The 72,089-nt window shown below is 38.2% G+C and overlaps 3 protein-coding genes across 8 annotated transcripts in view; all 3 read right to left on the bottom strand.

Moving 5' to 3' along the window:
* Window positions 1-863, bottom strand: part of igfbp6a (insulin-like growth factor binding protein 6a) — a gene marked incomplete at its 5' end in the record, with an annotated part of 5,332 nt that extends 4,469 nt beyond the window's left edge. Inside the window, one exon of the mRNA XM_084102007.1 lies at window positions 660-863. Within this exon, the coding sequence (XP_083958133.1) occupies window positions 660-863 (204 nt within the window). The remainder of the gene's footprint in view (window positions 1-659) is intronic.
* Window positions 864-16,211: 15,348 nt separating this feature from the next.
* lima1b (LIM domain and actin binding 1b) lies at window positions 16,212-46,547 on the bottom strand. Of its 5 annotated transcripts, XM_084101229.1 has the most exons (12): window positions 46,399-46,546; window positions 43,341-43,530; window positions 37,966-38,083; window positions 35,112-35,157; window positions 31,424-31,795; window positions 25,397-25,454; window positions 25,222-25,319; window positions 22,862-22,945; window positions 21,854-21,890; window positions 21,113-21,189; window positions 19,770-19,903; window positions 16,212-18,036 (listed from the first exon to the last, which is right to left on the bottom strand). In XM_084101229.1, the coding sequence occupies exons 3-12, from the start codon at window positions 38,079-38,081 to the stop codon at window positions 16,716-16,718; spliced, it is 2,343 nt and encodes a 780-aa protein (XP_083957355.1). In that variant the 5' UTR covers window positions 38,082-38,083; window positions 43,341-43,530; window positions 46,399-46,546; the 3' UTR covers window positions 16,212-16,715. The 5 variants fall into 5 exon arrangements, with proteins under 5 accessions (XP_083957355.1, XP_083957354.1, XP_083957353.1 ...); XM_084101228.1 differs by lacking the exon at window positions 43,341-43,530 and having other exon boundaries at window positions 46,399-46,547; XM_084101227.1 differs by lacking the exon at window positions 43,341-43,530 and having other exon boundaries at window positions 25,207-25,319.
* An 18,660-nt stretch (window positions 46,548-65,207) lies between these two features.
* On the bottom strand, window positions 65,208-69,888 carry LOC311074567 (uncharacterized protein). 2 transcript variants are annotated; one of them, XR_014604324.1, is made up of 8 exons: window positions 69,765-69,888; window positions 69,394-69,493; window positions 69,223-69,303; window positions 69,035-69,094; window positions 68,799-68,823; window positions 68,605-68,711; window positions 67,779-68,509; window positions 65,208-67,602 (listed from the first exon to the last, which is right to left on the bottom strand). XR_014604324.1 is itself a non-coding variant. In XM_084101274.1 (7 exons), the coding sequence occupies exons 1-7, from the start codon at window positions 69,792-69,794 to the stop codon at window positions 68,472-68,474; spliced, it is 441 nt and encodes a 146-aa protein (XP_083957400.1). In that variant the 5' UTR covers window positions 69,795-69,888; the 3' UTR covers window positions 65,208-68,471. The 2 variants fall into 2 exon arrangements, 1 of the variants encoding a protein (XP_083957400.1); XM_084101274.1 differs by having other exon boundaries at window positions 65,208-68,509.
* Window positions 69,889-72,089: the final 2,201 nt, after the last annotated feature.

Genomic DNA, 72,089 nt, shown 5'->3' with positions numbered 1-72,089 from the left:
TATTTAGTTCCCAAAGAGCCTCTGCTCCTGGGACTGTGAGAGCGGTGCGACCATCTCGATTTAAGTAGTGCATACAAAATTCATTGGTTTGTAATCCTCTATATAGATCAGTGGTTCTCATCTGGGGACCCACAGAACTGAACATGATTTTTTGTCTCCCTTATTGACACACCTCAAATCTTCAGCCCAGTAGCAAAAAGGTAAGGGTAAAGGAGAGATATATACCATGCAAACCATGCGATACCATGCGAACGTGGTGGTTTCCCCTGAAGGTGGTGAACGTGATTTCACTAAGTACAACAGGTTCCTGGATCAACATCTTTGATGATCCTGGAACAACATTACAATCAACCAATCAGATTTGAAGGACAAGTTTACAATTTATGTGAAGTTTAGGGTTACAATCAGGGTTCTACATCTGTGTTATTCACCTATCATTTCCCTCTGATTTTAGGTAGAAGTTATGGGTAGGGTTAGGTTTAGGGGTAAGGATAGGGTTAGGACTACATTTCCGAACAGGAATGTTGCTCCAGGATCAACAAAATCCAGGATCCAGCAACATTTCTTACTTGGCAAAATGACAGTGACCATAGGTCCTCAGAACGAAAGTTGAGAACCACTGATACAGTATATATCACATCCTCATCTATTCATCCTACCTGACAGACCACCTCCGACATGGACACTTCCACCAGTCCTCCAATGACATACAGATGGATCCTGTCAAGGTGCAAGTCATCCATCACCCTGTAAGAACTGCAGTGCTTCCTGGACTTTTCCTGCTTCCATTCATCAGAGGCGTCAGTGGTGTGGTTGCTCCTCTCAGCAGTCTCTTGAAAAGTAAGCCTAATCATGCCTCCCATACTCCGAAATCCAAACCTTGATCTCCCGTTTATCCTTAAAGTACTACTGACATAGGGGACATCCTAATCGCGTCTCCTAATCGACGTCGACTGAGTCGGTCAACGTCTTGACCCCTATGAACATTAAAATAAGATCTCTAGTGCTCCACTAACTTGCTGCGCATCAATACCTAAACAGACTCCAGACAATGCCTTTGAATTTGCTTTAATCATGGCCGGAGGATCTCAGACCAATTTCAGAGAGAATCCCACCAGCAAAAAGAATACAACAGTTTTTATAGAATACGAGCATGGTAAAGGTGACATGATACATTACATAATTTTCCTACAATACAATTGGTTCTTCAAATGCATGATTCAGCAAACCCTTCTGTTACTAGGTAGAAGCAAACTCTGGATTTCTTGATTTACTTCACTTACTCGAAGTCATGAGAAAATATGAAGGCAGATGACCTCACTCAGCTCCACTTGCTTGATGTGGAAGATCAAATCTCAATGGTTCTTGCGAAAGTTCAAACATGCTTGCGTGACATGCAAGAATCAACCAGATTTTTGGGTGAACTAACCCTTTAAGTCCCTGGTACAGTGGTCCATTCACCATCCTGCAACAGATAAATCCAGTCACTTATCAGCTCTAGCTCCCTTCACAGTAACGTATGTTTCCCTTTTGAAGCCTCACCTGCCTTCACTCTCTAATTTTGACATAATGATTGCTACTGTAGATATCTTACCTTTCGAACAGGAAAAATACGATTTCTAGGCCGGTGTAAATCCTTTGAAATCTTGCAATTGTCAATCTCTGAAAAGCCAGTCGGATGTTGTCTGACTAATGACAAGTTGTATTACGGGCTCTGTCACTTTTCATCTTTGCTTGTAAACTCTTCTTTGAATCAAGTTTTGTTTGTTTTAGAAATGAATGATTCTTCTGAGACTAAAATGTCTCACACTATATATTGTTTTAGTAAGTGAGGGATTGTTTCTTTGTATCATCAACACTTTTCTCAAACAGCTGCATATAAACGGCGGGTGGATTATTGCTGTCAGTATACTGCATTCGGTAAGACAAAAGCAATGATCATTATGACATGACAAAAAACAGCAGCACACTACACTAGTACACCATCTGAAGTACAAGCTAGAGTATAAAATATGCCAAATATGCAAACACTGGCCATGATGAATGCAATTACATGCATTGATAAAACATGCATATGAACATTAAGGTGCATTCATGCCATGTCAGAATTACCATAATTATGTGATTCTGACTTGTAAAAATACATTTGCATAGCAACTGTTAGTTGATTTTATCAATTCATTACTCATATTTTCATTTTGGTGTTGACACATTTTCATTTTGGTGTTAATAGTGTTGACAAAGAAATGCATAATTCTGAGTCCGAGGATGTGAACAGCTCTGACTATATCTAGTAATTATGGTAATTACGTTGCGGCATGAACATGATACGAGGGTGAGCAAATTATATGATTTTTATTTTGGGTCAGTTAGTTCCATATCACTTAGCCAAATGATTTCAGTTATTTCAAAGGTTCTTACAGCCTACAACAGCACCCCCCCCCCCCACACACACACACACAAAAACACACACACCGACACTGAACAAGCAAATGAATATAGCGAAGAATATGATAAAAACATTATGTTCAGTTTGTTTTATTGTGTACGCCGGTAAGCACATACTCTCTTTTTCCTGCTCTCACTCGCATACATTCGCACAGAAACATAGTTATCAGAATTCACACATTACAAATTTATCAAAACAATTGTTTAGCAACTTAAAAGCTACATTAAATTTCTAACTAGCGAGGTACGGCGCTGTTCTTGAAGCAGGTAAACTTACAGTTTCACTACTAGTAGAGACGCTGCTGCCGAACACTGTTGAGAGACACACAGACTCAGGTAATTCACACTCGCTTAATCAATCAATCAATCTCTCTCTCTCTCTCTCTCTCTCTCTCTCTCTCTCTCTCTGTGAGTTTTCCTTTTTCTACATTCTTCAACATTGATAATGTGGGCATTTACATCACGGGTGATTGGCTTAAATCCTGTTGCCACATGAACAAAGATGGCAGATTTCAATTCACATGCTGCATCAACTGAGCAACATCCAGATAAATGGGTTTACAAAAAGATCATATAGTTACGTGGATTAATTCGACCTCTATGTCCTTTTTTAGAACTGGAAACTTTGAAACACCATTGACTGTTATTGTATGGACAAAAGCAGCTGAATTGTTCTTGAAATACTTTATTTTGTGCACTGCATGAGAAGAAAAACAGAATGAAGGTGGCACACTTTATTTTGGGGTTAACTATTATATAAAGCGCATGTAAAATACATTAGGGAAAGTGTTCTTCTTTGTTTTTAACAGTTTATAATCACCCTTACTAGTTCACTTTAAATGATCCGATAGTGTGGCAAATACGTTTTTAAAAGTATATTGTATATTCCAGTGCATGCACAATAATTTAGAATAAGCAAAATGCTGTTTTAAAATAGTATTAAATAGAGTATAGTTTGTCACACCACAGGAGATCTCAACTTCCCTGAAGTATTTAATTTCAACTACCCATTTTTAGAATAATTGCTTCCTTGCTTTGAGCATGAAAGCTTGTTCAGATGGGGTTCTTAAGTTTGGTGTTTTGAGTAATTTCCAGTGATTTTTCTTGATCCAACTCCTTCTCCCTAGTGGAGCTGCACAGCATTTCGACTAAATGGATAAAACAATACCTCTGTTTACGCTTAACATCAATACACCATGCACTGGTCCTTCCACTGGTCATATACTCCATGTCTCAGGTCACAGGAATCTCCCAATATGTCCTCCATTGGGCTTATACAAATAACAAATATTTTCCTTGGATATTGTGTTTCATAGTGGTCATGCTCCTCATAGCAGACAGAGTGACATTATTTAACAATGGAGCCAGTGACCTCAGCATTCAATAGCGAATTGCATGTGCCATGTGTCAAACAAATTTAGCACAAGGAAACTTGACTCAAAGATGGTGTAAGGTGGACTTTATTTGGAGCTCTGTATTGCATGTTGCATACTTGGACTGTAGAATCACCAGGGAGTTCACCTCAATCTGAAGTCTAAAGGATCAGGTCTACTTCAAGCAAAAGACAGTTTTTGGGAACTCCTTAGAGACAAAACTGAAACATCGTTTGTGTTATCTACATTCACAGATTTCGAGATGGCATGGTCAGAATGCGCATGCAAGCACACACTCATGTATTATTTTCACTAGCATTGAAAAAACAATTTTTAGTCTTGATTAGACCAAAGCCATTAACGTGTCACTCAACAACTCAGACAAGGGTCAACAAGAACCCTATTAAAGTTTGAGTGGCACGTAGTGGCACACATTCATTTCGGCATGATTGAGTGAATGTCCTGAAATGCCTACATGAAAAAAAATGACACTTGCACACTTAAACATACCGTACAAAAAAAAGTCAAAGATGAAAAATAATCTGGCTGATGCAGTGTTCTTGTTGCCAGGGCAGCAGGTCAACAAAACAAAGCCAAGCTCTGTCCACACCTTACATCTGTGGTTAACATTAAAGATAGAAATGTAGGGATCTGTCTGCACTGTTGTCTAATGGGTTTGAAAGGTTGGAGGAGAATCTAACAGGAGAAGACAGGTAACCTTAGCCTTGGGAGGACAGAAAGGTGTGGTGAGTAATAATCAGATCTCTCTAATTCTGTATTACACCATCATCTGCCCTGCAGTGATGGCTTTGGGTGTTATGGGTGAGTGAAAGGGACAGAACCAAGAATCAAACAATGGAAACTTGCAGAAGAATGTTTCTTTCTTTCTTTTAATTAAATAAGATTCAGCTAACAGGGAATGTTCTCACAACTTTGTCTAACACTCTGGCAAGGTTTTCTCGGAGTTATGAACAAACGTTCTTCGAATAACGTTAATGTTTGCTCAGAGTAATCTGGTCTGTAATAATGTTCTCAAAATGCTAGCACAAAAACATTATTTATACATTGTACAATGGAACAGTCTACGCAAATGAATTGAGCGGTTTAATCCAAATTTTCTGAAGAGATTCGATCACTTGATATGGGAACGTTAGCAGAATTTTTTTTTGTTAGCTGGGAGTAGAATATGGGAGACAACAGTAACATAGATTGCGTTGCATTGTTTTAAACAAGACAAGATCTGCTAGTCTGGTGTATTTTAGGGTTTTATCAACAAGAACTGGAAAGGTCCTGGATAAAACACATCTCTTTGCAGTACCAGACCTACACACATGTGAACAGGATGAACTGGAGCCCCAACTGTATTGCCCAACATCTCTGCCTATATCCTCACTGATGGGAGCAAATCCCTGCAGCAATGTTTCAACACCGAATGAGTGAAACAAAAAACCAAAAGACAACAGAAGCTTTGAAAGGAAACATCGGAAAAGCACACATAGAATCTTCATGCATTTGAATAAAGTCCTGTACTGAAACACAAAGTACTTTTATTAACTTCTATTATCTGCACTGTTTTATGCTCAATGGATTCCCTACCTGAAAGTACGAAGTCCTTGCATCTATAAATGCCACTCTCTGCAGACTTATGCGGCCTTAGGAGTTAATCGAGGATTGAAGGGAGAAAAGGAAGGAAGGAACTGGAAATAATAACAGACATGAAACAGTCGGCGATGGACATTTAACAAATTTTGCCCAGCAGGTCAGTCTGTGTGCAATGATATATAAACATTGGTATGTGGAAAGATTGATTGAATGGATTTCAACCATATTAATGCTCCCGAATAAGGTTACTGATCCAGTTATAAACATGCCGTAAACATACTGTTAATATTTTTATCCCCAGTGGATTAATAATGCAATGATGGATGACACTTGAAGTATTGCAGGCCTGAATGATTTTGTTGCTCAATAAGGAATTAACATTTTGCACTTTTAGCATTTTAAGGGCTACTGATTAGTACCTTTATGGCAGAGTTTTCTGGCTTAGATCTGGCATCAAGTTTACTACAGCATTGTGTCAGGTGTGAGTGTGGCTGACCACAAATAAATAAATAAACAAATAAATAAAGAATAATCGAATAAATTATTAAATAATTAAAATATATATATTTTTGCCTGAACACTGGCTTTTAAAGAGGCTACATGCAACTTTTTCCTCACATCTGCGGATGTGACGTCAAGCGCGTTCATGTTAAACATTTCAGATCACTCTGCCACCACCGCTAGTCAGCAAACAAAGTTAGTTTCTCTGTTGTAAAGTTTTCTTTCATCGAAGCAGAGACCAGGAGACAGTTGGGATCGCGTTCAACGGAAGTTATTCTTTATTGAGAACTCCGCTGTACGTTGCTGTAGTACTTCCAACATGATCTAACTCTAATACAGTATGCATTGAAGTTATATACATTCCAAGGGGGAGGGATTACATAGAGGCGGGAACTCTGAATAAAGCATGCAAATGAAGTGGGAACACACCCTACTCTGAGTCCAAATGAATCAGCATAACTATTCACATGCTGATACTGGCCAGGAACTCCAATTCCAAGAGCCATCCGAGAGCCATTAAAGACAAAAGGTGAAAGTCAATCAACCTAATGATTCAACATCTGGGCTCCGAAAGGTGAGAATCTCAGTGATCTGACTCATTTAAAACACAATAGAGAAAAACAGGACTGGCAGAAACTGTTGTTACTATTATCCTAACCTAACCTTAAAATGCTAACTTCAATGTACTCAACTTTTACTGTTGCAAACTAAATTAAACATTTAATAAATTTGTAATCCAACATTTCTCAAACAATGTATATGAGAGTTCTTACCTCTGTAAACATAATGTTGACTTCTTTGCAGCGGATGACTTGTGAAGTGTGCACGTACGAGAGCGAGCAGAAAGGAAGAGCAGTTCCGTTTTTTGGCCACAGGTGTCAGTCGCGAGTTTAAATTTCAGAAAATCGCATGTAGCCTCTTTAACAAAGAAACAATAGCTTTTGGATGAAACCCCAGTCTTTTTGGCCATACTGCAAAGTTTGTTGACATTTCTGTTATGAATTTCCACATTTCTGTATGAGAATTGAACTGAGCTGGACATTGACATCACTGTTTTCTTCAGAGCGGCTATATATATATATATATGAACTAATTTAATAACTTTTTTACAACAAAAATGAACCACTACTGAACTTACTTAAGCTGGATTATGATACTATTTTCTTCTAGATCTGTTGTACAGCCGAAACAAACTGTTGCATTATTTTCTTGCTATCATTGTAAAGCTGCATTGGAAAAAGCACTATATAAATAAAGGTGACTTGACTTGACAAAATTCTCTCTTTCTCCAGGTACGGGACTTGCTACTACATATACACACGACACACTGTGAGCAAGTAAGACACGCTGCTGCTGCTGTACAATATAGACTAAGTACACGAATTACCCGTAGCAGATCTATACAGGTGGAGCTGGGGAAGGTGGAGGGTTTCTGAAAGCGCACTGCAACTTCTACAGCAAATGTTGACCCAGTATTTGAATGTTGAGCTGCGATCTCATTGGCTGCTGATACAGCAGGAACCAATCAGCTGTGCCCTTTAGAGAATGATGGGATTGCAAGCATATTGAGATTAAGGAGTCATCAGCCTGCGCCGTCTAGAGTTTCATGACAGAATTTGTATTTAAAGGAACACTCCACCCATTTGCATTAAGCTTTGCAATGTTAGAAACCCAGTCATACTATTGAATGGTCGTGCAACATTTTCTCATTTTCCCCTGAGACGAGAGAAATCTGTATTTACCTCTTTACACTTCCTCCTACAATGACGCAAAAATCGTCATTTTGCGTCATTGTAGGAGGAAGTGTAAGAGGGGGGGATTTCTGTTAAGACTACAAGCACTAGTTCCCACCCTTTCAAACCCGCCCATAGGGGGTTGGACCTAATGCGCTAACAGACCTATCACAGATCAGTGCCAGTGCGTTTGATTTCACCGGCAGAAACCTGCATGTCCGGCCGTCGAGATCGTCCAAAATGTCCGGGATTCGGCTTTGCTTTCTACGGTCGCCATTCATTGTTTACATGCACACCTTTTGTTTCAATCTAACTGAATTCATTCCGATTGGTGAATCTGAATGTAGTGTTTACATGAACGCTAAACAAGTGATCGGTTGATGTGCGTTTTACCATTGCTAAGAAAATACCCGCTCCTCAATGAGAGATAGCCCACGAGACCGGTGCGTCTCACAGGCGCCGCTCATCAGTAATCACGCCACCGGCTTTTGCGTTCTACAGTCGCCATTCATCATGTTTACTGTGGCGAGCAGGACGAGGCTGAGGGCCGCGGGAGAAAGACGCGAGGCCGGTGGCGTGATCGGTTGATGTGCGTTTTACCATTGCTAAGAAAATACCCGCTCCTCCGTGAGAGATACGAGACCAGTGCCTCACAGGTGTCGGTCATCAGTAATCACGCCACCGGCCTCGCGCCGTTCTCCCGCGGCCCTAGCCTCGTCCTGCTCGCCACAGTAAACACAATGAATGGCGACTGTAGAACGCAAAAGCCGAATCCCGGACATTTTGTGCGATATGCGATCTCAAAAACCCGGGCAGACTCACGGAGACTACTAGTAACTTAGCTTAGCTTTATTGTTTACAACTGCTCTCTAACTGGTAGGTGTGGCTTGGGAGTGGCCTCGTAGAGCAGCGAAGCAAGTGCATTCTGGGAGTTGTTGTCTTTCATCCACATGAGCCAAAAATACATTTTCTGGCTTTTCTCAGTCTAGAAAGCTCCAAATTCAAAAATAATTTCACATTTCTTCTACATAAATGACCCAATTTAAATACACATTCATCTTTCCAGAGGTGGAGTGTCCCTTTAACTGATGTAGTGATGACAGACGTTACTTGAAATGATGTTTTATTAACGTAGTTCGGGAGGAACACGTCAAAATAAGCTACTCTATTGCCACCTGCTGTCTACAATCAGTAATCACAAATACTCTAGTATCACCAGCTGTCTACAATCAGTAATCACAAATACTCTAGTATCACCAGCTGTCTACAATCAGTAATCACAAATACTCTAGTATCACCAGCTGTCTACAATCAGTAATCAACAAATACTCTAGTATCACCAGCTGTCTACAATCAGTAATCAACATATCTACCCAATCAGCACGAAGGCAAACCATATATAATCACAGTCAAACTCACCTAAGGATATTCTTCAGAATCCCTCAACCACCCCTCTGAATACTCTGTGTTCGGGCCAATTACCAAGATCAGAGCCCTCTTCCCGGACAGCACGCCAAATATGTTTACCAATCTATCCGACTTATTTGTAAGTGTGCACTCGTGAAATTCCAGATATAGTGCTGAGGGCTGATTAGATTGATTTAGATTGACTGTTTGACAACACTGACTTCTCTTAGCAGTATTATAGGAACACTCAATAAGGAATTAAAGGTCCCGTTCTTCGTGATCCCATGTTTCAAACTTTAGTTAGTGTGTAATGTTGTTGTTAGAGTATAAATAATATCTGTAAAATTATAAAGCTCAAAGTTCAATGCCAAGCGAGATATTTTATTTAACAGAAGTCGCCTACATCGAACGGCCCGTTTGGACTACATCCCTCTACTTCCTTCTTTAATGACGTCAGTAGAACAGTTTTTTGACTAACCTCCGCCCACAGGAATGCTCCCTCAACTCTACCTAAATTTGTTTATGTACTTGCGCTCTTCTTATAACTTACTGTGTTTACTCAGCTCTTACGGTGATTTTCTGAAGTAAAACTGATGCTTCATCTTTTGTGTGATGTACAATAAACTTTATTAAACTCATCAGTATATGTTTGATCATCATTCAGACAGCAGACTTGTAGGCTATTAATAAATAATGGATACATACAAGCAGATGACAAATACGTTATAATAACCGTAATTAAACTACTAAACTATACCTGTTCCATCTCTATACAGCACTCTGACTCTGTAGGCATTATTGTCCGACTCGAAATGAACACCGTTACTGAGAGTTTCTGATATTATCATCATTCCGTGAGATGAAATTGACCCTTCGCTAAGCCACGCCCGAAAACTGCCACAGGCCAATCGTGGCTTAGCAACCGTAACTAGGCGCGGGAGGTCTGGCAAGCTTTCGAGCGAGGGAAACATGCCGAAGCGTTGTGCGTATGGATTGTGCAAATCTGATACCCGGTATCCTAAAATTTTGGACGGGGTGGTGGATTTTGTTCCCTTCCCGAAACCTAAAACTCAAAGGGAGAAATGCCGGGCGTCATCTTCATTTATATAGCGCTTTTAACAATGTAGATTGTTCCAAAGCAGCTTTACATTGATAATAGGAAATTAAAAGTAAAGTGTTTTGGCTTTATAGCAGCTCTAGAATAAAGTTATTGTCCAGCTCGTGGATCAAGCAGTGTGATTAAAGGCAAGACGGAGGCTCACTGACATAATTTAACGTTACTTACAAATATATTTCAGCATTTTGTTAATCGACGGCCAAACTAGTAACGTTACCCCAATCCGATCGCGACTCTCCCGGTGTTAGTTCTAGTAAAAGTAAAAGGTAGTTAGTAAAAGGAGGGAACATCAGGGGGCTTGCCGGAGATCTCCAAGGAAAAGGTTGGTATGCAAACTTAATCAGTTGATAACAGTAGTCACTAATGTGACCCACGACGTGTGAGCAGTAACGTTAGCCTGGCGCACTATAAATATAAGCGGGAGAATGTTATCATTGCAAAGTGGTCAGGCTAATGTCTTGTGTTTATTCCACAATACATATGGATAAGCTGTTTGATTTATAAATATTAGAATATTTTCACATTTCACTTACCCTGCTGTGCATGCACAAAGCTGTTCCTCAATTTGTGTGTTTCCCATTTGAATGGTCAGCGTACGAGGCGGCTGCTGCTTGCGCTGAAACCTAACGTTATAGACTGTAGCTTCAATTTTGATGAAATTATTCTCTAATCGTTTGCATATTATGTCGTGGATATAGCCCTCGAATGCATACTGCAGTCTTGCTCTCTCAAATTTTCACCTGTCCGCTAAAAATGACTAATTATCTCCTTGGGAATGTCTGAAACCAGTGCATACATACTGTAATAGACGTGCCAGGCGCAAAAGCTTGACAGGCGTAGCAACAGTAACTAAGGAGGGCGGGGCTTAGCGAAGGGTCAATTGTCCTGAGAGACTGAGCGCGAGCTCATGAAGCTCCGCCCCCTGGGTCGTCCAGCAGCAGCTTATTTGCATTTAAAGGGCACACACTAAAACAGCGCGTTTTTCTGAGCCCCAAAAAATGACAATTTAAACATGCTGTAAAAAATGATCTGTGGGGTATTTTGAGCTGAAACTTCACATACACACTCTGGGGACATCAGAGACTTATTTTACATCTTGTGAAAAGGGGCATAATACGGGACCTTTAACATTTTGCACTTTTAGCATTTTAAGGGCTGCTGATTACCTTTATGGCAGAGTTTTCTGGCTTAGATCTGGCATCAAGTTTACAACAGCATTGTGTCAGGTGTGAGTGTGGCTGACCACAAATAAATAAATAAACAAATAAATAAATAAAGAATAATCAAATAAATGATTAATGATCAAGCTTGGCCGACCCATATGAAACGAAGAATGTCCTCTCACATCTATAATGGAAGATCAGGTGAAGTAAATTTAGTACTGTATTTGAATCTTCCAAATTGCTTGTGGGCACTATAAAGTAGAGACGTCCTCCAAACAAACATGTACTGGGAGCATCTAATGACTGGTAATGAAGCGCACCCCATTGAAATAATCAGAGCTATTTTGTTTTAGATGGATTCAAATTCTGATATCAAACTTTACATACATTTTTTTAATGTTGCAAAATGATTTTCTTTACCTTGCATGCTGAGCTTGAATGAATGACGTATGGTCGCAACCAGTCTGTCACTCTGTTATTGTAGTGACATTTACCAGCCCCTAAACATGACAATGAACAAAACAAACATGCTTTACATGTCAGACAGATTGAATGCAAACTAAACTAAAGCTAAACTCAGGCTATAAATTAACTACACTACGGTCGCATAACTTCAATGTCACTATCATTAAGCTTCTGACAACTCTTTCAGTCTTTATTGAAAAACAGTTTCCTTGAAAGTTTGAGTTACTTTGCAAGAGTGCAATTATAAAACACAACGAGGCTGTGAAAGTGGACTAGTTGATGGCAAGTTCAGTATGGAGTACTGCAAGGCTCAGTACTAGGACCATTGCTTTTCACCCTGTACATGCTACCCTTGGGAGAAATTAGGAAGCATGGCGTTAGTTTTCACTGTCTACGAATAAAACATGAAAATATCTTGAGCTTGTGTTCTCCATAGACCTTATTTCAGGTATTTAACAAAACCCCATTGACTTCAGGGTGATGAAACCATAAGTGCTAAAATGCAAGTTGTTTCCAGATTTTGACACACAAAAATACGTACATCATCCCTGCAGCCTAGACTTTATGCCTGCAATTAAAGGTCTGGCACGTCGTGACAAACGGTGCCCGGAAAAAGTAGGATGCGTGGGTTTCAGTGTCCGTCTCGCTTCACAGAGCTGGTGAGCAGCAGATTGCGTGATCCTATACTGTAACGCTAACCACAGGACGTGGGGAAAATACATTAGCAATATTACTTCAGGAATTAAAAAATGAATGGAAGAGGCCTGCAGTGATTGTGAGGCATATGCGTGACAGGCATGAATTCAACATTCACACCATTCTTTCCTCAGATGCATAACTCAGGAAAATATATTGAGTGATGTGGATTAAATTCTCTGTACACTCAGAAATGTGAGGCTTAATGAATGCATAGTTTCCAGTGGCATCTGCATTTGGTGGACTGTGGTGCATCATTATGAATGCTTTTTAAAGAATAATATAATTTGTTTGCAAAATAAACTTCTTATTTGTTCCTTTTACATGACATCAGAGGTGTTTTTGTGGAACTTTAATTGATCATTAACTGTCTAAAAAACTGTCTAAAACTGTATTGGTGGGCTCCTGAAAACATCCTTTTCATTAATAATATAAAATATATTTTATATATTTTATCTTTGGGACAAAAAGCAATATATATATATATAGGCTACATATACAGTATATAGGCTACTGTAACGCTATCTTCTCCTAAGGATAGTAAGGAGGGACATGCTTGGGCTTGTTTTCAAGGAAGGACCGCGCACATTCTCATGTTGTGAGCATTGTGAAGACACAATTTTCTTGCGGCTATAGCAGAGAATGCTCATGGAGCAAATATGGGAGCACTCATGGAGCTGTCCAATCCGACGTCCAGCAGATTTCATCTCCAACCGGCCCTCAAGCACACCTGCCTGGAATCAGTAATACTGAACGTCTTAATTAGTATGGATTTTTAAAAGAAATTTGTATTCAAAACTGACCCGAATGCGACAGGAGGGTTAAAGGAAATGTAATAAAGTTGAGTTACAGTGGTAAAGATGGAATTTAAATGAGATGTACAGAGACAGAAATGTAGTCACATCAGTAATGTTAAACAATTTGCTACTGTAACTTCTGATTGAGGCTGTACACATTTTCTTTATATTTTTCATATTTACATAATGATGTAGTTATGGGCCAAGCACCAAAGGTTCTGTAGTCCCTATTTTAATTGTTACTTGTCTTATTATTATTATTATTATCATTATCATTATTCCTCCCCAATGGGAGGCCATGGCAGCCCTGTGAACTCTGAACACTTTCACAGGTAAGGTTTAAGGTTCACATGTAACTAATATTGGAATGAAAGGATTAATAATATCTCATGAATAAACAAGTTGTGGCCTTTTGCATCACAACCTGTCTTTTAACAAAGGATTTGACGTAAGAAAAGTGACATAAGTCATGAAACATTACATTAATGAGCCTAAACACAAACACAACACCCTTCAGTCTCACTAGAATAGAATATTTTTGCTGCATCATGATTAAATAATAAATCTGATTTTGATTCAAATAAGTATGAATGATTTATTAAGCATTTATAACATGCGAGTTAAAAAGTTAATGTGTGAAAGTCACCATTTTAAAATGATGCAGTTATTACTGTCTATAAATTATTTTTGATGCAAACATGTTACTGTTATATTATGTTTGGACTTAGAGTTTCATTTACACAGTGAAGACAGGTGTCTTCTGCTGTTTTATTCAACGAGCATTTAATACTCAGTATTTACAAGGAAGTGTGTCAATTTATTCTAGATAGCTGTGAGCAATCCTGTAAAAAGTGCAGCTTATTCTTGTTCATAGACTCCAGAACGATGATTGAGAAACACTGATTACTTATCAAAAAACATATTCTCTGCTCACTCCTGTAACTGTATGATTTTCTTCTATTTTGCCTAAAATAAAAATAGCAAGACAATAAAAAGTAAAAGTTTGACCTTCTAGCTTCTGAAATCAGTCCTGAGTTCAACTCGCCCTGATTTGGCCACGGTCTCGACTCAGACCTGAGGTGGTTTCGAGTTTAACACTAGATGGCAGTATTATAAAGGTTGCAAATGATGTTTTATAAGCTTTATAAAACTGTGACAAGAAAACTGGCAAATTGGGTGACAAGAAAATGCTTGCCGGCATTATGTATCTTAATTTATGTACTCTATATACAGTGAGGAAAATAAGTATTTGAACACCCTGCTATTTTGCAAGTTCTCCCACTTAGAAATCATGGAGGGGTCTGAAATTGTCATCGTAGGTGCATGTCCACTGTGAGAGACATAATCTAAAAAAAAAAATCCAGAAATCACAATGTATGATTTTTTAACTATTTATTTGTATGATACAGCTGCAAATAAGTATTTGAACACCTGAGAAAATCAATGTTAATATTTGGTACAGTAGCCTTTGTTTGCAATTACAGAGGTCAAACGTTTCCTGTAGTTTTTCACCAGGTTTGCACACACTGCAGGAGGGATTTTGGCCCACTCCTCCACACAGATCTTCTCTAGATCAGTCAGGTTTCTGGGCTGTCGCTGAGAAACACGGAGTTTGAGCTCCCTCCAAAGATTCTCTATTGGGTTTAGGTCTGGAGACTGGCTAGGCCACGCCAGAACCTTGATATGCTTCTTACAGAGCCACTCCTTGGTTATCCTGGCTGTGTGCTTCGGGTCATTGTCATGTTGGAAGACCCAGCCTCGACCCATCTTCAATGCTCTAACTGAGGGAAGGAGGTTGTTCCCCAAAATCTCGCAATACATGGCCCCGGTCGACCTCTCCTTAATACAGTGCAGTCGCCCTGTCCAATGTGCAGAAAAACACCCCCAAAGCATGATGCTACCACCCCCATGCTTCACAGTAGGGATGGTGTTCTTGGGATGGTACTCATCATTCTTCTTCCTCCAAACACGTTTAGTGGAATTATGACCAAAAAGTTCTATTTTGGTCTCATCTGACCACATGACTTTCTCCCATGACTCCTCTGGATCATCCAAATGGTCATTGGCAAGCTTAAGACGGGCCTTGACATGTGCTGGTTTAAGCAGGGGAACCTTCTGTGCCATGCATGATTTCAAACCATGACGTCTTAGTGTATTACCAACAGTAACCTTGGAAACGGTGGTCCCAGCTCTTTTCAGGTCATTGACCAGCTCCTCCCGTGTAGTTCTGGGCTGATTTCTCACCTTTCTTAGGATCATTGAGACCCCACGAGGTGAGATCTTGCATGGAGCCCCAGTCCGAGGGAGATTGACAGTCATGTTTAGCTTCTTCCATTTTCTAATGATTGCTCCAACAGTGGACCTTTTTTCACCAAGCTGCTTGGCAATTTCCCCGTAGCTGTTTCCAGCCTTGTGGAGGTGTACAATTTTGTCTCTAGTGTCTTTGGACAGCTCTTTGGTCTTGGCCATGTTAGTAGTTGGATTCTTACTGATTGTATGGGGTGGACAGGTGTCTTTATGCAGCTAACGACCTCAAACAGGTGCATCTAATTTAGGATAATAAATGGAGTGGAGGTGGACATTTTAAAGGCAGACTAACAGGTCTTTGAGGGTCAGAATTCTAGCTGATAGACAGGTGTTCAAATACTTATTTGCAGCTGTATCATACAAATAAATAGTTAAAAAAACATATATTGTGATTTCTGGATTTTTTTTTTAGATGATGTCTCTCACAGTGGACATGCACCTACGATGACAATTTCAGACCCCTCCATGATTTCCAAGTGGGAGAACTTGCAAAATAGCAGGGTGTTCAAATACTTATTTCCTCACTGTAATTACACATAATATACTCAATAACTTAAACATTCATCATTCAACATAAAACTGAAATTATGCACATTATACCTCTAATTTGGTAATGTTTTGGTAATGTTTATTGTGTAATTGTCCAATAATCTTTAAAACAATGGAAAATGCTTTAAAATATGGGCTAGAAGACTAATCAAAATGTGTTTGGCTTACTGATTAACTGTCAAAGGCTGAGAACAATATGATTCTTTAGATTTGTTAATTAACTGGGATCAACACAACACATTCTTAGATTAAGAAACAATAATAGTGATTTTTAAAAACTTTTTCGTAAACAAGTCATTTTTATACAGATCTCAAAATAAAACATAAATGGTAAAGAAAAAAAATACTTTCAAGCTCTTATAAGAAAGAGGTCCAGAGAAAAAAAATGTACAGTACCACACACACACACACACACACACATATACAGTATATATATATATATATACTTACTTGGTTATAATAAAGTACTTGTTTTTTTATTATGTTGGTTTTTCAGATCTCTACCATTTATATTTTCAGACTAAATAAAAGTTGGAAGGGATTAATGACATATATTGTCAAACTATTGCCACTTCCTCCTCATCGTCATCTTCATCTTCATAGTAGCGATTCCTCTTGATCATCTCCTCCACGGTCAGGGCCTCCTCGGCCTCCTCCCCGTCCCAGAAGCCCACGTCCTGGGATTTCCGGTGGGCTTTTTCTTCCACCGGTGGAGAGGATGTGTCCTGGAGCTCAGGGAAAGTCTTGGAGTTCGTCATCAGTTTCTCCTCATCCTCCACACAAGCTTTTGAACCCCTCTGCTGTTGTGGCTCGGGCTCTTTTTTTGTTAGTTTTGGCTGAGACTCCTTATTTCTTTGTTGTAGATCAGCTTCATTTTTTGTTTGTTTTGGCTGAATTTCCTCTGGCTCTTTTTTTGTTTGTTTTGGCTGAGACTCCTCATTTGTTTGTTTGGGACCAGCCTCTTTTTTGGTTTGTTGTGTCACTTTGAGAATGGAAGAGGGCACCTTCTCCTTACTCTCCATCTTGACAGGACTCTCCACATCCTCTTTGAATTGGCTGTCAGTGTCCTTTGTCTTTTTATCTGGGATTTTCACCTCATTATCTGGGATTTTCACCTCTTTATCTGGGATTTTCACCTCTTTATCTGGGATTTTCACCTCTTTATCTGGGATGTTCACCTCTTTATCTGGGATTTTCACCTCTTTATCTGGGATTTTGACTTCAGTTTTGTCTGTTTTCACCTTGGACAGCGAGTGAAGGTCCTCCAGCGAGCCTCGTCTGACTGAAGGAGCCTCTTGCTGTGGATTATTGGTTAATGTCAGGCTTGGTGCCACAGAAAAGGGCCGGCTGCGCTCTCTGAGGGACGAGCTTCGTCTCAGGCTTCTCAGGTCTGCTTTTTCTGAGCTCTTCTGAGCAGGTGGAGCTTCTTCCTCTGGAGGCCACTTTGCTCGGAAAAGCTTGGATGGACTCTTCCCGACTTCAGCGACTGGACTGGAGACTTTGGCGCTTCCATCACTGTCTGCAGGTGGTGGCCACGCGACTCTCAGTTTTCTGGTTTCCACAGAGGTGGTTTGTGGTTTTTCCGTGGAGCTGGTCACATGACTCCTGGTCTCTTGAGCTGCAGTCGTGTCAGTGTGTTTGGCTTGTCGTGACTCCTCCGCTTTGGGCTTTGGTTGTTCTGTAGGCTTCACGGGCTCTGCCACAAAGGGCTTTGAGTTTTCACTCCCCTCGGGGTCCTCGTCGTTTGTTCGGGGTGTCCACATTTCCTTATGCGGTCGGTGGCCAAAGCCCTCATCATAGTTGCCCTTAGACTTGAAAAGCTGACTGAAGTGAGGTTTGCAGTAGATGCTGCCATGCAGGGAAGCGTAAGACAGCAAGCTGAAATGACAAGGGCATTTTATTTTTACATGCAGGATATCTCAAATCTGACCTCCTCAGGATTTTAACTAGAGAGGTGGGGTAAAGTAATTATTACCAGAGCTTCTCTGTGATTTTAGTCCCGTCCGAATGTGCAGTCTCAGTTATCATTATGGACAATATCAGTAAATATTACGGCAACTTTTACCTTCTGTAAAAAGGTCCGGAAAAATAAAAAACTAAATAAGTTTTCCGTGGTTTTCAAGTATGGATGCACTTGAAAAGCATTCAGGTGCATTCTAGACGCTGGGACGAGTCTGTGGCAAAACTCAAGTGTTTTCCACACACCATTCAGATCAAAAAGAAGGTCGAAAGCACTTGTTAGAGGCACAAAACTTCGTTTAGCGTTAGGCAAGTGCCTATTACCAACATAATCCAATCTGAATTTAATTAATACATCATTCGACCGGAACTAACTGTCTTATATATACATATATAGGTTATGGGCCCTATCTTACACCCGGCGCAATGTAGCGCGACGCAAGTGTTTTTTGCAAGTGTCTTTTCAGTCCGACGCAGTTTTCATTTTCACGTCCTACGCCACGTTGTTTAAATAGCAAATGCATTTGCGCCCATGGGCTGCTGGTCTGAAAACGAGGTGTGTTCTGGCGCATTGTTGGCGCGTTGCTATTTTGAGGCAACAGAAGTAGACTGTTCTCATTAAATATAAAAAAAATATATTATATTTTTTTTGTTATTTAATGAGCGCGTTAGTAATGTGCGCCTATAGGCGGGTCCACAACACGCGTACACTCTGCTTATTACACACACACTCTGCTTATTACACACACACTCTGCTTATTAAACACACAGGGCACAACAGCAGCACACAAACATGCCAAATATTTTAAATAAAAGGACTACATTGTAAAAGATTATTACTGTGTGCATAAAGATATGGTGAATCCGGCTTGTCCCGTAGATGTTCTGCTAGCGCACTTTTACCTCGCGCACGAGCAGATCCGTTTGCGCTCTGGAGACACGTTCGGTCTTTCCACTATCAAATTCCGTCATGAAAATAGCGAATCCGCCATGGCACGAGCTGGGACTGGGAGATGAGACTCTGATTGGTTTAATGCACTTAAATCCCAAAACACACCCATTACTCATTAAGGGAATAGGGACAACCCTTTTAGACCATGCGCCGGGAGCGCCGACCATTTTTCCCATCGTTAGACTAGCAAAAGCGGATTCGGACACGCTCCAAGTGAACTTGCGCCGTGCGCTTTAGACCATGTGCTTAGATTGTTAAAATAGGGCCCTATATGTGTTTGCGCTGATATCAGGAAGCAACGTAATACACACATGACGACAGGAGGGGGACGGCGGTGCGGAAATCGAGTTACTCTCCCACTTCTGCTAGTGTTACTGACATTTCTTATCCTGTGCGAACTGGCCATTAATATTAAAGACGTCCTGTGGTGAAATTACATTACTCCATCTATCTACTAAAACTAATCCCGTCCGAATAGGGCTTAAAGCTGTCAAAAATGAATGTGTTTTACAGTTTCTATTTGACTTTGTTCTATTGCATATTCATAGAACTGCGTATACTCAATTAGGCAAGGGTGTAGAGTAACATTCAAGCTATTTTAAGACATAAAGAATTTGTTTTCAAGGAAAAAAAATATTAAATATGTAATTTTGGTGACAACTTTAAAATAAATAAATAAATAAATAAGGACAAAAGGTACCTGAGTTTGGTACTACAAAAGGCACAGCGGAAGCAAGTCTTGTGGTAAATCTGCTGGTTGGCAATAAGTTTTTCCACCGGATAAACAGTCTTTTGGCAGCATACACATCTTTCCTGGATAGGCGGATTAAATTTCTGTCCAGGGAAACACAAGAGTTATTAACATCTCTTTCACAATGCAATCAGAATGAATATCAGTTTTCTATGGCATAAAATCTCATATTTCATACCGGCAGTTAGCAGACTGTCCCAAAATCTTTAAATTAATTTAATGTTAATATTCTACACGCGACCACCAGGGATGTATTTAAATACATTTAAGATGAGTATTATTGTATTTTCAAAATACATAAAATACTTTTTGCCAGTCAACCTCTTTATCAGGGTACTGGTTTCGTGCATCAACTAGTTCACACAAGCACTGATGAATGATACATCACAAACATCTTCAGCTTTTAGTTTTATTATTCATAAAAATATTTTTTTTTTTGGGGGGGGGGGGGTAAATAGTGTCAAATGAATCTAAATGAATTCTAATTTTACATTTTAGATAAACTTTCTAATTTTAATAAACTTATAGAAAAAAAAAAAAACTTTACATAAAATAAATATAAAATTACTATATTTAAAAAGCATTGGGCTACCTGCAAAAAAAAAAGCCTCAAAAGAGTTTGAAATTCAGTTTTTGCTGTGGTCAAAACTGATATTGAGAATTGTGAAACCATGATATATATTATTACTGTGAAGTAAAATTAAGATTTTGGTCATATCGCCCATCCATATTCTTTGCTAGATAGCAGAAAAGGTTCCCACAGTTTTACATACAGTATTAATTTTTTAATAGTGTTTAATAGTGAAATAAGTATATAAATGGCTGCTATTTTGCATAAGTTTATTTGTAATTGCCAACAAGAAAGAAAGAAAGAAAGAAAGAAAGAAAGAAAGAAAGAAAGAAAGAAAGAAAGAAAGAGAAAGAAAGACTGAGAGGGCAGAGATGAGGTTAGGAATTAAAAGTCAAGGCCTATGTAGTTTCTTCATTCACTGTGACCTATCCCTGCACTGGATGGCCAATTTCACATATATTTTGTGTATTTTCAAAATACAAAATACTGTATTTGTATTTAAATCATTTTTTTCACACAGTATTTTGTATTTTTATTTTAAATACATTTCCATGTATTTATGCCCATCTCTGGTTACCACAGACCAACTTTAGTTGACTATTAGTTATCAGTTGATAAATATAAATTGATTTCCCCAGGTAGAATTAAATCTGTGTATACACATAAAATCAATAAGCATTTTAAAAATCAATAAACAGAAATGAGTTTGTAGTCCACAGACCCTGAGCACTTTCGGAGGGTCCTTGCTCTCTGACGCAGGGTTTGCAGTGCTGGGACTCGCGGTGTGCACATGCTCTCCTAAAGGAAACACATGACAGATCACTACATAGTGCACACTATATACTGTGCTGATTTTCTGATAATGACTAGCAGTTTAAATCTAACTGGTAATCTCCATCCATGACAAAGAAAAAACATGCAATTCACAAATCAACAATAAAATAAGCACTTAAATGAAAAGCAGAAGAAAGTAATCTTTATTCAAGTCATTTAGTTCAAACGTTATATTTTAGTGAGGTTTTTCTAAGTTTAAAATCACGGAGGATTGGAGCAATGACAGGTATGAAGCGGAATATAAAATTCTCCTGAAATGAATGAATGCAAAGGGAAAAGTCCATGCACACAAGTGTTTCAGCAGCTGTGGAAATGATTGTAACTACACTCCTGTGTCATTTTTCCATGCCTTTACTCCGAATTGCATGCAAAAGCATCAAGTGCATCTTTGCTTTTTTAACTCCGCGTCCTGCAGCTGCTTCTGTAGCCTTCAGTAAATCTCTGAAAACCTTGATTTCATAATGTGCTCCTGTTTTTCCTCAAAAACGCCCTACCAAGTCTGATCCGTCCACAAATGTTAAGGCAGCTCTATAAGTCTATAACTGTGGCTTTAATGAAGAAACACCACGTTCGTATTTTTCAGACATTTTAATATTACAGACGTTGAAAGAAAAAATGTCAATCTCACCATTGATCTTCGCACAATTTGATGGAGGGAGAGTTTTCTGTAGAGAGAGAACAAACAATGATGACAATGACAAACAGGAGTCTTGTTAAATCTTAAGGTAAACTATTTAATGTTGTGACAAACATATTCATTACCGGTCATAAATGAGGAATAATTAAGATTTTTTTAAGTTTTTGAAAGAAGTCTCTTCTGCTCACCAAGGCAGCATTTATTTGATAAAAAAAGCAATAATTTTGTGAAAAAATATTGCAATTTAAAAGAACTCTTTTCTATTTTAATACATCGTAAACTGTAATTTATTCCTGTGATCAAAGCTGAATTTCCAGCATCATTACTCCAGTCTTCAGTGTCACATGATCCTTCAGAAATCACTCTAATATGATGATTTGCTGCTCAATTAGTATTGGTGATCAAATATTAATAATTATTATTATTATCAAAGTTGAAAACAGTTTTTGATACATACGTAATACATTTTTTTCCAGGATTCTTTTATGATTAGAAAGTTAAATTAATAGCTATTCTTTGAAATACATTATAAATGTTGCTACTGTCTCTTTTGATCAATGTAACATGCTTGTGGAATAAAGGTATTATTATTATTTTAAATCTTACTAACCCCAAACTTTTGAATGATTGTGTTTCACAGTTTCCACAAAAATATAAAGCAGCACGTTTTGAACATTGATGATAATCAGAAATATTTCTTAAGCAGCAAATCATCATATTAGAATGATTTCTGAAGGATCATGTGACACTGAAGACTGGAGTAATGATGCTGAACATTCAGCTTTGATCACAGGAATAAATTACATTTTATAATAATATATATACAATATATATATATATATATATATATATGTATTCACATAGAGAACAGCTATTTTAAATTGTAATCATATTTTTAAATAACAGTAAATTCAGTCTGAATACATCACTAAAAGAAATTAGTCTTTATTGGTATATGTAAATTGTAGTTTTGGAAGGAGATGAGAGCACGTATCGTACCGCTGTCTGTCTGTCACCAGCAGGAGGCGAACTCTCCTTATGATCCACGCAGGGAACACTGTCCTCGCTTTCTGACGGCTTTGCCTGAATCAAAGTGACAATCGCTCCACATCAGCACACTTTAAAAATAATCCAACAATATATACATGAAACATGATAGTGTGTTTGTTACACGTTTTTTTTACCACACATTTTCTCAGTATTTACAGTATACCTACTCTCTTCTGATTCTTCATTGTAAAGTGCCCTTGATCATTGGAAATTATTATTATATGCTGAGGCATTAGTTGTCCTGGGCAAGGATGATTCTATGAAAGAAGGGATGTTTATCTCTGTGGCTGAATCATTCCTATCATGCAGTTCATTTTCAAGATGCCGTTGTTTATCATGACAACTCTCAGAATAGGTCATTGTCATCGGTAATGGATATGATAATGTATTGGGTCTTGGTGGACTATTAGTCCAGTCATTTTATGAAAAAATGTTGAACAAATTGCAACAGAAGCAAACTCAACTGATTTTGTATCCTCAATATGTCCTGAGTAATATTGAGTCCCGAAGAATCCCATTAGGGGAAAGTTTCGAAAAAGACCCAAATATAGCATATTCATACGCCTATTACTTCTGTTTCTTACGTGAATAGGGTAAACATTTTAACCTTTAGATATCACCATGAAAATGACTGAGTTGACTTACATCAAGACAAACAAAAAATGTATTACAAGTTTTTTGGAATTGTTTGTTAACATGGACAAACGGTGCATAATCTAATTACGTATGTGCTAATTTGCATAAATACCACAACAGATCTAAACATTGGGTATAGCCAGGTGAAAATGTCTTGTTGAATCTTATTGACATATAACAGTAAAAGACTTAATGTTAAGGTCTGAATGGGACCCATTTAGGCTACCCATGAGCATTAATACATAGAGGCAGGAAGAAGTACTTTAGAAACCAGCCTTTATTAATTATTATTGCAGAGATGGGGTCTGGGGCTGGGTCCGTGGGACTGTTTCTGGGGATTCACTTTTTATTTTACTTACCTTTAGTCTTCTGCATTCTCCTTACCATTGTCTCCTGTTCTTCCCTCAGACTCGTCCCCCAGAAACAGTCCCACAGACCCAGCCCCAAACCCCATCTCTTAAAAATTAATAAAGGCTGTTTTAAAGTACTTCTTCCTGCCTCTATGTATTAATGTTCATGGGTAGCCTAAATGGGTCCCATTCAAACCTTAACATTAAGTATTTTACTGTTATGCGTCAACAAGATTCAACAAGACATTTTCACCTGGCTAGACCCAATGTTTAGATCTGTTGTGGTATTTATGCAAATTAGCACATACGTAATTAGATTATGCACCGTTTGTCCATGTTAACAAACAGTTTCAAAAAACTTGTAATACATTTTTTGTTTGTCTTGATGTAAGTCAACTCAGTCATTTTCATGGTGATATCTAAAGGTTAAAATGTTTACCCTATTCACGTAAGAAACAGAAGTAATAGGCGTATGAATAGACTATATTTGGGTCTTTTTCAAAACTTTCCCCTAATGGGATTCTTCGGGACTTTTTTTTTTCCTTACTCAGGACATACTGAGGATACAAAATCAGTTGAGTTTGCTTCTGTTGCAATTTGTTCAAGGTTGACCCCCATTTTGGCTTAAAATGACTGGACTAAATATGCTACGCTGCTGCAGAGCAAGTACTTAGACTTGCAACTGCCGATAGACTTACTGTAAGACATACAATCGCATGCATTAATGAGCCGTAGCAGATCTAGACAGGTGGAGCTTGTGTGTTTCTGAAAGCGCATTGCAGGATCTGCTCACAGCATACACTGACTGAAACTAACTATATAACTATAAATATTGATAAGTTCATTAGCTGCAGATGCAACAGAGACCAATCAGCCTGTAGTGATAGCTAGAAGGACCTGTCATCCTGCGCAGACATATATTACAAAAAAAAAAGATTTTTACATTTTATATCTAAATAATACAACTACTAATTTTCTTGGACCATGATATTGCTCACAATTAAGAGAGCATGATATTTAACTGTGCATATGCAACTTCTAAATAAAAAAAAGATTAAAAAATAAGTATTTCAGGAATGGTATTAATTTGTCCTTTCTCTAATTGAAACGACAGTTACATACTTTAGTAAGCCTATACAGATACCCATTCAATTCAAGGCTGAATCAAGAACCAAACATGCTTTTCATTTCTGCTGATTGCATAAATTCTAGAGAGATCTGACTGCACTTACTCCAATGTAAACCGTATATCATCTTTATATGTTTCAGCACACCATCAGCTAAAAGGTTGTTTGTTTGTGTACACACAGTGATCATACTCACAGAGCGTGGCACAGTAACAGGAGCCTGTCTGTTGACCGCTAACTGATATTTGGCCATCCGGTCCCTGACAGAGGCGCTGCGCTTCAGACTCGGCGTACCTATGACAGAATATATCTTTTTAACTTTTCTTTTCAAAACAACCTTTGTTTGACTGTGCGTGTTTCTTGGTATTTACCTTTGTTGGCCATTTGTATGTCCATGTCCTCTGAGGTGCTGTTCACTTCTGTTTGCTCCTGAAGAATCAAGTACAAAGGACAGTATGTAAACCAGTGACAGACTGAACGCATCTGATACAGAAATGTGGAAATTTACATGTAGATATAGAAGGAAACAGCACCAACTAAGCTTGTCCGCTCCTCCCTTCCTTTTCCCTGGAAATATCCACTTTACTCTTTAAGATAATTCACTTCAAAGTGAACACAAAACCAAAATTAAAGCCACCACTGGCAGCACTAAATGAGTATGGCAATAAAGAGAGGAGGAAATTTCATCAATCTGAATTGGAGTGGGAGGCATGGGAGCTTTGGTTCACTTGCAACAAAATATTATTGTGTCCAGTCCAATACAAAATAGTAGCACTTCATTTCGATAGCCCACTTTAGACATGTTACTTTGCAACTACCTGTCAGCTAGCAGTCATTAGAGTATCAGCAGACTGTCTACTTAATATCTGATAACACTTTATTTTGATGCTCTACTACATGTCAACTTATTTTATTAACTCATAAGCCATAAAGTAACAGTCTACTAATTCTCTAATGAGAGTTAGTTGATATGTCGTTAAAAAGTTAGTTGCAAAGTTACTTAGTTATTAGAATGTCTAAAGTAGACTATCGAAATAAAGTGTAGTTTTAGTAAACGTTATTTTTCTATATCAAGAAATTTAAGATTTAATATTTCTAAGTAAATACAAATTATGTGTGGCAAATAGTTTTAAATGAAGTGTGAATTATTAGTGAGTTTTTATATTGAACAACTCATTTCTGCTTACATTTGTATTTGAAATGTAAACTATTCATATATTTCACAACATACTCAACTTACATACCGTAGAGTGACACAGCTTACCCTTACCCATTTCTCTATGTATTTATTTATTTTTGAGAAGTCATCCGTCTATGCTATAATCCCATTTCTCCTTCACACAAGACAACTTCATTAAAAAAAAAAGTGCAAAGTTTACCCCTGCCATAAATGCAACAAGATGGTTATGAAGACTACCTCAGACGTACAACACTTTTAAAAACAAAGACAGGCTCTGCAAAATTAAGACTGATTTCATCTCTGAGAAAAGAAAATGCAATTTGAAATCCAGCAGTGGCTGCATTCAGAACATGAGCACAGATGTTTTGATAAACAAGAGAGGAGAAAGGCAAGGGTACGGATGGAGAAACAAACGGTGGAAGGTTTTATAGTCCTCCAGAGACCTGCTGGGGTTTAAAGTGTGTGTGTGTGTGTGTGTGTGTGTGCATACCAGTCTCGTGACATCATCACCACACAGCATACAACACAAATGAAGCAAGCAGACGGGACTGCCATAGCTGAGTGTGGCAGAACATTTTTGTGTGTGGTAAGGTGAAAAAGACAGTATGCATACAACAGAAAGTTTTTTTTCAGAAGCCCTCCATGTAGTCAGATTGAATTTATACTCATCTCTCAGTTTATTAAAACAAAATAAGTCTGAACAATGGAAGTCTAGGGCCAGAAACAAGTACGAAAGCTCAGACACAAGCACTACCGATGCGCTCTTGTGTTAGTTTGACGATTTAGGTGAGATTAAACCAGATGCATTGATATTTGGGTGAGTAAAATCATTATTTTTAGCAAACATTTCAAAAGGCAACTGTCCATGAAACTGAGTTTGCATTTGTCATTCACATATTTGGGTAGAAGGTGTTTTGTGCTTGTTTTAATTTTTTATTTGGTTACGTTTTATTTTAATGTGACATTGTTACAATGTAATTACACATAAGGAATGAGTAAAACATGTACTTACTGTAGGTTTAGGGTTTAGCTTAGTGTTAGTTGCATATACATTATTCAATGTTTATAATATAGTAAATCCGTGTAGCATTTGTAACAATGCCACATTAAAATAAAGTGTTACTTGGTATTTTATTAGGTTTGCACAGGCAAACATTTTTATTACACTAGTCTTAACACATAGAAGTCTTGTGTCTTGTACTCCTAGAACTGTGTGTATTTTAACATTTATTCTGGTGCAGTGTGGTCTTTTCCTCTAATGTTTTCACAAACTAAACGACTATGTGAAATGATTGTTTGTGCTAATCGACGGCTTGTCACACAGATTCCGTTCTAAGAATGTAACTTGTGTTGAAGAGTGTTTTTAATGTGTGATGGTCAAAGAGGGACTCATCTACTGCATCTCTCCAGCATTCTCTTGCCTTTGTGTTTTCAGCCAGCGTTCAGGAGGCAGGAAACCACCAACAACCGCCTCACTGTGCTGGAACAATACACACACTTGTCTCTGGTCTCGGCTTCACACCCCTTTGGATTGGGGAATTTTAAAGAACATGACACAGAGCCGTAGTCACAAACTCCACCTAAGATACTTGGACCACGTTAAAAATACAAATAAACAGCGAAATCTCACGAACCGGCAAAGAACATGATTGGGTCATTTTTCACAACAAAATGAACTTTGAGAAATGCAAACTATTATTTTTTTCCATTGTGACATTTTTAAATGAAACTGTAACATTTTCCTGCTCAATTTTCATTTACAAAATGCCAAAAAAACGTTATAATGTCTGTAAAATTTTCCTAACATTTTATATCAAATTATATCTTTCCAGTTATTACCTTTTCAGTTTCTTAATCTGTTCATTTTACAATATTAACAGGATAAAGGCCAGAATGGAGAGGCTCTTCCTTCAGCTGTCCCTGTAGACATCACACCCATTTTATCATCCTAAAGAAGTGGAACTAGTGATTCACTTTCAGTTTATATTGTATTTTCTATTGCAAGACTAAACTTTGAGCTCAGAGGCCTGTTGCAGTTTCTACCCTGGAAAGTTTGAGATTATTTTCAGCAAACTCTGGTTTTTCGGGCTCAAGAAGGCGGATTGGTTTTTAGCGATGTTCATTACCATTGTAACTTACACTACACGGCTAACCTGCTCCAGAGCAGGTTTTCTACTGGGTTAGAGATCGCAAATCCACAACTGGACCAATCAGCTGTGAGTAAAGGACATATATCGGATCCCTATATCTCTGGCTCAAATTACAGAAGTTCACAGTGAAAGAATTTTGGAGACAAAATTGCCTGTCTTTTTCTTTCCTGCTTTCCTGCCTTTTTCATAACAATCTCTTCTCACAAGAAGTCAATCAAACTGATGTTCGCAGCACATGCTTCAGAGTTAATCACAAACTCTAGATCAAACCCTGACAGAGAACGCTTTTATCTAGTGTTGTGGACCCGCTGAACCTGATCTAAACCAGGTTGGATTTGTATGGTTTTGTTAACTCTAAACCAGCACTCGTTCAGCTTTATGCATCATGCCACTGATGTTGTACTGTACAAGTACCGGAGTTGTAAAGAAATGCATGAATGATCAAAGGAAGAGGGGAAGCTCTGAACAAAGTTCTCTCTCCATTAGCAAAGATGCTTTCAGCAGAGTAAATCTGTTAGGAAAAGAAGGAGGCTTTTGGTAATTCTTCGTGTGATGAACATGACTGACAACACGGGTTAGAGAAAGAATGATAAAAAGCACACCAACAGAAAGTAGATTTGAATGAGGTTGAATGAGAGAACTGAAATGAGGATCTTTTCCCTGTAATCAAGGCTAGATACAAATAACCCCTTACATTTAATCAAAATGTCTTATCAAAATATATAGTTTTGCAGCATACAAAGGACAGTAAAAGACCTGGGTGTTATACTAGACTGCAACCTGTCTTTTGAAAATCATATTTCATATGTTACAAAAACAGCCTTTTTCCACCTTAGAAACATTGCTAAGCTACGTAATATGCTATCAGTTTCTGATGCAGAAAAGTTAGTTCATGCATTCATGACCTCGAGACTAGATTACTGTAATGCTTTATTAGCTGGTTGTCCTGCATCCTCAATAAACAAGCTACAGTTGGTCCAAAATGCCGCCGCTAGAGTTCTTACTAGATCAAGAAAATATGATCATATAACACCGATTTTATCATCACTACATTGGTTACCTATAAAGTTCCGTATTAATTACAAGGTATTGCTACTGACTTATAAAGCCCTAAACGGTTTAGCTCCAGTCTATTTAACGGATCTTCTATCGCCCTATAATCCATCGCGCTCTTTAAGATCACTAAATTCGAGGCTTTTGGTCATACCTAGGATATCCAGATCAACCAAAGGAGGGAGAGCATTTTCACATTTGGCTCCGAAACTCTGGAATAGTCTTCCTGATACTGTTCGTTGCTCGGACTCGCTCTCCCAGTTTAAAACTAGATTAAAGACGCATCTTTTCGGCCAGGCATTCATATAATATTTTTAATCTTACAGTTCAAACTACAATCCGGCCTCTAGTTCATAAATGCCAGAGGAGAACTGGCCCCGACTGAGCCTGGGTTCTCCCAAGTTTTTTTTTTCTCCATTAGGTCACCTGATGGAGTTTTTTTCGGTTCCTTGCCACTGTTGCCTTTGGCTTGCTCAGTTGGGGATATTTTGGGGATATTAATTTTATTTTATCAATCAATAAATTCCACTAGAAACAAACCTTGTTGTATTATTTTATTTTAATTTAATACTGTGAAGCTGCTTTGATACAATCTGTATTGTGAAAAGCGCTATACAAATATACTTGATTTGATTTTGATTTGACAGCTTTTATTCAGTGCTAACTTGTATTTTACTGCGCTTCCATTATCTAATAACTGGAGATTATTATGAAGACAATGTTAGATTCGGCCACTGTTTCAGAGATTGCTAACTGAGACATTCCAAAAGATTCCAAGGAGTCAAGTGGGAATGTGAGCACATGCCTGGCCTCTGGATATGACGATGGGGGATGGGCACGTATATCCACTGACACATATCCATATCAAGTTATGTACAGGTTAGCTGATGAAATGACCCTTAAATTGACTGTGTTCACACTTGTAGTTTAGTCAATAAACAAAACAGCTTTTATGACGTTTTTTTTTTTTTGTGACGGAACTTACTGAAAACGATGCTGTGTGTTGGACTAAATGTGCATAGGAATTTTTCCCAGCCGAGAGCTTGTGAAGAGCTTAGAAAATGTTTAAAGGAGTCAAAACCCCTCCGTCACTCACACAAATGAAGATCTGCTGCAAGGAGGCGGTGTTTCCGACGACTGTACAGAACTAACAGAGCAATCGCACCAGAGTTCGGTTTAAATGAACCAAACCTGCCAAGTGTGAACACACCCTTATCTACCATTTAAAACAGAAGTAAAAGAATATGTTTGCCAAAGCATGGATAAGAGCTTCAACAATATCATCAAAGATCCCGCATTTATAAAGAAGTTATACCAACTTATCCTGCATCTGTTCTACATTAAGCAATGCAGCAATACATTTAAATTGGGGTTTGAGTAATTATTCCTCTGGTAATGACAGTTTCCGTATATTTAATATGAGGTTCTGCCAAAAGACTTTAAAATCCAGATATTTTTGGAGACAAATATATATTTTGAGCATTACTGTGTACGACACCTTCAAAACTGAACATCTACATTAATTTGTCTAAAATTTAGTCCATACCAGAGGCCATTTTCTCGATTTCACAACAGATCATATTGAACCGGAATCACAAAGGGTAGAAAAAGACTAGTGAAGGGTGTCAGTTTTATATGCTAAGTGTAAACAGCTGCCTTCAGGATTAGACTTACTGTCATTAATTTATGTTTACTTACTGTACTACAGTACTGGGAGTGAGATTTCCCCCTCACATTACGTTAATGAGAATGGGATTTCTTCCCTTTACAGTAATGTAATTTGCAGGGAAAATGTGTTTGAATAAATTGTCCTTAAGGCTTAATTTCAGATTTCTTTCTTTTGATTTTGAGGTAAAATAGGACCTGGGTATTTCTTTGTAAGATTTGGCATGTAAGTGAGAAAAATGCAACTGTTATAATTATGATTATTCATTATGTTGGGTTGTTTCACACATAAAAAATATAGAGAATACAGAGACAGGTACAGTAATGTATTTCATCTGTGACATTCTCACCTTGCTTTTGCCCTTTTCAAACATCATTTTGAGGTTATTGAGAGGCAAGACTGGTTTCTCCAAAGGGGAAGATGGAGAAAATGGATCGGATGCGTGTTCGTTTTCTTCCTTCTCTTCCACCCACTTCTTTTGTTTAGTCTCCATGTCTGCCTTTGTTTTGGCAGGTCTCTCATGGGACGTCGGCTCCTGGGTCAGGCTGGCCAGTCGCGCGGGTTTGCTGGAGGAAGCAGGTGGTTCTGGGAGAATGCGGGGTTTGCGGGGAACAGAAGGAGCCACGCTCAGCTGAAGACCAGATTTCTCCTGAGGCGTTCGTTCCCAGCGTTTCTTCAGCACACTCAAGTTTCCCGATCGCATGGACAAACTGTCAACAGACTGAGAAAGAGTGAGAGAGGTTCATTCATGTAGACATTCATTTCAGACATATAATAAAAAACACAACACCCGTGTTGTATTCCAACTACTTTTACTAGTTTTTATTAACTATTACTTACAAGGCAAAAGAGCTCAAGATTATGGTCTCTAGATATGCTTTGGGTCCCTCCTTTAATGTAAATCTATGAGAAAACTAAGTCTGATCGCTTAAAAAAAGCTACATTATGTATATCATCAATTTCTGTAAATTCCTTAATGAATTTATATTTTATATTCTTCATCGTAACCCTCTGCCTAGATTACAGTTTTGCATAATCTAGGCAGTCTTTCAACTAATTTCACTTGTAAATTTATCCAGTCCAAATAATCCATTCTATAATTTAAATGTATGCTTTGTAAAGAAGTTTATACTTTACATCTACAAAAGTAATTTCAAGAATTTAAGCATACACCTTTCAGGGTTATTATTGTTAACAAAAAATAAAATTATTTGTAAAAAAATTGTTAGTTGAGATAAAAAAAAAAAAAACATCAGATGAAAAACTTTGCTAAACTAAGTAAACATTTTAAATGTTACATTGACAACAAACTGAAATAAGTTCAAGTTAAATCGCTAGAATGACTAAATGGAATTAAATAAAAACTGAATCTTAACTCAAACTGAAATAAAAATAAACCTGAATAGTAATATAAAATAAAGACAATTAAAATGACAAAAGCACAAAACGATAAAAAAATGAAATAAAAAAAATTCATTTAATTATAGTTAAAATGAAAAAGATAAAAATGAAAGCTAATAGTAATGCTAATAGTATATAAAAGTATATAAAATAGTAAAATAACACTGAATCCTTTAGATCAAAAAATTGTCCGTAAAACATTTGATGGTTAGTGTACACAAAAGAGTTGTTACCACTAAACTAAAATAACATTTGAAAGTTTAATTTAGGATATTTTGTCTGGAATAGAAGTGTCAAGGTACGTCAAACCCACAGAAACAGACATGACGAGACATTAGAGAATATCTCCACACGAGGATAATGCAATAATGTAGGAAACAGCTGTTCGAAACGCAGTCGGGGTTTAATCGCTACTAGAACACTCACCAAATGACAGACTTCCCCTAAAACACTATCATTTCATCAAGTCATCAAACATTGCTTACATCAGATTTTTTGCGGTCTCTTTTAAAGTGTGTTACATCACTGCTATCAACACCCCGAGAAGACTGCCAACACGAACTCTTCTCATATGAGTTAAAACAGCCCAATACACGATTCAAACAAAGAACTGCTGTTTTCTATTGCACCCTGTGTCTCTACTCCAAATCAAGACAAGCTCAGTATAGAGGACTGCGTTCATGCAACAGTCTCTGTGAAAGCATGCTGAAACGAGACACCAGAAAGAGAAGTTGTCGGAGATGAGAGGAAAGACCTGGATGGACAGTTTCTCTGCTTTCTTCGAGCTCCTTGTGCGCTGGACATCAGTGATAAAGCTCTACCAGATGTGAAGCGGGCAGGAAACTTGTAAGAACTAGTCCAGCCCCACTGAACAGCCCCCATGAAGGAAGGAAAGAGAGAAGTGAAAGGAAAAGGGGGGAAGAGGGAATGAATGTGTGTGAGATGGAGGGGTCGGAGATGATTAAAAGGCGCCTGCAGTGAAACCTGCATACAGGAAATGATGCATGTGATGAAATTTAACTCTTTCTCGTCTGTTTTCCTTGTTCCTCTTACATGAAATTGCAATAAATAAATAAACAAACACATATAGCTCTGTTAAATAAATCCTTGTCACAGTTGTCATTTTACATCTTTGGCAGTGATTTTACTGTTGTGAGAGGGATGTTGTTGATGTGGTATTTTGTAAAGTACTTTTGTATTTTTGATGTTTGTCTGTATTTGCCACAGACACAAAAAGAATTTCCGAAAGGACAATAAACTAAACTTAATAATAACTTAATATAAATATATATATATATATATATATATATATACTTCAGAGAACATTCAAAAGCAATGTTCCATAATATTTGCAAAATGATCAGATGGAATGTTCCCTTAACGTTCGTATAACCAAGAAAAAATGCTTTTGAAATTTTTTAAAAAGATGTTTTGCACATTCAGAGAACATTCAGAAATAATGTTTTCATAACTTAGGAACGTTAGCAAAGTGTTCTTAGAATATATTTTTGTTAGCTGGGTAGCTACTGAGAGTTAACAGTAAACCACTTTACACCACAATGTCTACTACTGTATGTAGCCTTTCAGTTTTCAACTGTGAAGGAAATGAAACAGACAAAGTTCTGCTTGGATTGATTCTGAAGTTTAAAGAAAAAGTTAAACCAAAGATGAAAATTCTGTTATCATTTACTCAATCCTCATGCTAGAGCTGCACGATTCTGGATAAATGGAGAATCAAGATTTTTTGGTTTAAAATAGAGATCACGATTCTCCTACGATTCTGAAAAGACAACTACACAAAATATGTAACGTAATTTACTAAAGATTCTTACATGTTAATTGCAGCAGTCAATTTAAACATTTAATTTGAATTGATTATTGAAAAAAAAAAAATGGTTTAAGTGAATGATTCAATGACTCACTCATAAAGACTTCACTTGTTTCATTACTAGATGAATCAGCATTTTGTAATGAATCTCTTGAATGATTCAATGACAAACCCATTTTTAACAGTCACTTGTTGCCACCTACTGGTGTAAATGATGCAACTTAAATGATGCAACTGATCTTTATTAGAAGCGCCAAGTTACATGCAAAAGGTGATTTACTTTTTGATGGCTAACATAGACATCAGTGTTTATATCTGAACTATGAACTTTTATCCCAGCACTTGTAATAGTTTGCATTATTGTAACAGAAATAACTGTTTGTGAATCTGTTTCATACTTAAACATGGCAACTGTTCTCTCTGGATCAGCGGCAGCGCAAACACAGATCTGAATGTTCGCTGTGATTGTACTTGTCAAAGGTTTAATATACTGTACAAGTGAATAAGTGAATAATTGTCATTTAGGAATAAGATGGCGTAGGTGTTTGAATCAAGATCGCAATCTTTTAACGATTAATCGTACAGCTCTACCTCATGCCGTTTCCAAACTTGTACATCTTACTTTCTTGGGTGAAACACAAAAGTAGAAATGTCAAAGAATTTTTTTCATATAATGAAATATCAGTACATTTCTCATTCAATGTTCCATGGAAGAAAGTCAGACTTGATCATTTAGCAGACGTCCAAGAGTGAATTGAAAAACTACATAAAAGTTTCCACGACGACACATTACATTAATAATAGTTACCGATTTTTTCTTGTCTGCGCTCGCCTCCTCAGCGGCTTTCTGATATCTGAAAAGAAAGAGTGGGAAGAAAAGTATGAGTAAAGGTTAAAAATGGTATCATTATCATATAATCATCTAAACATGTTCCAACTTCCTCTTTCAGTTTAAAAAGCAGAGACAACATGGTTTGATTTATCTGATGAGTATAAACACTGTGGCTCATCCAAAACATTGCTCTGATTTTTTTTTTTTTTTTTTTTTTGTCCCATTCAACACAACATGAGTTTTGGTGTGGGACTATATTTGTCTTATCAATAGCAGATTGTGTTCAGAAAACCTGTTTGAAAACCATTATTTTCATGACTCTGCACTGTAAAAAATTTAACCGTGATTTTTACGGTAAAAAAACGGCAGCTGTAGTTGCCAGAACTTTACCGTCAAAAATACGGTAGCAACCCGTTATTGGTTTTACAGACTTAAAGGTAGTGTAGGTAGGATTGTTATAAAAAACTTTTTTCCAAATTTGTTTAAACTTTTTATATATATCAATGCATAATTAAAATGTAAGTACTCTGATAAAAAGAGTATAAAAATCGAGTGACTCTAGACTGTTTAATCTGTATTAAACACAGCTCATTATTTCCATTCGGGACGAAACAAAGGATTGGCTTAGGCGACTGTCACTCTCTCGCAACCATGGCAACCACCCTTTTGCCACACAGGATCTGCCCATATGCGCGCGCACCCGTTTGATTTGAGGAATCCAAGAGGCACGGAACCTAGGAATAGCAAAACAATGGCAGAGAAAGAGCAATCAAAAATTCACATTACCGGCATATGCAGTTAGCGAAGGCAAACAAGGCAAAAAAGGAAGACAGTACTAGAAAAGGTAACGAACAAAAAGTCTTTGAATAAAACGCGTGTCAATATCCTCGGACCCTAGTTGCACGGCCGCTTGCACGACCTCCTCTGCTTCGCCCTCGACCCCGGACCTGTCCTCGAGCTGACGATGCGGTACTTGTCTCTGGAGTGTAGTCCTCATCAGAGTCAACAATGCTTTCATCATGGAAACTCTTACATGCAGAACACCATATATGTTATGAATCTTACACGAAATTCATCTTCATCACAGTGTAAATGATGGTAATGGAAAAACGTGTATCATGCAACCTGTTTTTAGCTTTGCCTTATAGATAACTAGCTCGTTAGCGAATCAAAAAATATATATTTTAAACTTTACCAATATCGATATGCTAGCTTGATAGTGAGTACTAAAATACATCTTATTTGTTTATCTTCATAATGATAAAGTTAGATTTTTTTTTATTACATGTGATTCTGACATGATGTCACTACATGCACTGCGCTCCTTCCTCTCCGCTCGTCTCAGGTAAATAATGCGTCTTCAGCTCAGCGGTCGGCGTCGCGCGTCCATGTGTTTTGGGGGCGTGGCTTTGGAAGGAGCCCAGAAGGGAGGGGGTGGAGTGAATGGAAATAATGAGCTGTCTTTAAAACAGTCGTGAGAGGTCTACAGACACTCGATTTTTATACTTTCTTTTTCAGAGTACTTACATTTTAATTATGTTTTGATATATAAATAAAGTTTAAACAAATTTGGAAAATAAGTTTTTTATAAAAATCCTACCTACAATACCTTTAACTTAAAATTTACAGTAATAAACCGTATTTTATTATCTGATATAATGTGAATTTACCGTCCTATTGAAGTATTAATATCTGTTTTGTACCATTGTAATACACTGATAACCACCAATCACAGCAGTGATGAGAGTCACATGATCAATCAAAGCTCATCACAAGCAGCTCTTCCACTAGAAAGTTACCACTATAGAAGCTGCACAGTGTCATTCACACAAACATTAAACACCATCACGGTAACACACATGACATTTTAAAAATGCAATAAACATTAATTTAACAACATTAAATGTAACATAAAACCCTAATGTACATAACTGATTAGAAAAAACGAAGAAAACTATGAAGAAACATAGTTATTTCAACAAAAATACATCAAATGTGAAGTGTCACAGGGAATTGTGGGAATGTCAATTTACGTTTTTTCACTGTAAATTATACAATGAGTTGTTCTTTTTCACTTTCAAAAACTGTAAATTTAATGGTATTTTACAGTAAAATTACATTAAATGTACCATTAGATCTATCACAGTTATTTACCGTATATAGTACGGAAACTTTCTGTTAACCAATTAACAGTTTTTCACTGTAGCATTTTTACAGTCTTTTACCGTTAAAATTACGATCATTTTTTACAAAGGCAAAGAAATAAACACTTTAGAGAAAGACGAGGAACTGCCTAGTTGGTGTAGTTTAGTTACAACTCACAAAATATTTAGTGATATCAATATCACAAACTTAGTGTGAATCAATACACAAATAAAAACCAATATGGTGAATTACTGGAAAAGCAGTAAATCAACAACACTGCTCAGTTGACAATTGTGTTCAAAGCTTATGGCTCTCAGGTGAAAGCAAGGATGAAAAGATTATGATTGTTGGTCCAAATGGAGTTTGTTGGCCCCTACTGGCAGTCACTATCTGCAAACATTCATCACCTTCATGTTCTCCTTATTCTCACCTGAGGGCCATAAGCATAAGAGTTGTGCGCTGGAGCCAATATCTGTGCCCCCAACAAAAAGTCAATAGGATTTTTCCATTGATTACTGTTGAAAAAAAGCTCTGTGACCAACAAAAGTTTATGATGCTTACACGTGACGTTTCTTTCATCAAGATAATCACCAAAAAAATGAACACAACTTTTTTTCTTCAAGTACTCCCCATAGCCATGTGATAAGCCATGTCAATATGAAGAAGTAAAGGGAATAACACTCACTTGGAAAAGCGCTCAGTGATGGCATTTTTCTTACCCCCAACCAATGAGAGCTCTTTGGCTGTGATCCGTAAGGACTGTGTCGCCCACTGTCTCCTGCTAAATGGCCCCGCGTCCATCTCTGGAAAACAGTAAAGCAGATATGAAACTCAGAACAATTAATGGGACCGTAAACATGCAAAAGGTACCAGTCAGAAATCTCAAACTATTGTTGTGACAAACATTCTAATAAATGGTTTGGCCCCAAAAAATGGTCGAATTAATAAACAGTGTTTTAACATTTAAAACGCCTATGGCAACTTGCCCCATGAGAACACAGCATGTTTCCATTAAAATCAAACATCGGTCTGTCGCTGACCTGCCTGAATGTGTGAGTGTGGTTTTCTATTTGAATACACTTTAATTTATTCCTGTGATCAAAGCTGTATTTTCAGCATCATTACTCTTCAGTCTTCAGTGTCACATGATCCATGATCACATGATTTTTTTTATAACATGTGATAATTTTGTCAAGATTAATGGATGAATAAAAAGTTTTAAAAGATTTTTTTTAATTTAAAATAGAAATCTTTTGTAACAATATAGACTACTGTTCAAACGTTTGGGGTCAGTCATTTTTTCTTTCTTTTTTAGAATGAAATTAATATTGCTTTTATTCAGCAAGGATGTGTTAAATTGATAAAAAGTTATGATAAAGATTTATTTTGTTAGAAACGATTTCAATTTTGTTGTTTGTTTTATCTATTTCCATTGTGTTGTTCTTTTGAACATTTTATTAATCAATGAATCCTGGAAAAATTATCACAGGTTCCCAAAAAATATTAAGCAGCACAATTGTTTCCAACAATGATAGTAAATCAGCTTATTAGAATGATTTCTGAAGGATCATGTGACACTGAAGACTGGAGTAATAATGCTGAAAATTCAGCTTTGACTCACAGAAATAAATTAAAGTAGGCTATATTCAAATAGAATAACATTATTTTAAATTGTGATAATATTTCACAATATTGATTTTTTTTTTTCTCTGTATTTGTAATCAAATAAATGCAGGCTTGATGAACAAGAGACTTTCAAAAAAATAACAAAAATAGCTTCCAAACTTTTGACCGGTAGTGTAGGCCTACATTATCCTGATTTTTACACGGCTACTTCTCACATGAGTAGGCTAACTTAAAATAATTGAGAGAAAAAAAAGAAAAAAAACGTTGCTAGCAAAGCAGCTTTAAGCCAACGACTGAAAAAAAAAATCAAACTAGACTAACATTTAAAGGATAAAATACACTCGTATCACTTATTTCACGGCTTTTCACCACATAAATAATTATGGGGACAATTATATTGATATTGATTTGAGATAAAAACTGCTTTGAAATCTTACCTGTTTATTGTCTCATAATCAATTAGCCTACAGTACAAAACAATCGTCTTAGAAAAATGATGAACACAGCAACAATATTACTGTAGTTAGTACTTAGTACTTACTAGTCTAGCCAACGTATTAAACTTACTTAATAGTAGCCTGCAGAACAGAAGTTCTCCGATTTCAGTACCAGTAATATTTTATTAATTTAGCACGCAATTCAGTGTGTAAAATAAGCTTCGGTCAAGCTGTGAGCTCAGCGAAACACCAGCATCGAACGCTCTCTGTGATTGATTGGTTTCGTCTTGTTTCCAGGTGCGTTTGGGATTTGGATTCCCAGTCCCAATTCGCCTACTTATACTACGACCTAAAAGTATGTATTTTTTTTGTGAGGAAAAAGTACATACTTTTGAGTGTGTAGCAAAAGAGTATGCACGTTCTGGGACATACTTTGATGACGTCATGCAACGTCATGCAACGTGAACTTGAACGTGGTTGCCTAGTTACGCACACCGCGACTGTTAAAACAGATTTCATTCATTCATATGTCCAATATAATTTTATTTACTATTCCCATCTTTTTTCCCCTCATCGTTTTTTCCACAATACATTACAAATGTGTTCTACCAAATTGAGGAGTGAAGCAGGGCGTCGTCGTAGATCAGCCAAACGCAGGTCGTTTGTGAGGCGGCTGGTTCTGACGTTCATGTGCAATGTGTGTAACGAAAGCTACTTATTTTCTGAGTTAAAATATTTAAAGTTTATAGTATAACTATTGTTTAACGTATTTTATACTTAATTTTATCATTTTGTATAATACTCAAAAATACCCGATGAAATTGAACCATGCTTTTACTATAGTAAAAGTGTAGTAACCATGTGGGCAATATTAGCCGTTAGAGTGTGCATTGATCTGCACTTCGAATTCTAACCGGAAATAGTAGACCATCCAGGTATCTTTGGAATACTCATTTCAACATACTACGATTTGGGACGTACTAATTCTAGTTTTGCATACTATTTAGGACGGATAGTATGCGAATTGGGACTCAGCAACAGACTGTAAAAAATAACGTTGGGAAACGAAGCCTTGTTTGAATGACAGAGAAACAATCTGGAGTTATTTCGCAATAAACAAACTAAAAGTGTACATAACAGTTCAAAATGTTGACATCAGTAAGATTTTTTTAAATGAAATTAATATTTTTATTCAACAAGGATCGATGCATTAAATTGATCAAAAGTGACAGTCAAGGGTTTTACACTATTCAAAAAAAAAAAATCTATTACGCCTCCGAATGGAAAGCGACTGACCAATCAGAATCAAGCATACCCTTAATTTAGGCCTACCAGTTAATTTTGAGTGATGTCATGTGGTTTTGCTACAAATAATCCTGTCAGTTTGACTGAATTAGCTGTAGGCTACATTTTCCATCATGCTCTATCTTTATCTGTCAGGAAAATCATGTAATGCTTGATATTACGATGTCAGTCGGTTAAGATATTTCCAGTCACAGGAAATATAAATATGAAAAACGACAACGGACCAACCGAATCCTGATTCACATCTCTTTCCTGTTTTTGTCACATGACATCAGGTTTTGGGCAGTCAAACCAGGATGAGCTGGTCAAGCTGGTTTTTCCAGAAAGTAGGCCAACAAAGTAGGCCCAAGTTTTAGTACAAATGTTATGCATTTTATGCATCTAGTTAAAAAGGATTACAAGTAAGAAAAAAGTTTAGCATTACATTTTTACGGTTGCATCAGATGCTGGCTCTGTCAAAAATCGTCCCCCATACCTTTAGCCTATACTGTGCTTTATGGTGTCCGAAACTAAAGTGGACATTTCAGGTAAACTGAGGGTGTTTTCACACTTGGTTCAATTGCTTGATCTGAATCAGAGATGGATTTCTTCCCCCCTCCTCCGTTGGTCTCTGTTCACATTGTATTATTTGGGTTCGAACCGCGGTATACTTGCGTCATCAACCTGGAGCCGCAAACCCATTTTGCTAACGGATGGATTTTTTTCCAAAATGGATCGTTGCTCACATCACTTTTGTTGTCGTTATTTATTTTTTTAACCTTTGAATTTGTTTCCAAAATGCCAACACATAACAGCACTTGTGTCTGTCTGACGCGAATGTACTGCAAATGTTTAAAGAGTGCGTTGACTTTAGCAGTGAAGCGTACCAGAGTTCACATGAACCGTACACCTCACCACCTTTGTTATGCAGACTCAGGTACAGTTCATGCGTGCGCACCCGAGTTTGGAAAACAGCGTTCACATCACCCAGACTAACCGAACTCTGACGTCAATTGTATCCGTGGTGCCCATCCAAAAGCACTCTATTCACTTCCAAAATGTACTGTAATATCAAGTGTACAAACACTGCATGCTCAATGACTAAACTACCCATAATGCATTGTGAGGATCTTGCTGAATGAATTTCCACAAAACCATCTGTGTGCACAAGGTGTTTTATTTACTTATGATGTTTATTGTTTGAGTCTTTATGAAATGACTAAACCCACTGGCAAGTGGCGACATGAAGAAGCCTCTGCTAAATGAGTTTTGAGTGTGTTTTCTGGGAGAAAACCAGTGCACTCTACTCTTGCGAGGGTTTTCTGCGAGGCTATGATGCTTACATTGCTTAGACAGACAAACAAAAACATTTGGAAGATTAGGCTGAAAACTCTCGGAGGAGTTAAAGTCACATGGTCATGGCATACATAACGTATGGCAGGTGAAGCATAAAACTACCAAACTGCTTGCCGAGGGACATTGTTTTGGTCATTTTGTGGGTTCGGATTCGCTATTCAGTGTGTTCTTGAGGCACACCGGTGTGTGGCCGGGTTACAAGTGATCGCCTTATCAGGGCGAATGTCACTAATGACATCAATAATCCTGCCGGAGGCACAGCTGTGTGGGAAAGTGCTCCGGTTGCATGTGGTGCAGTTGCACTTTAGGTGACGTGAGTGGATTCCTGGCTTGAGCTTCTTTCCTGGTCTGATTTCTTTCTCTCCTCTCCCATGATTTCCTGTCTGTCCTTATTACTGTCCTCTCGAAATAAAATATACCCAAAGATCTAACTTAAAACCCTCACTCCAAAAAATAAATAACGGAAGACGACGGATATCTGAAAAGATGCCGAGCTTATTTTGTTGACTCGTTGAAAACAGTTGCTGTAAAATATCTTTACAAAAGGTGCAAATATTGCTATTGATAACAGGTGGAAACTAAACAAATCAGTTTGTATTATATTTGTAGGATAATGGATCAAACTACTAACTATAGTAGAGACTGACATTGGTACCATTACCAACAGAAACAACGTTTTTAGTGACACTATGAAAAACCAAGCCGATGCTGATTTGTGTTTTATTACGAGTTGAACGCTTTTGCTTTTGCTTTTCTCTTTTCTCTATTTGGTTGAGGTTCATTTGTTGTGGCTTCAAACCTTCTACATGTAGCCTGACTGAACTTCTTTCCTATTTACTGATAGGATGCAATCCCACACGGACGAAGTGCACAGTTTCCTAAATAATAATTAATTACGTAGGCAAGAACAAAAGTTCAGAAGATGGATTTATGATGCACGCATTCGATATTTAAATGTTGTTCATTTCAAACAAAAAAAATGTACATAGTGTAGGCCACTTTAAAAATTGTATGAATACTTGCAAAGTAATCTCTATTGTTATCAATGAATTATTTCTATTTATAGACTGATTCATTCATCAAGTGAATAGTGTTACATAATCACAGCCACACCAACATGGGCAGCGGATATTAACAGAGACTTTGACCTGAGAGGTGCGACTGACAGACTAACCCTAACCTTATATTTCAACACAGATTTAAAAATGCATATAATAAATACAAAGAAACCATTTGTTGATTAATATAGTTTCAGAACAACAAATATGAGAGAACAGGATTAATGCATAGAAAATGCATCAGAATATGTGCATGCGATTTTCTTTTACTAACATGAAAGTGATTCATCTAAATTTACCTTGTGTTTTGTCCTGGTGTTAATATCTGCAGAATCCTGATATTCTTTAGTCTGAACGTTTTCTGTGTGATTTTTCTTTCTTTGTGATTCTATGTCTGACTTTCCTGGCTTCACAGCAGTGCAAATACTTTCCAGTCTCACTCACTTGCTCAGTCTCAAACAATGGCCAAGAAAAGCATCAAATAAAAGTCTACAATCCAGCAAAAAAAACAACAAAAAAACAGGGTGAATATAAAAACCCAAAGTCATTTTTATCAATATACCAATATACCAGAGATAAAGACAATAAGAGGATACTTTATTTACTAAACCGAATGAATAATTATAAAAAGAATTAGATTGAGAACCATCACAACCAATGTCTATACACAATTTTTGGAAATGAAAAGTAAAATGATACTTGTAGGATCAAACATACTGCATATCAGATTTCCTGCAAATGATGACCTTTGATCGTTCACTTTGATAATGATTGACATAACCAAAGCAAGACCTAAACACTGAATCATCAAAAACACAACAAGCTGAACACACAGTATGATGTCAATATGATGTCATGTGCATCGAATGGTAACCAGGATGTAATAAACAAAACATTAAATTCACTTCTCAGACACTACTTGTGCAGCCACCTATAAACAATTAATGGACCCAATATACTTATATACATCGGGTCATATTGTAGTTACATTAAATGTAGCTCCATGTAATTACAAATATAGTTACAGTGCAACCTAAAGGGTAGTTCACCCAAAATATGAAGATTCTCTCATTCTGTCACTTGCTTTTGCTGTTCCGGTTACACTTTATATTAAGGTGTCAGTGTTACAGTGTAATTATGCATTCAGTACTGCGTTGAATAATAATGAACTACATGTCCTGACTCTAGGGTTAGGGTTTGGTTTAGGGCTAGTTGTATGTAATTATGCATAATTTATAGTTATTACTACAGTCACTACATGTAACGAGTAACAAGGGGACTGTAAAATAAAGTGTTACAGCTTTTCCAAACCCATAAGACTTCTGTCCATCTTCGAAACACAAATGAAGATATTTTGAATGAATCTTAAAATCACTCTGTAGTCAATAATCTTATCCCTTAATACTCATCTTTGATCACAAAATGACATATTCAGACGTTTTTTCCTTGAAAAAAATTTTTCATGCCTTAAACTAGCTTAAATCTAACTCTACACCCTTGCCTCATTCTATGAATATGCAAATGAGCCCCGCCTCCACTCACTCACTCAGCTCAGAGATCCACTGGTTGACGATCACACGTTGATCTGATTGGTTACAAGGTAGTTTGTGATGTCAGAAACACCAGCGATTTCAAAGCGTGTTTTTGAGACTGTCTTTGGTTCACTGCAGTTTTAAGGAGGAAATACTCAGCAATGGTGTCGACTAAGAGATTTCTGTCCCTCCACAGATTAAAGTCCACGCAACCAAAATGAGCAGCCACGATCTCGGTTGATCTTTCATATTTTGATGTGCTCTATGTACGTGTGTTATATGTGTATAAAATCCTATTTTAAATTTGCTCATCAAATAAAGTGACCGTGTCTCTGCAGAAGACTTGGAATATACCGCTTGTTTATATTCGTTTAGATGTCTTTTTGTACTTTGTGGTTGCATGGACTTTCAATGGATGAACAAAAATGATGAGAGAATATTGAAAATATCTTCATTTGTGTTCCGAAGATCTTCTGTCTTCAACGACATGAGCGGAAATAAATGATGATAGAATATTCATTATTGGGTGAACTATCCCTTTAAATCTACCATTAAATCTACCTTTAAACTTCCTTCTCACCTGTATCCCAAAGTTAATACCACAGAAAATGTTGGTTTGTGTGTGTTTGCAGAACAACATGTATAAATAAGCAGCTTACAACATGCTTAATTACTAAATGCAAGTACATAGTAGTAAAAGATATTGGTAACACTTTACAATAAGGTTCCTTTATTAAACATTAGTAAATGTATTAACTAACATGAACTAACAATGAGCAATACATTTACTACTGTTTTTGTTAATCTTTGTTAATGTTAGTTAATGAAAATAAAGCTGTTCATTGTTTGTTCGTGTTAGTTCACAGTGCATTACCTAATGTTAACAAGATTTTAATAAAGTATTAGCAAATGTTGAAATTAACATTAACAAAGATGAACAAATGCTGTATAAGTGCAGTTAATTATTAGCTAATGTTAACTAATGTAGTTAACTAATGAACCTTATTGTAAAGTGTTACCAAGATATCTAATATAAAGTAGGATCTAATTAATTCACTTTTAAAGATGATAGTAAAGCTGATAAAATAGACAGACATGCAACAACTGTCAGATTACTTTTACGTGTATATGGGAATATAGAATATTTTATACACAAAAAAAACATTCTGCGATTCCAAACACAATTCTAAACCATTTCTTTATGACTTTTGGTTTACAAACCAACAATAATATAATTAAAAAGGGAAAATGGAAAGGTGTTACTTATTCTTCATTATTTATTAGACCTTTTGAAGGAGGTAAAACAAAAAACAAATGTTTTAGTACTTGGCAAGTGAAAGAATTTGACGTGAATGTGAAAGTGAAATAACCTTTGTAAGATCATTGATATGACCCCTATATGCTGTGCATGTGCTTCATTAAAAAAATTAAGTCAAATCTAGATCATATTTGGAAACCAATAGCATTTTTATATAGTCTTGTCAAAACATGTGCAGGATTGTCTGTTCAGTTTTATGACATTTTAAGACACTTAGGATATGACATGCCACTCTGAACACAAAGACTTCCTTCTTCCTGGAAGGTCTGATGGTCAAACTGGATCTTCTTCACCTGACTAGGTGAGCGCCGGCTGACAAAGCTGCTAAAATCCCTCTTCAAACACCTCATCTGCTTGTTAAATGCTAAATGATATATGCTAGAACCAAAGGTAGCCTATAATCTGACAAATTTGTAAATTTAGCAGTTGCCGCCTCTTTTGTCCATGACATACACAAATGTTTGAAGCTCACCTACATTCATCACAGGTCAATGAGGAGAGACCCACCTCTGTAATTCAAAAGGAGTTCCTCCTATCTTCAAGAGTTTCGGACTTCAGCGTCTTTTTCTTAATCCAGCCAGCAAGTTTCGATTATGAATGATCACTGCAGAATTTCAATGTGTCACCTGATTCTGAAGAAAACTCAGTGATATCTGACACTCCTTGTGCTTGTGTAGGAGTTTGTCCCATGTGACTTTACAAAGGGTGGAGTCTGGAGAAACGTCCACCAGGACTGGTGGAACTGTCATCATGTGACAATACGCACCAGTGAACACAGGCATTGTATGTCACCTGGCAGGTGTGTTTTGAGTGTGTGTGTGTGTGTGTGTGTGTGTGTGCACTTGTGCTATTCCTGAGTATCTACTTTCCTGTTGTTCTTGGCAAACGAGTTAACTGAGCAAGTCAAGTCAAACAGTACAGCTTCAGAGACTACGGACTCTTTCTGTGTATAAAGTGTAAACTTCTATACAATGGGAGTAAAGGGCTGAAATGCACAGTGGACTTTTGTTGCTTTCATATCAATGTATTAAGCTAACCAAGAAACAAAAACCAAAAGGAATTTAACAATCCATATTTTAATATTCCATCCATTGTTCAGAAACCTTTACTTAGATTATGCAAGAATACACCTCCCCATTATAAGTGATGTTTGATAAGGCATCACCATTAATATTGCTTCTATAGTGCGGGTTTTGCTCAAATCCATAATTCAAACAATGTAACTATAGTGTACAACTTGTCATTTACCATTTGTGTTACGGGCATGAATAACACTTTAAATGATTGACTTTTTTGGCAGACACTTACATTGAGGAAGGGACACTTCTTCAGATATACATCAGGTTGCATCATGACCCGTCCCCCCAAACTGGTTAAGGACAAACCCTGCCCTGCAGTCATCACACCTGTTGACACCCGTCAACAAAAGTTCAGACTTCATGGTTTCAGTTCAGAGCTCAGAAATGTCTTGGATGGATCAGATCATGATAAACAGTAATGTTATCTATCAGGATGGGCCGCTTTCCTGGTGCATCCCAATTCTCCAGCTTATATTACGCCCTAAAAGTATGTACTGTTTTTGTGAAGAAAAGCAACATCCTTTTGAAGAGTAGGCAAGCTTTGGGACAAACTACTTCGTCAAAATTGCGTCTTTAATGGACCGCTCTCATTCATCCTGTCACCTTAAACTGCCCTGTCAATCATCTTGTCACAGTTAAATTCCTCCACATTCAGTTTAATTTAATTTCCTACCGTATCACAGAGAAATGGAGTAGCGCGTTGATTTGCCAACCGTGGCTCTTCCATGCGGAGACTCTCCTCATGTGTTTGAGTATGATGCATTTAAAAGTTAAAGCCCCTCTGTGGTGAAAATCAAGCTTTTAATGTTGTTTATGTCTATGTGGTGTTTTTAATGTGCTTTAAGACAAACCATGTGTAAATTCATAAGTCGACTCCATTGCTGAGTATTTCCTCCTTAAAACTGCAGTGAACCAAAGACAGTCTCAAAAACACGCTTTGAAATCGCTGGTGTTTCTGACGTCACAAACTACCTTGAAACCAATCAGATCAACGTGTGATCGTCAACCAGTGGATCTCTGAGCTGAGTGAGTGAGTGGAGGCGGGGAGCATTTGCATTTAATTTGATTAGAACCGCGTATACTAAATGAGGCAGTAGAGTTACATTCAAACTATTTTAAGGCATGAAGAAAATCTTTTAAGGAAAAAACGTTTAAATATGTAATTTTGGTGACCAAAGATGAGTAATTATTGACCACAGGAACACTTTAATGACCAAACGCATCTTTACAAAAGTTTGCAATGCTTTTGCAGATGAAATATAATGTGGGTAACATTGTATAAATATATTTTAATCATTATTAATCACTTAAACCCCTTTATCTAAACCTCGATACGCAAACGTCGGACTTGCACATCTGCCATGCTTGTAGTTTTTTGTTTGTAGTTCTAATCGAATCCTCATTCAACTCGCAATGGGTTTTGGGCAATATTAGCCATCAGAGTGTACACGGATCCATACTTTGGACTCTAAAAAGTAGACCATCCGGGTATCTTTGGAATACTCAACTTACTAGGATTTGGGACACACTAATTCTAATTTCGGATACTATTTAGGACGGATAGTATGCGAATTGCGACACAGCATTTAGCTAAAACACACCAGATCCACCCTGCGTCTCAATGTCCATACTTTCCATCCTAAACAGTATGCGATATTAAAATGGGTGTGTCCTAAAGAATAGTATGTTGAAAAGAGTGTGCCAGAAGTCTACTATTTCATGGTTTTTGAGAAGTGTGGATCCGAGCTCACTATAACAGCTAATATTGCCCACAACCCATTGCGCTTTGGAGGAGGATCCAGTTCAGAACTACAAACATGACTAAAGAGTGTTAAAAAACTACAAAACATGGCGGATGTGCGAGACTGACGATTAAGTAGAAGGGTTTGAAAATGACTAATAACCAACATTTAAGCTAATAAAAATATTTATTTAATGTTATCCGTGTTATATTTCATCTGCAACAACAACGTGAACTTTTAAATGCATTATTATGCATTAATATGAGGAGAGTCTCCGCATGAAAGACCTGCGACTGCAGATCAATGTGCAACTGCATTTCTCTCCAATACGGTGGGAAATTAAATTAAATTAAATGTGGAGGATTTTATCTCTGAGAAGATGATTGACAGGCCAGTTTACTGTGACAGGATGCGACAGAGAGCAACCGTTAAAGCAACACTAAGGAACTTTTCCTCTTCGGTCGCCCTACAGGTTGGAAGTGGAATTGCAGCCGACTGTCGCACACACACTCGCTGTTTATCCAGCATCGGCTTTGGAGTGAACGATGTCCACAGACAAGGTAGAGTATGTTGCATGATTTCATGAAAGTATGATGTATTGCGACATCAGAAACGAAGAAAAACTAAATAATGACTATTGTAACGCTTGACGTAAAGCAAGTCAAATTTGTAGTTTTCTTATGTCTCATTCGAACTACAGAAACGCGACTTGCATAGTGTGGTTATAGCAGATATATGGCTGCAAAGCGAATCCAGAAGTGCCTTTCACCCTGTTACGACTTGATGAACCACTGATACGATTTTGGAAACATTATTTTAAGGTAAAAATGTTCCTTGGTGTTGCTTTAAAGACGCAATTGTATAACATGATAGTATGTCCCAAAGCTTGTTTACTCTTCTGCTACACTCAAAAGTATGTACTTTTTTGGGCATAGTATAATTAGGTGAATTGAGACGCAGCATGGAAGTCTAGTAATGCTAAAGGCCTGCTTGATTAGCTGGTTCAGGTGTGTTCAATTAGGGCTGGAGCTAAACTCTGGATAGTGGCCCTCTAGGAGTAGGAATGGATTGTGTATTTTTGTCAGCGTTGTGTAGGCCAGTGGTTCCCAAACCTGTCCTGGAGTACCCCTCGTCCTGGAGTACTGCACGTTTTCTTTGTCTCCCTAATCAAACACACATGATTCAACTCATCAGCTCATTATCATATGGGTGTGTTTGATTAGGGAGACAAAGAAAACGTGCAGTGTTGGGGGTACTCCAGGACAGGTTTGGGAACCACTAGGCAATTAGCACTGTGATGGCATTTGAATATGACCAATGGAATCTTTGGAATCAGCAGCAGTGTGGGGTTCAGTTTAACTGGTTTGGGAGAGGCAGGAAATCCCGCATCAGGTTCATCAGGAATGGCCAACACCGTTCTGCAGAGTTCAGATTCAGCCCCAATAAAACACCTGAAGAAGAATCAAGGTTTTCAGGGTTAAATTACAAGCAGTTGTGTTGGGCTGGAACTGAAGTCTGCAGGAGCAGGGTTGGGGGGTTTGTTTCCAAACACTTTCATTGTATGTAAAGATTTATTGAAAGTAAATGGTTACTGAGGTAAACATTCTGCCTATAGCAGGGATGGGAAACTTCGGTCCTGGAGGACCAATGTCCTACAGAGTTAGCTTCAACCCTAATCAAACACACCTGAACAAGCTAATCAAGGTCCTCAGGATTACTAGAAAATTACAGGCAGGTGATTTTTTCAGGGTTGGAGCTAAACTCTGTAGGACAGTGGCCCTCCAGGACCGCAGTTGCCCATCCCTGGCCTATAGGATCTCTTTTTTCAACAGAAAAAGAAAAATCACATGGGTTTGGAACAACATGAGGTTGTATAATTTTTATAATTTTTATTTTTATCATTTTATGGCTCATAAAATTATAAATACAATGCGTAACAAATTTTTTTTTTATAGTCGCTCCTCCCTATTGTGATGTATATCCAAATGAAACGGCTTCTGGAACAAGATCAAATGTAGGCGGGGCTTGATTTTGTCCATGAGGAATTGATTGGATGGTTGTGGTTTGCTATTGCTATTTTGCTATTGGTGGATCTCATGTGAGTGACAGGTTGCCCTGCCCTCGTCATCAGAGACGAGAAGAGATGCTGCAAGAGGGAGGGGAAGTTATTCTGATTCAAGATTACATTTTTTTTTTACAGATTACAATAAAATAATGATGTGCACGGATAAATAATTTATAATAAACACTGCAATATTACATGAAAAAATAAGTATTATCAATTTTGATTTCATGGTGATAGGCCTATATTGTAGAAATATAATAGATCATGGTAATATACATTACTACATAAGTTAAGGTCTCATTAAGTCGAATATTCAGATAAAATAATTATTAGATAAATCATTTAACTTTTATAACATAATTTGACATATAATTATGAAAGTTTTCATTATATTAAAATGACACCTATCATATTAAGTACATATGATACAAACTATCCTAAATTCATATTTTTCTCATGATACCTAAATAATAACTGAATAAAAATCAGTGTTTGTCATTACATTGATGATCCATGACCTTGTTTGTTTCTGAGTCGTTAAACTGACTGCTGTTCTCCAGAGAAATCCCAGAGTCCTGCTCATTCTTTTCTTTTCTTTTCTTTTCTTTTCTTTTCTTCCTTTTTCCTCTCATTCTTTGGTTATCTTCTGCATATTTTAATCCTTTCCAACAGTCACTGGATTATTGTACAGAGTTTCTATTATTTTGTTCAAAGATAATATTTTGTAATATACATACTAATAATATTTTTATAATACACACACACACACACACACACACACACACACACACACACACACACACACACAGACACACACACACACACACACACACACACACACACACACACACACACACACACACACACACACACACACACTCTGTACTTGTCAGGACTTTGATTTGGTTGTGTTTTGGCCTCTAGAGGTCCTCATTGTACTCGTTTGTAAATCAGTGCCATCGCCTTCATCTCTCGTCTCATTCACCTTTGTGTATTTAAAGGCCCACTGAAGTGTAGAATACAGTTCTACAGGTAATGGGTTTATTTCGATTTACTTATTTTTGTCATTATTTGGTTCTAGCCCAGAGCTAAAATGTGAACGTACAGCAACATCTTTTGATGCATAAAATGCCTGGTCTCGGATGCCTTAATGTGACCCCATCTCCATTTTATGGCCGTGGACCTTTTTCTGGTCGAATACTAGTGAGAAGGTTCCTCCGGCCATAGAACGATGGTGGGAAACCATCAAATATTGGTTGAATTACCCTATCGAGATCGAGATGTCCCCTGTAGACCGTTTCCTGCAATTTAAGGCACAATGTCAAGGTGCCCGCAGGTATTCACTCACACTATAGGAGCAGCATGTAATCCAACATATAGTCACGTAACAGTTCCCACACCGCCAGATGCCATCCCGTAGCCCACTGTTACCAGTGAGTCTGTATTCATGGGGAATACCCCATACCTGTCGGCCATTTAAAAGGAATGTGATTGTGTGAATTTCTCACATTCTGAAGAATCAGTCAGTTTGAGCTATTTTGACTCTTTAATCCTATTCTAATTAAATCCTTATCCTTTTGTTATACTTTCACAAGAGTTTTATTCTTTCAAAAGAGTTTATCCGTTACAATTTAATCATATTAAGTACTTTATTTAGTGACATTAGAGGGGCCTAACTTCAACAACTTCAACATGCATGTATCATGCAAAAGCTGCACCACATTCATATCAAGCCCTGACATGAATATATGAATGTGCTGAGCTTCTAGAAGACACATGTAACAGACACCTAAAGGAGGCATTGCCACCATGATGACTAATGATCACTGACTCATCGTCAGTACAATAAGCCCACCGGCCATGTTTTCTTCATCATAATGACGCATTTAGACATTTCTTCCTGTGACGAAAATTACTTCAAGCCTTAAAATAGCTTGACTGTAACTCCACACCCTTGCTTTATTTCGTATACTTCATTTTGCACACATGAATATGCAAATGAGCCCCGCCTCCACTCACTCACACCAGCTCAGAGATCCACTCGCTAAACTTTACTCAGTAAATGCTGCACAATGGTATCGCCTTTTACAATGCCGGACACATAACTGTAATTAATATGATTAGCCTTTTGCTTGACTATGTTATCAAACAGCTAATAATGTGTTGCTAATGATACACAAACCATGTTCCCGTTCGCCATCTCAGTCTTTCTTCTAAAAATCAGCATCCTTAGAAACGCTTTGAACATCAAAACGTCAGTGGAGAAAAGCATATAGTTCATCATAACATCGTAATATACATTGCTATGTTAAAGCTCGCCGGCACGTTGATGTAATTGGTTACAAGGTAGTTTGTGAAGTAAAAAACAGAGGCGATTTAAGACTTAAGTCTTTGGTTCATTTGAGTTTTAAATAAAAAATACCCAGCAATGGCGTTAACTTATGAATTTGCACATGGTTTGTCTTAAAGCATATTTAAAAACACTACATATAAACAACATTAAAAACTTGATTTTCACCACAGGGGGACTTTAAGTAAAACTACAGATACCTTACAGTGAGAATGACTCAGTAACTTACAAATGACCAATTCCAATATGACTTGAGTAAAAGTCTTACCCCTGGTTTCACAGACAAGATTTAAGATAGTCTCAGACTAAAATAAAATGCATGTTTGAGCTGTTTTAACTGAAAGCAACTTGCACTGATATATCTTAAAATATGTGAATGACGTTACGGTTCTCGTTACAGTGTCGTTGTTTTGTCTCAAGATTCACACCAGTAATGTTTTTTTCTAAGGTGTGTTTATAAAAGCTACTTACATGTCCTAATTGAACTAAGGCCTAATCCTGGCTTAATCTAAGCTCTGTCTGTGAAACCAGGCCTTAATGTTTTACTTTGAGTTAAAAAAAAAAATTATGAGTTTAAGAAAAACTGATGACAATATGTAGAACCAGGTTGGACATGGAAAGCATGTGTCAAAAATGTTGCAGTGAGACAAGCTTATAATGTTGCTTTTGTAGGGGAGACCGGGGACAGTTGCAACAGGGGATGGTTGCAACATGTCATTTTTCTCCAATCAGAAACAAGCTAGAGTGATGACACTCATACTGCACATGCACAGTTAGACCCTCCCCCCACTAAGAAGACAGTAGACATATTCAACATCTGCTGCTGCATTTATTGAACAAAACTTGTTTTGGAGGTATGAAAGTAAATTTTTTCATGAGATATATTTTTGTCATACTGTCCTGAAATTTTGTATGAATTAATCAAAACTTACTTAGTTTGAATTATTGTTTTGTTGACTTCTAAGAGACATGGTTAGCTTGTGTCAAAGTCAGTGTGTCTAGCAGGAGTATGATGTTCTGTCATGGCTTGGGGACGGTTGCAACAAGTTATAAATTGCATGTTTAATAAAGGTTTGTTGCATTGCAAATTGTTCAATTCTTCCTGTCTGACACTGAAATATGCAGAGATTGAATAGCATCTGTAACACCTGCACACTGAATCTATGTAGGCCTACTGTATGTTCTACACATGAACAAACAAAACTCAATAACTGTTATTTGATAAATATGACTAAATGAATAAATAATAGGCTACAATAATATTATAGTAGGCCTAAAACAGTTATTATTTTCAGAATTCTATGCTCATTGAGACAAAAAGCTTAAGTTAATTAATGAAATTTAATGTATTTTTAACATGTTGCAACCGTCCCTGGGTCGGGGTCAGTTGCAACATCTGGCTTCTTCCATTCAAATAAATACTGTGAACGATATGTCATATGTAATCATCTTTAAATGGTATGGGTAATTAGCAGACAGATGCAAGTTTAATATATACAAATTTGGTTGGTCTAGTCCAAATAGTCTCTGAGTAATTGAGAGAAATGCAAAAAGTGTTGCAACTGTCCCCGGTCTCCCCTGCTGCTGTGAAAGTTGACACCTATATTAAGTAGCCTACATTTGATACAAACTATCCTAAATTCATATTTTTCTCATGATACCTAAATAATAACTGAATAAAAATCAGTGTTTGTCATTCCTGGATGATCCATGACCTTGTTTGTTTCTGAGTCATTAAACTGACTGCTGTTCTCCAGAGAAATCCCCGGGTCCTGGGCTGGGTTTCCCGAAACCTCCTTAACGCTACGTCGTTCTTAAGTTACACCTTAAGCTGTACCTTATCGATAATACGTGTTTCCCGAAACGTTCTTAGTTAAGTATACCTTCTGTAAGTCATACGTTCGGAAGGTTGGTCTGGACCACTCTTAGCTTCACCTTATCACTGTTGCAGGTCTATACGAATATAATTATGAAGTTTTAATACACACAGACAGTGTTCAATTAGGCGAATTCAAGTGTTTTCATGCAAAGAATAAAATTGTTCTTACACTGATTGTTGTTAGATTTTTAATTATATTATTATAGCCTACAATATTATTAATTTAATTAAAGAGCGCTTTTAAAGGCCAGTGAAAGCATAGGCTACTGTCAGTTAAGTCCTATTCGGACGCTAATATTGTTTCTCATGGGCTCGTCCGGTATTTTAAACATTTACAGGGGTAAGTCGGTGATTTTATTGCCGTCCGAATCCATAATATCAGTGTTTTTTCTCACCCAACACGCGTAAAAATCCCTGACCAAATTAGTACCTACTGTTTTTTGACAAACGTGTCGTGTGGTGATTTAATTGCCGTTTTGCTCGTCTCATTCACCTTTGTGTATTTAAAGGCCCACTGAAGTGTAAAATACAGTTCTACAGGTAATGGGTTTATTTCGATTTACTTATTTTTGTCATTATTTGGTTCTAGCCCAGAGCTAAAATGTGAACGTACAGCAACATCTTTTGATGCATAAAATGTGAAAAGATTTTTCAGTGACATTTTGATGCTCTAAGTGAGTTATTTTGTCCATTCAGTTCAAGTGTATTTGTGACAGAGACAAATTCTGTAATTTATCGAGCTATTGCGTTATCGGTGTGATATTGTGTAAATTTGTGATTTAAAAGGAATGTGATTGTGTGAATTTCTCACATTCTGAAGAATCAGTCAATTTGAGCTATTTTGACTCTCTAATCCTATATTCTAATTAAATCCTTATCCTTTTGTTATACTTTCACAAGAGTTTTATTCTTTCAAAAGAGTTTATTCGTTACAATTTAATCATAAGTTTTAATTATAAGTAATTTTCTACGGGAGAAGTACTTTATTTAGTGACATTAGAGGCGCCTAACTTCAACAACTTCAACATGCATGTATCATGCAAAAGCTGCACCACATTCATATCAAGCCCTGACATGAATATATGAATGTGCTGAGCTTCTAGAAGACACATGTAACAGACACCTAAAGGAGGCATTGCCACCATGATGACTAATGATCACTGACTCATCGTCAGTACAATAAGCCCACCGGCCATGTTTTCTTCATCATAATGACGCATTTAGACATTTCTTCCTGTGACGAAAATTACTTCAAGCCTTAAAATAGCTTGACTGTAACTCCACACCCTTGCTTTATTTCGTATACTTCATTTTGCACACATGAATATGCAAATGAGCCCCGCCTCCACTCACTCACACCAGCTCAGAGATCCACTCGCTAAACTTTACTCAGTAAATGCTGCACAATGGTATCGCCTTTTACAATGCCGGACACATAACTGTAATTAATATGATTAGCCTTTTGCTTGACTATGTTATCAAACAGCTAATAATGTGTTGCTAATGATACACAAACCATGTTCCCGTTCGCCATCTCAGTCTTTCTTCTAAAAATCAGCATCCTTAGAAACGCTTTGAACATCAAAACGTCAGTGGAGAAAAGCATATAGTTCATCATAACATCATAATATACATTGCTATGCTAAAGCTCGCCGGCACGTTGATGTAATTGGTTACAAGGTAGTTTGTGACGTAAAAAACACAGGCGATTTAAGACTTAAGTCTTTGGTTCATTTGAGTTTTAAATAAAAAATACCCAGCAATGGTGTTAACTTATGAATTTGCACATGGTTTGTCTTAAAGCATATTTAAAAATATTTTTTATATTTTTTTCTAAGACATGTTTATACTTAAATGTCCTTATTGAACTAAGGCCTAATCCTGGCTTAATCTAAGCTCTGTCTGGGACACCGGACCTTAATGTTTTACTTTTAGTTTAAAAGAAATATGAGTTAAAAAAAAAAACTGATGACAATATGTAGAACCAGGTTGGACATGGAAAGCATGTGTCAAAAATGTTGCAGTGAGACAAGCTTATAATGTTGCTTTTGTACTGCTGTGAAAGTTTTCGTTATATTAAAATGACACCTATATTAAGTACATATGATACAAACTATCCTAAATTCATATTTTTCTCATGATACCTAAATAATAACTGAATAAAAATCAGTGTTTGTCATTACATTGATGATCCATGACCTTGTTTGTTTCTGAGTCGTTAAACTGACTGCTGTTCTCCAGAGAAATCCCAGAGTCCTGCTCATTCTTTTCTTTTCTTTTCTTTTCTTCCTTTTTCCTCTCATTCTTTGGTTATCTTCTGCATATTTTAATCCTTTCCAACAGTCACTGGATTATTGTACAGAGTTTCTATTATTTTGCTCAAAGATAATATTTTCTGCTTTATTCCCATGCTCCACTCTCTCTCCTCCAGGACTATTAATCACACACACACACACACACACACACACACACACACACACACACACACACTGTACTTGTCAGGACTTTGATTTGGTTGTGTTTTGGCCTCTAGAGGTCCTCATTGTACTCGTTTGTAAATCAGTGCCATCGCCTTCATCTCTCGTCTCATTCACCTTTGTGTATTTAAAGGCCCACTGAAGTGTAGAATACAACTGACCCTTCGCTAAGCCCCGCCCTCCTTAGTTACTGTTGCTACGCCTGACAAGCTTTCGCGCCTGGCACATCTATTACAGTATGAATGCACTGGTGTCAGACATTCCCAAGGAGATAATTAGTAATTTTTGGCGAACAGGTGAAATATCTGAGAGAGCAAGACAAAAGGGACTGCAGTATGCATTCGAGGGATATATCCACGACATTAATATTATGCAACCGATTAGAGAATAATTTAATCAAAATTGAAGCTAAAGCCTATAGGTCCCAGCGCAAGCAGCAGCCGCCTCGTACGCTGACCATTCAAATGGGAAACACACAAATTGAGGAACAGCTCTGTGCATGCACAGCAGGGTAAGTGAAATTTGAAAATAATATAATAATTATAAATCAAACAGCTTATCCATAAATCTTGTGGAATAAACACAAGACATTAGCCTGACCACTTTGCAATGATAACATTCTCCCGCTTATATTTTTAGCGCGCTAGGCAACGTAGGTGTTTTTGTTAATCCTGTCATCCTGGAAATTCTCCCCTTGGGTTTTAGGTTTCAGGAAGGAAAAAAATTCCATCCCCGTGTCCAAACTTTTAGGATACCGGGTATCAGATTTGCACAATTCATACGCACAACGCTTCGGCATGTTTCCCTCTCGCTCGAAAGCTTGCCAGACCTCCCGCGCCTAGTTACGGTTGCTAAGCCACGATTGGCCTGTGGCGGTTTTCGAGCGTGGCTTAGCGAAGGGTTAATTCTACAGGTAATGGGTTTATTTTGATTTACTTATTTTTGTTGTTTGGTTCTAGCCCAGAGCTAAAATGTAAACATACAGTGAATACATGAATATATGAATGTGGGGAGCTTCAGGAAGATACATAAACAGATAAACAGACACCTAAAGGAGGCATTGCCAACATGATGACTAATGATGACTGACTCATCGTCAGTGCAGTAAGGCCCATCGGCCATGTTTTCTTCATCATAATGACATATTGGCCTTGATGGGTGAAACTGGTAAAAATAGACAGAAACCACTCACTTACTCTAATGTCACCAGTTTAGATTATGCCAAAATCAAAATTTAAACTTGAAATGCAGAGGTATAAAGAGTACCTGAAACCCATACTTAAGTAAAAGTATTTTAGCGAAAATTCACCAATTATGACTTGAGTAAAAGTCTTACCCCCAGTTTCACAGACAAGGCTTAAGCTAGTCCCAGACTATGCATGTTTGAGCTGTTTTAACCCAAAGCAGCTTGCACTGATATATCTTAAAATCTATTTAAATGTCCTAATTAAACTAAGTCCTTATCCTGGTGAAATCAGGCCTTAGAGTATCTGATTTTAACAGTATTTTATTCAGACTGAATGTAGGTTCAGAGATGCACTAGTGCTCAACCGATATCCTTAAAAACAATCTCTTCATTATAATATAACTAGTGCAAAATGCCCGTGCAAAATCAGTTTTTGAGTGTGTTTTTAGTAGCCTAGCCTAATTGTTGGTTTGATGTGTTTGAGTGCTCATTGTTACAATTACACAGCAAAAGTTCAATGACATTTTTATATGTGCATGGTAGAAAGCACAAAGGCTGATGCCCGTGCAAAGTGCCCGTGCAAAATCAGTTTTTGTGAGCTGATCGCCATCAAAAAAGTTCAGGAGATATTTCTTAGCGATGGCTGATTTCAACAGTTTCAATATGATAAAAAATAACTTTTATATTGATTCAATGGATTAATTGCATTTTGAAAAAAAAAAGTGTCATGAATTTATTGCATTTTTGGGGAAAATAATCCGTTTTTATAATAAATCTTTGAAAATCAAAATCTGGATTTTTTTTTTTTTTAATGTTATTATAACCTAAAGATGCTATGTGAAAGTTTGAAACAGTAAATAGTGGTTTTCATCTTGTCACTTTCTTGGTAAAGAAAACACATTTTTACTCAAATGAATCAAAATGGATTTATCATGGATTTATCACGTTCTGGAATCAAACTATAATATTCAGAAGTAAACAGTGTAGCTGACAGAGTGTTTATGTCAGAATGTTTATTTTTAAACCACAACCTTCTAAGTGCTTCTTTTACTGTTATTTTTAATGATATCTTTTGCATTTCTCATCCAAACAACGTCAAACTTGGCACTGCACTTACTCGTGCCCGTAGCGAGACACCTGTCAAGTTTGAAATCCATCGGACTAATGGTTCGAGAGATATGCGAATAACACACACACACACACACACACACACAGACAGACAGACGGACGGACATACAGACAGACAGACGTTCCTGTAATTTATAGATAGATTATAACTTAAAGCCTTGCATATGATATGTGCTGGTTTCGGCCTCATCAGTGGCTGCAGCCATGTCCTCATCTCCTATATGAAACACCTGCGATTCACAACTAATGCACTTGCTCTCGTGTAGGCTACAGTAGCCTATATATATATTGAAGTTAATATAACTTATGCGGTTTTACCCTTACCCAAACTTGCCAACAAGGCTACTGTACGCGAATGCAAGTGCATTGGCAGGTAGTTGTGAATATATATATATATATATATAATAGGGGTATGTCATGATTCATGTCTGTGTTCCCCTGTCTTGTCCCATGTTTAGCAGTTCCCCGTTATGTTGATTAGTTTCCTCAGGTGTTTCTGATTAGCCACACCCCCTTGTTATCTTGTTTAGCTTGGTTGCCTCTGTATTTAAACCCTGTGTCTTGTGTCAGTGGGTGTGGGTTCTTGACTTTGTATTGTTGTTTGTCCTGTTCCTGAGTCATGTTCCCAAGTCTAATGGTGTGTTCACACCAAACGCGAATTTAATTATTTGCGCGAGTAGATTACATACAAAGTCAATGCAAAGACGCGCATAGACGCGAATTCGCGCCGGGCGGCGCGAATGACGCGAATTGGGCGACGCGTTTGCCGCGAACGCTCGATAATCGCCTCAATCGCGTCTTCCGCGCAAGTTGAAATATTTCAACTCGAGCGGAAAATTCGCGTGAAGACGGTGAAATTCACTGAGTTGAGTGCGCCTCTTGATGGTGCTGTGAACCCAGACACGTCGGCGTTTGGCTTTCCTCCGTATTTGGGACTTCCACAACAAGTACAAGCAGCAATATCCTTTATTTCAGACATGACGGAAAAATTATGGCAGAAATAAATTGTGTTGTTGTTGTTGATGATGATGTCGCACTCCTTTTCGCGGGATGTTTTTATTCGCGAGTGACGCGGACGCGCGAATGGATTCAAAATGTTCAAGCGACTAACTAGACGCGATAGACGCGAATCTGACGCTCTATTCGCGTTTGGTGTGAACGCACCATAAGGCTCAATCCCAATTCACCCCTTGCCCCTACCCCTTGGCCTTACCCCTCCGTTTTGCGCGTTCCCGTGAAGGGGTAGGGCTGTCTCAATTCTCTTTTGGTTGGAGGGGGAGGGGGGGGGAGGGGGAGGGGTAAGGGGAAGGGCCAGATAGCCCTTGAAACGAAGATTTTTCGTGACCACACTTCAAACGAAGGGGTATGAGAAATGTACCTGCATACACCGCCTACAGAGGCAACATGACAGCCAATAATCATTTTCTTTATGTCACATTCAATCTTGTGTTCATATTTACGGCCATGTTCTTCAAAGAAACGGTTGCAAAAAAATCGTTAAAGTTCGTTAACAATATGACGCGTGTAAAAAGCAAAAGTTTGAAGCGAAGTGGACGCGTGAATGAGGGGAATTCGTGTCCACCGTGTCGCGCTAAACGCCTCATTCGCGCAGCAAGACCTCCAGACGCGCGTAAACGCGTCTAAACATTGAAATCACTCGCGCCAGACGCTCTATTCGCGTTTGGTGTGAACGCAGCATTAGGCGTCGAAGATATCGTCATCTCCGTTGTTTTCTGCAAACTTCAGAAGAAAAATGCAAAAAAATAGCTGTAACTCACGCAGCTGACGACGGCATCTTGGAAGTTTGTGATAAACATTGGCGCATCTCCTGTGACGTAGGCGCTAGCGACGATAATGACATCCCAGATAGCACCGACTATTTGATGTGCATTTTACATCTGGAAGACGTATTTTTAAGAGTGTTTGCTCATCTGCAATACGTCTATAGGACGTTTCCTGTCAGATGTCAAATAGACGTTTAGAAGATGTCAGTTTAACATGCATTCTAAATCATTCTAAATCATTACATCTTAAAGACATCTTCTAAACGTCTATTTGACATCTGACAGGAAACGTCCTATAGACGTATTGCAGATGAGCAAACACTCTTAAAAATACGTCTTCCAGATGTAAAATGCACATCAAATAGTCGGTGCTATCTGGGATGTAACGTGTAGTAGTGGTGTCCCATTTCTTAGGGGAATATTTTCACCCCTACGCCTTGACACTCTGTTTCAAGGGGCAAGGGTAAGGGGTAGGCGAAGGGCTAGGGGTAGGCAAAGGGGTATAAAATAGAATTGGGATTGGGCCTAAGTCTGTCTGTCAAGTTCTGAGTCTGTTTAATTAAATCTGTTGCACATGGATCCTGCTTCCTCCTTTGATTCAACCCTGCAGCATTACAATATATGTGTATATATATATATATATATATATATATATAGATATATATATATATAGATATAGATATAGATATAGATATGCCTTACTCATTATATTGTGTATATAAATACTCATTATTACTCATTTATTCAATGCCCTGAGATGGCGATATTGCTCCTTTTGTACCAGAACTGCTGCAAAAGTTAGGTGCCATGTAAAATGTAATGTATAATTTTACTCATCACAAATGTCTTGGAGTAAAGATCACATAAAAAAAACGATTTTAGCAGCGATTTTCACTCACCTACAGGTTTTGCGAGATCGCAGAGACGCAGACAAATGCCCGAAATCAAAAGGTGCAAAATCACGCAATGTGAATTATCAAAGACGCGATCTGAAGCTGGGTGCACACTGTGCAATTTTGGCCACGATTTGGCCGTCTGAGACAAATTTAGCTAATCCCAACCCCTCATTTACACTGCACACGCCTGCGGCGCATTACGGCTGTGACAAGGTTTTATTCCGTCCTCCACGTGGTGCCAACTCACACCGGGAGCATATCAGAAGCGGAGCGACTGGATGCATGAGACCACGTTATTTGCCTGTCCGACGTCTGATTTTGGGGTTTCTAGTACCATGGGTAAGTTGGCTAATATACGTCGTCTGCACAGGGTGTTTATTTTGAAATTGACAGGGTTTTTTTACTTGTATTTTGTATTTCCGGTGCGACTTGGACGTGCGTCCGTCAAAAATAGACTAGGTGCCTATACATAGTTCCCACATGACGTCACAACATACGGGCATTTGCCGACCCGGTGCCATTTCTGTGGGTATGCTGTGGGCAGAACATTAGACGAAGAAGCTGAAACGAGTTAATTTCGTGATAAAAAGTGAAAATGGTCATCTCCTGCTGGGTCAATGGATGTTCAAATCGTGCCGGAGGTTCAGTTAAATTTGGATTTTACAGTATACCCGTCATTAGACTTCATGAATGTGACAAGACGAAGCTTTTGTCAGAACAACGATGGAGGTTATGGCTGGCGAGGATAAACAGGAAAGAAACTCCCTCAAAACACGCAAGAATTTGTTGTGTTTTATTGCGAGTGTACACAAATATAAGTTAACACTTTGCAGTTTGAATGATGTCCTGTATGTACAAAATGACGAGGTATTAAAAACATACAAAAACAACATTGTTTCCACTGTTTGATCGCGCCCGCGACTCTCTCTCTCACACAGACACAGACTGACGCACACACACACATTCCAGCCTTGCAATCTCAGATTAGCCTATGTCCCTAAAGAACCTGCGTATAAAGTAGTTCCGCATTAACTGTTACATTAATTTGCACGCAAGTTTTATTTATTTTCACACCGTGTATATTCATATTCATGCACATATTTCCAGGCTCGGAATTGCTTACATGTGTTAAAACTCCTAGCCAATACCAGATAATGGTACACATGGATAATACAGTATCTGAGCCAAAGCTGCAAAATCAGTGCTCAGTTTAGCGCATACGGATCCACACCATTTCTGACTGAAATTTTCGCATTGTACCTCTCTCTGTCTTGTGTTAATAGAGTGTCTTTATAATCTCTGTCACTTTGTCTCTTCATGATTTTCGTAACATTATAAATAGGAAGAAATCTTCGAAATTTGCTTGTAAAACTTTGTAAACACAGCAGCTTATGCCCTCAAAGATGGCGTCTCCGGGGAGGTCACATGACATTAATTGGCCTGTGGGAACTATGTATATTTAGCGAAGCTTCTGAAATGCTAGGTGCCTATATTCTGGGAAGCTTCTGAAATGCGCCGCGTCGCGGCCGGTGTAAACACAAGCATTGACTAGAATGGGCGCGATCAGCTCCGGTAGCCGTGTCGCAGCCGTAATTTGCGCCGCAGACGTGTGTGCAGTGTAAATGAGGGGTAAGTTTTCTCAGACGGCGTCGGGCCGTTGGTGAAGGAGGGAACTCTGATTGGCTGTTCAGCTTAGTGAACGAGTCAGTGCACGAGAATAATAGCAAAACAGAGAGCAAAGAAGTCAAAACGGTACAGAAAGAAGGCTGTTCTAATGTTACGTCATCTTACCTGAGTGTTCCTTGGCGAATATTACAATATTAACATGAGCGGAGTGGAATAAAGAAAGTGTTTAGATATTCAAAACGGTAAGCACGCACTGCTTTGTTTACGGTTTGTGTATCTGCAGTGTCAGATTCCATTTTTGAATGACGAATATAGATGAATCTATCTGCAGAAATAGACAGTTGTCTCATTTACACGCAGCATTCTAGCTGACGTCGGCAGTAGTTCTCTCGCTGTGTCAAGTGCAGTGCAGCTTTTTACCCCGACGCGAGGTGACAATGTACAGTCGGCTTTCATCAGCGCTAGTTCGTCTGCATCGGCTTGGTGTGTTCCAGGCTTAAAAGATTCCTCTGATTCCTAGGCTAAAATTGGAAGTCTTTGATCGTTAGTTTGACATGTTCCCCAACAGCCGATTAATGACTGTTGCAAAAAATTGTACCTCCGACGAAATTCTGGCAGTGTCAGAAGATTGACTCACAGTCCTGCAGTGTGAATTCTCCTATGATGACAAGACAAGCCATCACCAAAGTTAACGTTAGAAATTTCTTTGTAGCCTGTTTCAATTCCGCATGTAGGCTAATGCAGATCACATCACCGAACACGTCATTATTGATTGATGATGTAAAACTCCAGACAAGTTTTCTTGCACGTCCGTTTTTAACGCGTCTTGACTGCCGTACAGTCTGACATTAATGACAACTGAGATCTTACTGTATTATAAATCGCACAGTGTGTACCCGGCTTGAGAGAATCGCCAATGACTCGCCGATGCCCGTGAGATATTTGACATGCTAAATAACTGGACCTGTTGGCTATTCAAAATCCTGCTGTGTGAATGTGTTCTGATTGAAAACTACATCGCCGATGACCTACAGCCAATGAGAGAGCAAGAAACAGGACAGCGGGAAGTTCGGGGAAGAGTTATAGACCACAATATCAGTATTTGTATAGATATATTTACAATTATTTCAAACAGAAACAAAGCACAAACATTTGCTAGACCAACAGCAGCACATTGCAAAATTATTTATTTACCCCAACTCTCTTTGCAGAACACACAATTCTTGCTCCCCGCGTCAACCATTTCCTCCTGCATAATCTGTTTTTTTCCCCCCCTTTTACGCTCCAAATCAGTGCACAGACAATATGGATTGCAAGCTTCTTGCGGGCTATCGTTTTTAATAACAATTTCAGTCTCACGCGACAATTCCGGTCTCACGCACGCGTGATCTTGCATTAATTCCTTCTCGCGTGTTTGGTTGTGAAACGTAATTTGTGAAACCCCGTGAAATGTGAAACCCCGTCGCTGATCCATCGTGCAGTGTGAAACACAGCAGCAACTGATGCAGATAGTGACCCGACTACTTTGAAAATCGTGCAGTGTGAATTTGGCATTATCTAAAAAAAATTGTGTTTCATCGTCATCTAACGGCCTGGCAGCAGAATACAGCTTTTTAGTCTTTTTTGCGGAAAACTCAAAAGGAAAAACTACTGCAATAAACCACCCGCATCTGAGTTTAACATAAACCTACCAGTATATTACAAGACACACATACTGTACATCACTGGTTACTGGTGTTTTTGATGATATTTACAGTCAAACTGTCATGTGCATTTAAGGACCCCTACAGCACAGTTTACTACAGTCTTTAACTACAGTCTTTTACCCTCCACAACACAAATACAGACAAATGAACACACAAGGACCGACTTAGTAAAAAAACATTTCTTGGCAGTCTACACTTCATAATTTATAATAAACAAATTTCCACAATTACAGTTCCTTTTGCATTGTTACATCACTATTAATTAATAATTCATTTTCATGAGATAAACTTCTTTACTGAATTTGCAAACAGATTGCAACATAGTTATAGGTGTTTGTCTTTAACTATTATATAATAACACCAAAATAAACCATTTGATACAATGCACTTATTGTTTACATGTTTTTATATGGTACTTTTTTACCTGCATATAATTTGTAATTCTAATAACATTCAAATAAACCATTTGATACAATGCACTTTTAAAAAAAGTACTGTATTTAAAAATAGCTGCATATAATTTGTAATTCTAAAACAATGGCTCGCAGGTCCGAGGGTGAGAGGAGCCAAGGCGCAGCCGACAGAATGACGGGTCGAGGTGGAACGAAGGGATCACCCAAAGGACCCTCTTGTTTCAGTGAGGCTGGCGACTAATACCTGACGCTCAGCTGCACCACAAGGTGTCACTGGGGAAGATGAAGGGCTGCAGGACCAGCTGAGGTGAGGCTGAAGGACTGGCTGAGCTCTGCAGTGGAGGTGGGAGAGGGAGGCTGGGCGGGATTAATGATGACAATAGAGTATCTATACTGGATAGACCCAGTGATGATGAAGTCACAGTCTCAATACAGGGTGATGTAAAAGTTTTTATGCTGGACAGGACCAGCAATGATGTAGACACTGATGAGTCAGGGCAGGGTAGGGAGGGAAGCAATGCTTTAGAGTCCCAATCGATCAGCCAGACGTTCCCAATTTCAATCTCCACCAAAATACCCTCTGGTACGGTAGTTACTGGCTCACACCCCTGGTCAGACTCACGTTGGGGCTTTGGCTCCGGGGCGATAATTGGCGCTGTAGTCAGTGGCTCTGTCCTCGCGGCGGGTAGCAGCTCTCAGTCTGCGGGGGGCTCTGGTGTTGTCGTTTATGCAAGGTGATGGTGGGCTGAGGTCTGAGTCTGGCTGCGGGATGTTTGGAAGGTGGGGCTGGACAAGGTTAATTTCATCCTCCGCTTCGACCCACTGTGAATGCGGATCCATTCACCCACAGTGCAAAGTTAATATAGGCCTCCAGGGATCCATCAGGGATCACTGCAGGGCATAACAAAGCAGATCTCGGGCCCGCACCTGAATCCCTCCATTAAACAGGCATCGTCACAAGCGGCAGGTGGCCAGGGCGGAGCAGGCCGGGCTAAGACCATCTCTGGAGATGGAGGTTGTGCAGAATGCCAGGGTGGAGCAGGCAGTGCAAGTGGCCAGGGTGGAGCAGATTGGGCATGTTGCCAGGGTGGAGCCAGCCGGGCTGAAGACCATCTATGAGGAGCCACGGTGGAGCATATGACCACCACAGCAAAATAGTGGTCTGAAGATCCGCACGGGACTCTGGTGTGGCGACCATGATGGCTGGGGACTCTGGCGCGGCATCCATGATGGCTGGGGACTCTGGTGTGGTGGCCATGATGGCCATGATGGCTGGGGACTCTGGTGTGGCGTCCGTGATGGCTGGGGACTCTGGCGCGGCATCCATGATGGCTGGGGACTCTGGTGTGGTGGCCATGATGGCCATGATGGCTGGGGACTCTGGTGTGGTGGCCATGATGGCCATGATGGCTGGGGACTCTGGTGTGGTGGCCATGATGGCCATGATGGCTGGGGACTCTGGTGTGGCGTCCGTGATGGCTGGGGACTCTGGCGCGGCATCCATGATGGCTGGGGACTCTGGTGTGGTGGCCATGATGGCCATGATGGCTGGGGACTCTGGTGTGGTGGCCATGATGGCCATGATTGCTGGGGACTCTGGTATGGCGTCCATGATGGCTGGGGACTCTAGCGTGGCGGCCATGTTGTGAAGAGGCTGTGGTGTGGCGTCCATGTCCTGAAGAGACTCAGGACTTGGGATCACCGGACTGGAAAGAGCTGAGCAACGTACTTGTAATCACCAGACTTGGAAGCGCTGGAATCCGTGTGCCTATTGCATCACCACTAAAAATGTTTAGGGGAAGCATCCTCCTCTACCTCCCCCTCAATGAAGGAGGAACCACTGATCCGGAGGGCATAGTCTAGGAACTCGCACAGCGATCGTCGAGGACCATCACGGATGAGTGTGGATTGTAACAGGTTATTTAGCCCATAGAAAAATAAGTGAATAAGAGCAAAGTCTTGGAGGTCAGTGAAATTAGCAATGTCTAGGAAGTCCTGGATGTGGTCCACGAGAAAGAGAGTTCCTTGATGAAGGCGGAAAAGATGTACTGCTGCATCCATGTCGGTGAAGTCTTCTGTTTCAAACTGCTCCGGGACTTGGGTGAAGATCCAAATGCAGTTTTATTAGGGTAATCCAAAATTAAAAGAACATAATGAGTCCAGGCAAGGTTTATGGGAAATGTAGTTCATCATGGAATGGCAAAGGACTAGAGAGGAGTGCCCTGCTCTTTCCTGAGTTAAGATTTTCTTTAGACTGTCTCTGTGTCTTTTATATGGAATGGTTCTCCTGAAAAACACAATCAACACACATCCGGTCAAGATTTCATTAGTGTTTGTTTCAGTACACAGAAGTACAATATGAAGAGCAGATTGGTTATTTACCTGCAGAGCTTTCATCAGATTCACCAGATTTACTGATTCTGATAAAGCAGATTGCCATGATCACAGCCAGCATGAAGACAGCAATTACCACATATGAGCAACCATACCTGAGGATTTTTTCAATATTTTATTACGTTTACCATGAATTCAGTTTTCAAAAAGCAAAGAGGTTTAAAAAAAGAAGATAAACTCACAAGGTTATCTGTGGCAGTTGTTGTCCTAGGGGGAAATGGGTGAAAGCAATTAGCTTATGTTCATATATTTTATATATGAGAAAAATTATTGTATTCTCGGAGCAGTACTGCAATGAATAGCCCAGTCTGGTCTGCAAAGGCATCTAGCCTAACATTTCAAAAGTTGTTTCAAAAGCATAAATTATTGAAGCTGAAGTAATATATGAAAAATTGAATAAATTAAGTATTATTCTCACCCATGGCACACTGTGTGTCTGCGAACTGCGTGCAGCTGGAAACAGTTATCTGTCCAGTTTCTATAGGTTGAGAAAAAGGATTGTATTCTCAGAGCAGAACTGAAATGATCAGCCCAGTCTGGTCTGCAAAGGCATCTAGTCTATAAACTCTCAGTCATGTAAACAGCGGTGAAACAGTTTTTACATACCTTCACAGCTGCGGCATTTATTACAATCCACACCAATGTGGACTCTGGGTCCTTCGGAGCAGTTCTTCACAACATACCAACCTGTAGATTTGCATTGAATGATTATTTAGTGATTAACAGTGGTCACCGCAATATATTCAGATGTATTATTATTTAGTCAGTGGAGCTCACCTTCTGGGCAGTTAAGGCAGCACTGCAAATCTGGAAGTTGGAAATGGTTCTCTGGGCATGTTTCGACACATAGAGTACTGAGCGCCACAACAAATATTGCCTAGAGTTATGAGAGTACTCAGCTTCAATATAACTCTCAAATTACATATGTCTAAATCTGGACAAGTTCAAGACAAGAAAATGGAAACCAAATACAATTTTTGCAGAATGTAAAACATGAACAAAATCCCTTTCAGTCATTCTAGAGTGAAAATATTATCTTTACATGCTTGGTAATGTTTTCTTTATCATATATATTAAAACAACAACCAAAGACTTTTCCACTGTAGTTAAAATTTTTAGTTCGCACATGATACAGTTCCAAGACTTACCAAAACACATTTGATGTCTGTTTGCTTCATTGTAGGTTGTAGACTGAAACAAGTGTTTCTTACCAGTGTCTTCTGTAAATCCTTTATACTCGACTCTCTGCTTTTAATCAGCCAGAAACAATGATGCATTGAAGGTGTGGCCTCTAGGAGATCCAGGCTATATGTCTCAGCCCGGAAATGAAGGCGAACCATATATGGTTTAGAGCGGGTTTTATTCAGGGCTGCCAACTCTTACATATTTAGCATGAGACGTGAGATTCACGCAATTGTCTTTTCACACGCTCTCACGCTACGCTCTCACGCCACGCTCTCACGCCACACATCCACCCTTCTTTCACGCAGAGAAAAATCGCAAAGCAAAGAGGACACTGACAGACAAGACAGAGCAGGTTACTTTTGATATGAAACAAATCCTCAGCTCTCAGATTCTGTCAATTTTATTATGAAATTCAAACAATAAATACTGTTGTAGCGCTTGTAAATGTGATGTGACAGATCACTGTAGCACCTCAGCAGGGACGTGCACAGGAATTTTGAGGGGCAGTTGCTCTGACCTGAAAAAAGGTCACCCCCCCAAAAAACAAAACAAAAACAAAACAAACCTCACAGGCTATATGAAGGACTGAGAATAGCAGGGTCTTTATTAAAATATATATATACACAAAGAAGTAAAACACTGAAATACAGCACTCAATCACTTTAACTACTACTAATAATAACACAGATTTTATCAATAATAATGCCACTGACGATTCTGATTATCGATCCGATTCTTTAACGATTCTTCTTGATAGCACTGTGTGGAAAAATATGCTTTTTCAAAAAAACAAGTGGTTTTATTTATTTTAAAGCTTAAGCTTGAGTTAGCGAACTGTACTTTTTATGTAATTTATGTAATAAATAGAACCTTATTGTAAAGTGTTACTGATTAGTTATACACTGATTCAGACGTCTCCTGAGTTCACTGTTGGAAAGATCAGGGCCTGTATTCATAAAGAATCTTAATACAAAGAGTAGCTCCTAGCGACAAAATTCTAAGAAAATTCTTAGAAATGTGGGCGTTTACTCTTAAAATTAAAGAAAAAATCCTAGTAAAGAAAAAAGTAATTCAGAAAGCATCTTAACCCTTAAAAGAGGTCTTAAGGTCAAAATTGTTAGGAGCACGGACGAAGACTTTTAAGAGGCTTAAAGGAGAAGTTCACTTTTAAAATGAAAATTCTGTCATCATATACTCACCCTCATGTTGTTTCAAACCTGTATGAATTTCTTTCTTCTGCTGAACAGAAAGGAAGATATTTAGAAGAATGTCAGTAACCAGACAGTTTTTGGGTCCCATTGACTTCCATAGTATATTTTTTTCCTACTATGGAAGTCAATGGGACCCAAAAACTGCCTGGTTACTGATATTCTTCTAAATATCTTCCTTTCTGTTCAGCAGAAGAAAGAAATTCATACAGGTTTGAAACAACATGAGGGTGAGTATATGATGACAGAATTTTCATTTTAAAAGTGAACTTCTCCTTTAAGAGTTTCTTTAGCAGAGGAGAAAATGTCAGAAAGACGAAGAGGGAGAAGAAATGTGTTGCAGACAATGGATGACAGTGAGTTAATAAGAAGCTATATATTAGATCGTGCAGGGATCATGTTTGTGACTGTTCTTATTAGAGACACGCTAACATCTCCAACACAGCACAGAAATGCCATAGCGCCAGAAATGAAAGTAATCACTACATTACGATATTTGGCAACTGGGAAAATTCCATGTTTGATACATTAAAACCAACATTCAAACCACCACTTAAATAGACACGAGTGGACATTTTTTTATCATTCTAAGCCAATCAAACAACTTATAGGAAATTAACAGCATGGTAAAAAAAAAAGGATTTATATACACATATATAATGTGTGTGTGTGTGAGAACGGTCAAATAGGAAAAATTATGCATGTAATTTCAAAGTGAAGGCTTAGAATAGACCCTATAGTTAAAATCACCTTTTTCTTCATTCTTGGACAACCAACCAATCACAGTCTTCAAAAGATTGTGTCATACATAGCAACGGGGTCAACCCCGCCTCCTCACTAAGATGAAAGTTTTTGTCTTTTCCTTACTCAGAGTTGCTCTCAGATCGGTCCCGAATCGCTTTTAAGCTAAGACTCCTACATAAAAGTTTTTAAGCTAAATTAAGAGTTTTCTTAGAGGATTCTTAGAATCTTTATGAATACGGGCCCAGTTGTTTTAACCATTCATTCAAATGAATTGGTTCAAAGGAGTCATTAGTTCGCGAATTGGACGTGTCATGCGCGCTGTGTGATTATCCCAGC

The sequence above is a fragment of the Abramis brama genome (genome assembly GCF_963993115.1).
Source record: "Abramis brama genome assembly, chromosome: 23".
Lineage (NCBI taxonomy): Eukaryota > Metazoa > Chordata > Actinopteri > Cypriniformes > Leuciscidae > Abramis > Abramis brama.
This window is presented reverse-complemented; position numbering and strand designations above follow the sequence as displayed.

Coding starts and splice junctions, on each gene's coding strand:
- lima1b (XM_084101227.1), bottom strand. CDS start 38,081: ATGGACGCGGGGCCATTTAGCAGGAGACAGTGGGCGACACAGTCCTTA. Junction 21,891..22,861: donor CTGGTGACAGACAGACAGCG/GTACGATACGTG, acceptor CTCTCTCTACAG/AAAACTCTCCCTCCATCAAA. Junction 21,190..21,853: donor AAATTGTGCGAAGATCAATG/GTGAGATTGACA, acceptor TGTTTCCTTTAG/GAGAGCATGTGCACACCGCG.
- LOC311074567 (XM_084101274.1), bottom strand. CDS start 69,794: ATGAAGCAAACAGACATCAAATGTGTTTTG. Junction 68,824..69,034: donor AGACACACAGTGTGCCATGG/GTGAGAATAATA, acceptor ATTTCCCCCTAG/GACAACAACTGCCACAGATA. Junction 68,712..68,798: donor CAACTGCCACAGATAACCTT/GTGAGTTTATCT, acceptor AAAAATCCTCAG/GTATGGTTGCTCATATGTGG.